Source organism: Schistocerca piceifrons, chromosome 7, assembly GCF_021461385.2.
Source record: "Schistocerca piceifrons isolate TAMUIC-IGC-003096 chromosome 7, iqSchPice1.1, whole genome shotgun sequence".
In the NCBI taxonomy this organism is placed as follows: Eukaryota; Metazoa; Arthropoda; class Insecta; order Orthoptera; family Acrididae; genus Schistocerca; species Schistocerca piceifrons.
The window spans coordinates 130,696,911-130,768,999 of NC_060144.1; positions in this window are offsets into that span (position 1 = coordinate 130,696,911).

Here is a 72,089-nt window from a genome sequence, read left to right on the forward strand (position 1 = left end):
TTGCAACAAGACGCACATTTAGCGCTACAGTACACGTATTTGAGTGATTAATTTTGTACTTGAAACATTTATTTTTAAAGATTTTTTAATTACAAAGAAAGTTTTCCGTGATACATTTCATTCCATTGCTGTAATTTGTAACACCTGAGGGCATAATTACATTTATCCTCAGGGGGGTACACGCTTACTTTGTGTACCATGTGTGTGGCAACCACAAGGAACCCTAGCTAATATGGTATTTGCTTATACAACTTTACACATCGGTACCATATTTCTCTAACACACAAATTACACAACTATCTGATCATTTAACTGAGAGATAAACATTTTTTTTCTACGTCAGTGACAGATGTTTACTTAATTACACAGCTGGATAACTTCACACTTATGAAACTGTATTTTGTCTGTACTTTGTGAAACTGTTCATATTTTTTCGGAACCATTGTGATACTATGAGAGCTTTGAATGATGTATTTGGTAAAGGGATTATGATTTTTAAAGTACGTTTGAGGCAGATGACACTTTTGACATGAGCAGAGAATTTTTTTAATTATTGGAGGAAGCTACGACGATTTTGAGATTTGACTGAGGTGTTATGATGTTATTTTTACGACGACGATGTGTATTATGCTGCTGAGGTATGTTTACGATTAATAGGCTGAGGCTACTATATGAGTTATTTGATTATGCTTCATATTTATAATGACGAAATATTGACGAGTGTCGATGGATACGTATATGTGTAATAATGTAAGGAGTAATGAATAGTGGGTAGGGACTCTTGACTTGTGAAAAAGGATGTTGGAAACCAAGAATCGTACTTTAAGAGTTATGACATGTGTGAATCATGTGTGAATGTATCACAATGCCACTGAAATTTTTTTTGGACACTGTTATATTCATAGGATTTTGTTTCTACACATTTGCAAAGTAAATTCTCGACCTGTGAAATTTTGTATATATGACTGTCAGTGTAGTGGAAACTGCTGTCGTAAATATTTCCGTACGAAAGTTAAGTGACCACCTGCACATAATGCGTCGTGGGCACCCAGGTGTGTCAGACGCCTGGAGAACAAGCCATTAGTGTGAGTGCCTCGTCAGAAGCACAGGTAGAAAAAAAAAGAAAGGGAAGGCCATTGTCCGCGCTACTGACATCTCCTTGTTGAAAGCATACTGTGGAGCTCGTAATTTATGATATTTACTGAAATGCCTAATGAAACGATGAGAAACATTTCACAGCTATTGCCTTGCTAGTTAAGAAAAATGCCATATGGCTTGCTTTATGTATTTATTTACACATTTTGTTTAATATCAAGTTTCTAGCTGCACTGCAGCATTGGTTAAAATAAAATTTTATAGATGTACTAATATAAATATTTTCTGTCTACAGATCGAGCATATAATAATTTTTTTCAAAAAAAATGAGGGATCACAAAGCGACATTTACCTTCACAGGAACTGCATTCATAATTTTCTTTTCAAGTACTTGGTAATTTCTTTTGTAGAATAAATTGTGATGCATCACTCTAATGTTAAGATGTGACATAGGTATTAGACATGGCCATTTTAGTGTAATATTTTTTTGCTTGCGCTATGTCATGTTTAGGTATAAGTTGCTGCTGTTTGCCAGGCATAGTGTTATTGAATTTGACTTTTGCTAATTTATACTGTAGCTTGCTTTGCAATTTTCCATTTTTTTCGCTGTTTATAATAATTGTTTTACGTGCTGCTGCATTGCCTCGTCCCTTAGTTTAGCATCTGAGCTCAGTAGATTTAAGTTAGCTTAAGAGGGGGTAGCCTCTAAGAGAATGAGTTGCGATGAATTGGAAGAAATGCATTGAGAAAACAGGTTTAGGTAGGATTTTCTTGGAAATAAATGTTGAGGTAAGAAATGTGTGAACATATAAATACAGAAAGCATGCTTAGATAGAATTTTTTTTGGTGGAAACAAAGGATGAAATAAGAGGAAAGATATATGAAGTTTTGGGTTGGACTGCAGTACCAAATGTTACACTGAAAACGAACCCTGTCCTTTCCTATTGGTGTTATCCCACTATGTGTTTGTGTACCCTTGAGTATTTGTTTTCTTCCTGTCTCTGTGTACTGTTTCATAGAATTTTTTTTCTCTTCTAATACTAAGCTATATTCACTATGAGGAGGAATACTGTTATCCTCAAATATAAGTTGCATTAATAATATGTTATTTTCTTTGTAAAATTGTTTACAATTCTGTTCTGTTTCAATGTTCATGTGTGAAATTAATGTTTCGAAAACTATTCTCATTATTTTAGGTATGTACTTATGTCACTATTTTTGTAACACTGATGTATATGTTTATTTCTATTCTTTTGTAAAGCCTGTACTACAAATGTTATCTGTATTATTATGTTTTTAATGATGTATTTTGTACCTTTGTAATTGTATTCTTATGTTATAAAATTGTAATTGTCACCAGATCATGACATTATTAACTTGTTAGTTACATTTCACTGCACACGTTTCTGTTGGTCATAGTATGTGGACAATATGTGAGAAGTAGGGACTGTTAGTGTTTGCACGTGTGTTAATAACTCAGCAAGGGACTGGATAACAGCATTGCTGGTTCTAAGGACAATTTCAAAAACTTTGTGAGTGCACAAGTGGTGGTTTATGGACTTGCTATATTATCCGCAAGACTCTTCAATGGTGATTGTGCACCTGCACAGTCACAACAGATGGCTGCTAGCCATCTCTTCAAGGACTACAGTGGGTCTACATCTTTGATGATCCATCAATACCATTATTTCTACAAGGACTGCAGTGGGTCTGCACCTCTGGTGGCCCACCAATACCGTAATCTCTACCAGGACTACAGTGGGTCTGCTCTGTGATGACCTACCTACCAATACTCTTCAAAATTTCGACTGACTCTGCTGTGGGTTTGCTCTGTTGTGGCCCATTACCTGTCTGCATGTCGAGAGTCAGCACTGTCTTTCCGTTGGAAGGTCAACACTACTTCTTCAAGACTGCATGGAAATCCACTACTTCTATGTGCATTTTCTTTTACTGCTTGGACTTTGAGAAAAACTCTGCATTTTTACTGTGAAGAACAATGTGGACTGTCTTTATGGACTGTGAGAAATTTTGATCTTTTGAGCAACATAATATTAATAAGTGTGTGCATTTTATATCTTTGTTACTGTAATTGTGAAAAATTTTTGTCAAATCTGTATTGGCCAGTGCCCAACACCATTTGTAAAAATTTTTGTGGGGAGCATGGGGGCTATGTAAGTAGGCTGTTTATGTTTTCTCTATGTAAGTAGGCTGTTTATGTTTTCTCTATGTAAGTAGGCTGTTTATGTTTTCTCTATGTAAGTAGGCTGTTTAGGTTTTTTATTGGTAACGCCACCTCTGTATGACAATCACTGGCTGTGCTGTGGGCAGTCTGTGTCTGCTTTGCATTGTTGTAATACTCGTCATTGTAGTGTTAGGCAGCTGGCTGTGAACAGCGCGTAGCGTGGCGCAGTTGGAGGTGAGCCGCCAGCAGTGGTGGACGTGGGGAGAGAGATGGCGGAGATTTGTAATTTGTCATGAACTGATATATATATTATGACTTGTGATGATATTAAGGTAAATACATTGTTTGTTCTCTATTAATATCTTTCATTTGCTAACTATCCCTATCAGTAGTTAATGCCTTCAGTAGTTTGAATCTTTTATTTAGCTGGCAGTAGTGGCGCTCGCTGTATTGCAGTAGCTTGAGCAGCGAAGATTTTTGTGAGGTAAGTGATTTGTGAAAGGTATAGGTTAATGTTAGTCAGGGCCCATTCTTTTGTACGAATTATTGAAAGTCAGATTGTGTTGCGCTAACAAAATATTGTGTGTCAGGTTAAGCACAGTCCTGTATAATTGTTCAAAGGGGAAGTTTCAACGTTCGCACTATTTCACGATTTACACTAGACGCAGACAGCTGGGGTACACTGATTCCGTCGTGGGGGGTATGGGGTGCCGGCAGAAAGGGCATCCGGCCATCCCTAACACTAACATTGCCAAATCCGTTGTGACCACATCGACCCTGCGATCGCTGCAGGACTATGGCGAAAGCGCAAAAGCGAAAGATGGAAAGAAAGATTAGATTAGTACTTGTTCCATAGATCATGAATATGACACTTCGTAATGATGTGGAACGTGTCAAGTTAATAAAAGGTGTCTATACAAGCTATTACATTACACAAAATGTTACATGACGCTTAATTTATTTATTTATTTATTTATTTTGTGGAGGGTGGGGTATTAACCCACTTACCCACTTACTACATCCAAAATTTCATCTAATGAGTAGAAGGAGTTGCCATTCAGAAATTCTTTTAATTTCCTTTTAAATGCTATATGGGTATCTGTCAGACTTTAGATGCTATCAGGTAAGTGACAAAAGACTTTTGTGGCACCATAATTTACCCCCTCTGAGCCAAAGTTAGATTTAACCTTGAGTAGTGATGATCATCATTTCTCCTAGTGTTGTAGCCATGTACACTGCTATTACTTTTGATTTCGTTCGGATTGTTAATAACAAATTTCATAGGTGAATGTATATATTGAGAGGCTACAGTGAAGATCCCTAGATCTTTAAGTAAGTGTCTGCAGGATGATCTAGGATGAGCTCCAGCAATTATTCTGATTACACGCTTTTGTGCAATGAACACTCTTTTACTCAATGATGAGTTACCCCAGAATATGATGCCATACGAAAGCAGAGAATGAAAATAGGCCTGGAAAGCTAATTTACTGAGATGCATATCGCCAAAATTTGCAATGAACCTAATAAGTAGCTGAACTGAAACGTTTCAGCAGATCTTCAGTGTGTTTTTTCCAGTTCAACGCCTCATCAATGCATACACCTAGAAATTTTGAATATTCTACCTCAGCTACCGATTTTTGATCGAAGTCTATATTTATTAATAGTGTCATTCCATTTACTGTGTGTAACTGTATATACTGTGTTTTGTCGAAGTTTAATGAGAGCCCATTTGCAAAGAACCACTTAATGATTTTCTGAAAAACACTGTTTACAATTTCATCAGTTAATTCTTGTCTGTTGGACTGTCTGTCGGACGACTCCCAGGTTCTGTTTGAAAATGGTGGCCATATTTTCGTTCGCCGCAGATAGTGGGAGCTGCATCACGATGAATGCATTCGCACAGGACATAGAGCACCAACACCTTATGGTGCCGGGTGTTACTGGGTATAACCAAAAATCACAGGTGGGTCATGTCCAGGGCAGTGTGACCTATGTAAATGATATGCTGTGACAATACCCCTACCCTTACTGCACAACATCCCAGACGCCATTTTTCAGCAAGACGATACACGACCACATGTTGCTACACGAACACGTGCCTTCTTGATCTCACAGGACGTAAGCCTTTTGTACCGGCCTGTCTGGTCACCAGACTTGTTGCCAATCTAAAATGTGCAGTATGGTGAAACGACGGGTGCAGCACTATGACCCAAAGCCAACCACCGCAGATGAAATTTGGAACCAGGTGAAGGCAGCATGGATGACTATACTACAGGATGCCACTCGCGCAGTACATGCGTCTTAGCCATCACGCATGAACCAAGTAATCAGGGCCCATGGTGGACGCTGTGCCTACTGCCCAACAAGACACGCGCTGAACTGAGGCGGCTGAAATGCTAATCATTTCTGTAGAGCATATTAATGTACTTGTCCCTTGAATATGAACGTCCTGTCTCTATTCGACCAAGGTGGTCTGTTTTTTCTGAACATGAGTATACTAACAATATGATTGCCCTTAACGTACTGTCTTCTTTTTTTTTCGCGTATAACTGATGGAACAGAATGACAGGAGAACAACTTAGCTTTGAAGACTAAGATTGTCCTTAAACGTTATTGGAAAACCTAAAACGCCAGGGAATTGCAAATAAAGTTCAGAAGGGAGTTCGTTCAACCGCCAACGGACGACTGCTCGCGTCAGAGATAAATTTGAAGCGCATGAAAACGTTCACAACGTCAACAAGAAACGTTCTGGACGACAAAGGACATCCACCAGTCCTAGAAAAGAAAGACAGCGTTCATCGAATTTTCAAGCACCTGCACTGGAAATACTACGTACCAACATTAATCCATGCTCTCAATGCAGACGGGAGAGTTCAGTTCAGTGAATGGTACGTGACGAAATGGGCAGAAGATGCAGAGTTTCCCGACAAAATTTCCTGGAGCGACGAGGCCACCTTTAAATTATTGTACCTACTGGAATCATGTAAATCCCCATGTTACAGGTGAACAGCATTTAAGCTAATCAGGAGTAACAGTATGGTGTGGGATAGTGGCATATGAAGACCTTCATGTTGAAACACGTATGTAACGTAGCAGCGATGGTGAGGCACGTTAAAATCTTTGACCAGAGAGCCTATTATCGTGGTTAGTCTGCGCTTGACCGCGCGAGTGTTGCGAGCAGTACGCGAGTAGCAGTAGGCCAGTGCAGTCTGTCGATAGCAGAAGCTCAGTTCAGTTGCGTGCAGCAGTTCGCTAGTAGTCGTCATGTAGAGCAGTACGCGAGTAGCAGTAGGCCAGTGCAGTTGTGTGATGTAGTCTGTCGGCAATACTGGTCAAGATGCTGAATGAGGTATATTGTTAATTAAGGTAATCATCAGATAATGTAAAGTTTATTTATTGTAATTAATTTCCAACAAGTGCCCCAATAATAATTTTGATTTCAAAGCAATTTTTACAAAAAAAAAAAGAAATTATTTAATTGAACTAACGATTTCGTTCCACTTCCCTTAAAGAAAAGTTTCAGTTAAATTTCAAAAAAAAAAAAAAAAAAAAAATATTATTTGCAATGCAGTTCCTCCAAGCCGTGCATAACAAAAAGAGCAGAAATTTGACAAGCAGTTTCAATGAGGTAAGAAATTAATTCTGATTTTTGCACAAGGGCCAAAGACCGATATTTCGGTTTAATTGAATATTCATTGTCACTGAAGTTTCATTAGCACTGAATTGTTTTTCATTATTTTTGTGGGAACTTATACTTGGGTCAGATTGCGATTCTCATTTTTATTGTCATTAAATTTAATTGCTAGGGAGGTTACACTTGGCTCCATTTCTATTAAATATTGTCTTTTGAATTTTTGTGGGGAGGTTACACTTGGCGACCCTGCCAGGATCGAATTTCGTTGAGAATCTTTTGAACAACAGTCAGATATCTGCTCTTATTTGCTTAAGTATAATTAGGATTTGGCGCTACGCTTTTACTAATCTTGTGACTTTCTTTCCACAGATCAACGACAATTCGTTGCTCTATTGTATTTGTGTGTTGCTTTTGCATTTGTGCTTATTTGTTTTGTGAATATTTGTGACTATTATGAAAATGCCGCGAAAGACTGTGAATAGTGTACCGCGAGGTATTGTGAATGAAATTACCGACTTAAACAGCGTGATCGATAGTAATTGTGACACGCAGTGTAATGATGACAATCCTGCGTTCACTGACAATCAATGCATTCCAACTACCAATAATGATGTAGATCTTAATGATGAACAAACGAACTCAATTGTCTCGTCTGTTAATTTGACGACAATTGATGACGCGGGACGCTCTATTGCAATGAGTGCTGCCGAGCTTAACACACCCGATTTGGAAAATTCAAGTAACATACAAACAAATTTTTCGAATGTAAATGGTCAGTGTAGTGAAAGTACGACGGATTTATTTAATTCCAAAATAGGGACTGACAGTGTATGTTTAACTGGCAAACCTTTTTGTAAATTACAGAATGACCAAATGGTCACGCAAAACGAGACAATTCCAGATCGACCATTGAATAGCACAGAGAATAGAAATGCTAATTTTGAATCGGATCCAATTATGGCATTTTTGTGGCAAAATTTCAAACAGTTTAATGAAAAATTTAATAAAATAAATGAAAAACTAGACAATAATGATGTAAATTCCAAACAACTTAGTGAACAGGTCAAACAACAGAACAGACAGTTAAATGAAAAATTAGAAGACAATTCCAGACAGCTTAGTGAACAAATTAGAGCTGTTGCCGCGCAGTGTCATGACACTAAGGAACAGTTGCGCGCGGAAATAGAGGCTTGTTCAAGAAAAAATAGCGAAGAAATTAAGTCTGTTGCGCAGGAATTAAGGGAAATGCAAACAGCCGCAACAGACACACTCAGAGACGAAATTAGCGGAGTCGCTAGACAGTGCTCTGAAAAAGCTACACAATTACGGGAAGAGTTTAAAGCAATGACGGTAGAACTTTCGCGCACAATGGACGCAAAGATAGACGCGAAATTCGAACAACAGAACTCTCAAATTAACGAACGTCTTAATCATCACATACAAAACAGTGATACGCGTTTCCGCAAATTTATTCAAGATCAAAACAAAGTAAAACGACAAGTCATGGAAACAATCACTGCACAAAGACAAGAAGACAAACGTAAAATGTTCGCGAAAGCGAAGACGTATGTAGACAATAATATTACTACAGTGTCCGACAAAATGAATACCATAGAACAGTTGAACGCGGAATTACGGGATGAAATTTCTGATCTTAAATCAAAAACAGATACACACACAGTAAATATTCAAACAGTGACAGACAGATTCGAACAATTAGAACTAACACAGGATTGCGATGTCATCAAAGCTGATGTTAAAAAACTGAGCGAAACTACACGTAAGTTGCAAAAACAGATTAATGCGTCCGATTCTAAAACCGATGATCAGGCAAAAATACTGACTGAAAAATATGATGAATTAGCCAGTCGTATTGATGCTATTGAAAGTAATAATGATAATAAATCAGACGATACTGCACCGATTTCATTTAACCAAACACCTGAATTTCAAAATTTACAGCAGACAATTAATGAGATCGATTCGTCTAATAACACGTTGCGTAGAAAATTGTCGAGTTTACAACAAGAAGTAACAGAGATGAAAAGTATTTCAGTTAATAACACATCACAGCATCCGCCACTTTGCGAACATCTGTCAGACTCGCGCAACGCGTATAATTTGGGTAATCTACAGAGAGTACGGGACTTTGATTCCGAACAACCACAGTTTAACAGATTCTCTTACAATCCTGAACCTGTTCCATCACTCAGAGACGATAATTTTGATTACAAACATTTTCTGTCAGTGAGAAAGTTTAAAGTTTTTAAAAACGATAGAAAGCAGATTCACCCACTGGATTGGATACAACAGTTTAGCTTTGCTTTTCCATCGACTTGGCCTGTTACGCATAAACTTGAATTTATTTGCAGCTTTTTGGAAGGCGAACCGGCAACTCGTATGAGACCGATCGCGAGGCAATGCTACTCAGTAGAGGAATTTCAGAATGCTTTTCTGTCTGCGTATTGGTCGAAGACGACACAGCGCGGAATTAAAGACCAGTTAATTAGCTTACCAAATTATGAGAACACAAATTTTCCCAGAGTCACGCAATTTTTTGAGCACATGGTGTAACAAAACCAGTACCTAAGTGAACCGTACAGTGAATCCGCACTTATACAATTATGCATCTCTAAATTACCACGGTCATTACGAGTGTCACTTCTAATGGGCCAGCAAAAAGAAAACATTTCAGCATTCAGAGATCTTTTACAGCTCTTGGAAGTACAACAATCTGATTATTCTTTTGTAAACAAAAACTTTTCGTATAATAACCAAGGTCAACAAACTTACAGTAATTATGAACAGGGACATAATCTCAATAGAAAAAGTAACAGACGCTTTAGGAACGACAACTACCAGAACTTAAATCACAGACAAAATTCAGATTATGAATATCGTCAAGATTTTCAGCAACAGGAAGCACATTTTGGTAACAATAGACGTTTTCCACCACAACAGCATGAAAGTCAGCCGGTTGGAATACATAACCAACAATGTAATGCACAAGGTCAACCAGGCTCTAATGTTCAGCCGCGTGCACGTGTAGTCCCAGATCCAACAAATAGTAACGCACGACAACAAGGAAACAACTACGTACAAAGAAGACAATATTTCAATTCCTATCGCAATGCACCGTATAGGAATGACTATCACGACAGACGTAAAAACGATGAGCACAGTTATCAGCGTACATATAATAACAGTCGGTCTCACCAACAGCAAAATCATACGCAAGAACATATTCTCATGAATGAACCCGACAGTCGGTACCATCCAGAGCGTAACACGTCTGGAAGAAGTAATAGGACAGTTCAAATAGTTGAAATGCCACAACATCGAGCTGAAAATAGTAACACATCAGATCGAATCTGGCTAGATACTGTACAAGTCGCATCTTCCAATAATACAAGCACTACTTCAGACACGCAAAATGTTGTTCACGAAAATGTAATTACTTTTGACGACATCAGAGACACTCTTTTGCAGGAAAGACCATTTGTTCAGAAAACTATTTCACATCCTGTCATCGAAATTAAAATTGGTTCATCGAAATTCTCAGCAGCAATTGATTCCGGATCACCTATATCAGTAATAAATGAGGAGACTTTTAACGAGTGCAACAAAGAGAATACTTATCCGACGTTACCTTTAGGCAAAACCAAAGTGAAGGGAGCAGTATCGAGTAAAGGAGTAGACGTTAAATTACAGACGCATTTATCATTTTGTATTGGAGGTCATACTTTCCACTCAAATTTTTGGATTGTTCCTTTATTGACAACAGACGTTATTCTAGGTACGAATTTTCTGGTACAACACGACGCAGTTATTGATTTTCAGAATTCTTATTTAATGTTAAAGGATGAAAATATACAATTTGCTATAGAATTTCAGCACTCACTATCTGCGGAAGAGCAAACAATTAATCGCACAGAGGTCATTTCCGCGTCACATAACATAGACTGTAATCCCACATTGTTCACGGATACGTACGTACACAACTATAATACTCCAGACGAAGCTGACTACGACGTAATGCAATTGATTTCTGATAAGGTTAAAGAGAGCAGTGCAAATACAGACGACGAACGCACGCAGTTACACAAAATTCTTTTACAACAAGCTCCAGTTCTTGACAACATTCCTGGTACTATGTCCGGATTTATGTATGAATTTCAAGTCAAACAGCACGATACATTTAAAGCTAAGCATTATCCTATTCCGTATATTCATAGAGAACAAGTTAAAAAAGAATTGCAGGATATGCTCGACCAAGGAATTATAGAACCAGCAGTTAGTCCGTACATAAACCCGCTACATATTGTTAAGAAAAAAGATGGCTCACTTCGCCTTGTACTTGATTCACGTCACATTAATGACATTATTATTAGTGAAACAGACCGACCACAGACATTAGAGGAACTTTTACAGAAATTTCACGGTACACTATTTATTCCACATTAGATTTGAAATCGGGATTTTGGCAATTCAACTTCATCCAAATTGCAGAAAATATACAGCTTTTCTCTGTTTCGGCGACTGTTATCAATTTTGCAAATTACCATTCGGATTAACTATTTCTTCAGCAGCTTTTATTCGCGCTTTGAACACAATACTTCCGACAGAACTTAAGGACACAATTACGACGTATGTAGACGACATTCTTATCGCAGAAGCTAACTGGTCTGAACACAATCTGATTCTAGAACAACTGTTACAAACTTTTCATGCACAAGGACTCACAGTTAACCTCAGTAAATCGCATTTTGGCAAAACTTCTATAAAATTTCTTGGACACGTAATTTCAGCAGAAGGTATTGCACCTGATCCGGAAAAACTTCAAGCTCTACGTGACATTACTATTCCTACGACAAAGAAGCAATTACGCAGTTTTTTGGGCTTAATTAACTTTTTTCGTAAATTTATTCATCACTCCGCTTTAGACACGCCTAGATTATGCCAGTTAACAGGTAAAAACAGTATTTGGTCATGGGATAAGCAAGCACATTCTGAATTTGTGAACCTGAAACGTGCTTTGTTGAATGCACCACTTTTGTCGCACCCAGATCTTACTAGAAATTTTTCCATTGCCACCGACAGTTCTAACACGGCTTTAGGCGTACATATTTCCCAGGAAATAGAAGAAGATGGCTCTACAGTAATTAAAAACATCGCATTTGCAAGCCGCATTCTGTCACCTGCTGAACGAAATTATTCCGTCACAGAACTTGAAACATTATGCGTTGTATGGGCTTTTACGAGATTTCGGCACTTTCTTTATGGCAGACATACTACCGTTTACACAGACCACAGAGCGATACAATTTTTACTTTCGGCTAAATTCACACACGATAGATTAAGCAGATGGGAACTTTATTTACAGGAATTTAATTTTACAATAGTTCACATTCATGGCACACAAAATGTTATAGCAGACGCACTATCGCGTTCTCTCGGCAACAATCAGCAAGACGTAGCAACCAACTTCTGCAAAACAAATTTCAGTGTCATGTACATTCAGCAAGTTGCATTTGAAAACTTTATTTCATCGTCATTACAGGACATAGCACAAGAACAAGATAAAGATAATGTGTGGAAAGAAATTAAACACCTTTGGCAAGATAAGAATAATGTTACGATTAGAAACCATTACACTGTACGCAATGACATTCTGTTTCGCCGCTCTCATCCTGACAGCAACAATTGGTTATTATGTATTCCTGACGAACTGGTTAACAAATTAATCTGGTACACTCATTTAAGTTACGCACATTACGGAGCACGAGAATGTTTTCTTATACTGAGACAGAACTGTTATTTTACCAACATGGAGAAACGTATACGACGAGTTTTAGCGTCTTGTAAAATTTGCCAGAAAGCTAAATCAGACACCACTTCACATATTCCTCCTTTATATCCCATTGTACCTGTTAAATTAAGACATATGGCCGCTGTAGACATTTTTGGTCCGATTCCGAGAACTAACAGAGGTTTTTGCTACATCTTTGTCGCTGTTGAGCTCACTTCAAAATTTGTTACTTTCACTCCATTACGCAAAGCTACTGCTAAAACTGTTTCGAAAGCATTTGTAAAACATTTTCTATTTCATGTAGGGCATGTGATGAGAGTAATTTCTGACAATGGATCTCAATTTCGTAGTGCCATATGGACACGCATGTTACGAGCTAGAAACATTTCTCCGATTTATATATCCAAGTACCATGCTTCTTCGAACCCCTGTGAAAGATTAATGACAGAAATTGGTAAGCTGTGCCGAATATACTGCCACAAAAGACATATTGATTGGGATACACACATACTCTCATTCCAAGATGTAATTAATTCCATTCCAAATGAATCCACTATGCTGTCTCCGTCTGTTATACTGAAAAACGTTGAACCACCAAACAAAATTAAAGAATTAGTAAACTTCCCTAAATGTCGTCGACTAAGTCACCACGAAGTAATTGACATTGCGCTGAACAACATCAAACGTGCCGCAGAGCGCCGGAGAAGACAGCAAAAACAGGTTTGTAGACGCCGAGACTTTCATGTTGGACAGAAAATATTAGTACGTACACACTATTTATCCAGCAAATTAAAAGGTAAGTGCAGTAAATTTGAACTTCTATACGCAGGTCCATATCGGATTCGCAGCATCCCACACCCCAATGTTGTACACGTCGAAACTTTGAGAACCAGAAAATCGAAAGGCAATCACCATATCTCAAACATTAAACCGTTTATTGAATGAAACCACTTTATGATTCAACACACTATGATGCTATTCACTAATGCAATTATACTCACATGAATAATTACTGATGATTATCGTATTTTTCTTGGCAAGTGCCCGGCAAGGTAAGGTTAGCAGGTCGCTTTTCTAGTCGTTACAGATCAGACGGTGCACATTTTCTACTTTTTATGTATGATTGTATTCCAGTTTTGTTTGTATGCACTATGAAATAGTTAAGATATAACACACCAGTCGACTTTGACATTTTTTGCCTTATGACATCTCAACATCGTGACTGTTTTACATTTTTTGCTGCTGCATTGTATTATTCTGTGTACATTTTTGCATCTGAACACTGTCAATGTCTTTGACACATTACGTTTTCTGTCATGTTATGCTGTATGGTTAATTATGTTACCATAAACCAGTCATTATTTAGTGGGTATATGATTTAAATGCAAGACATTAATCTTTGTTCATCAATTTCAGAAAGAAATGATGCGTGTAAGAAATAAATCCAACAGAAATGGGAATTTCACCTACGGAATAAACGAAAGAAGATGCAATAATTTTATGAGGAAGAGTAAATGGATCAGGATTAACAAGCATTAACAAGAATATACTATACTCATCGTAGAATAGCAGTCTTAACTAATGTTTTCTTTCAGAATACAAGGTGATTGATGCAGGCTGTCAGACAGAACTACACATCTTAGTTTTAGTGATGAAATATGCTAGAGATAAGGAATAGTTGTATAATGAGTAATGAAGTGATATTTTTGCAGATGATAACGAATGCTGATGAATAATGATGAAGAATATGCTGTTATGAATAATGAAGTTTTTCTTTACAGGTGATGATAATAATGAAGTTATGATAATGTGGATAATGAAGTGATTGATAATGAAGTTTTTTCTTTACAGATGAGGATAATGTTGAAGTTATATTTAGGCTATGTAGTTATTTAAGTATTTGTTGCAGTTTGTTTTGACAGCAGGTGTTATATTGCATAGTAGGATGACGGAAAGTTTTGGAAAAGACAGCTATGGAACACATTGTTATATACATTTCACTACCTGTTAATTCGAAGTTCACTACTTTTCAGCATAGTATGCGTTTCTTCTTTCAGGTCAATAATCCATTTTGTATTTTTTTTCAGGAGAAGCTTTTCATGATACTTACTAAACCTGTTACTTATTATATCTGTTCTAGTACTTGCATTTTTATTTTTTACTCATTTGTGTTTATCATTTATAAATGTGATCACATATACTGCCTTGTTACACAACCTTGCTACAGCTGACTCATGACGAATGACGTTAACTATCCTCATTTGCAGCAATAGGTCAAAAGCAAATAGTGTGATGCCTCAGCAATTAATTATCGATCCCAACGCAATGCATTGCTAACAAAAAATGTATTACCAGTCCCAAATAGTGATACCAGTTCGAGAAAGTTCTGAGTAATGCTGAACAGCAATGAATAATATGTCACTTGGAAAATGAATAATTAATTATGCTATGCTTTGTAAATGGAAAAGAATGCGATTGTTTAATAATACTTTGTAATTATGAGAAGGCTAATGATTCTTACTATATTGAAATGACAAGTGATTAATTATGCCTTGTAACTGGACAAGAATGAGATTACTATTGGAATGACAAATGATTAATTAACTATGCTATACTTTGTAACTGGAAAATAATGCGATTATTTCATAATGCTTTGTAACTGGAAAAGAATGCGACTGTTTAATAATGCTTTGTAATTAGGAGAAGGCTAATGATTCATACTGTATTGGAATGACAAATGATTAATTAACTATGCCATACTTTGTAACTGGAAAAGAATGTGATTGTTTGATAATGCTTTGTAATTAGAAAAAAAGCTAATGATCCCTACTATATTGAAATGACAAGTGATTAATTATGCTTTGTAACTGGACAAGAATGAGATTACTACTGGAATGACAAATGATTAATTAACTATGCTATACTTTGTAACTGGAAAAGAATGCGATTATTTAATAATGCTTTGTAACTAGGAAAAGAAGGTTACTGATTCTATGTAAAACAATTAATGAACATTTATCTGTAATACTACATACATGGTACAGAAATGTTCAATAACTGGGCTATGAATGCCGCAAACTACTAATGAAGAATGGTATGTGACTTAATGTCCTTCACCTTATGAGCTAACTACCCTGAATTACTGCAGTGTCCATTTGTCCTGTCTATCCTAGTGATCATGGAGCACTATCTTTGATTTTGCACTAATTCTACGTTGGTGTGCCTTGTAAGAGCGTGGTGTTGACACGACATGCTGTCCACCACCGTGAGCGATGAAGACGTTATTATGGTCCCACTGTTTGGTGTACCTAATGTACTGCCAAAATGAAAACATGGAACATTACTACGACAGTTCAGTGTCTCGGCTACACTGATAAATTCTGATGGGAAAAGAACTTCAAGTTGTGTCACTTGGTGTTGTACTTCTGTGGAAAGATATGGACTTTCAGAACAGCTGTGTGCAATCTAAAGTGCTACAACCATGATGTAATCCTTCGCTTTCCTATCCTAATTCTTGTCACATAGTGAAGATCATTTTTTGGTTAACATCATTTATGTTCATGGGCTATACATTTTTTTAGATTTGCTGAACTCCAGTGCGAGTACACTTATGTCACTTGTCGACATGATTTTTTGCTATTATGTTTATTTATTGCGAAAATGCTAAAGACATTTTTTCGATTTGTTCTGAAGTACAGTATATGTGCACTCTTGTCTTTTATATTGTATATACATTTTTATATTGATGATATGTTCTGAACTACAGTGCAAGTGCACTAATGTTGTGTGTTAATATGTTTTCTACTGAACTTCAGTGCCTGTGCACTTTTCTCATTTTTCAATATGATTTGTACTCATTCTGTATATTCAATATTTCAGTATGTATGCACTTATGTCATTTGTTACTCATTGTATATACATTTCATCATTTACTGATATGTTCTCAACTCCAATGCGAGTACACTCATGTCACTTATGAACATGATTTTCTGCCATTCTGTTTATTTGTTCTGAAAATGCTAAAGAATTTTTTCAGTGCCTGTGCACTTTATCTGTCAAATAATTTTTATATACATTTTTCTGATTTGCTACTATGTTTTGTACTCACATTTTGTCTTTGTCTGACATATTTTGTACTCGGTGCGTGTGCACCACATTTAATTTATGTACTAAATTTGAATATTCTGTAAATTGTAAAAATTTCTTGCGATGGGAAGTCCAAATGACTCACCATCGCTGCCAAATTTTTGCCCCCCCCCAGTGGAGGGTTATGAAACACGTATGTAACGTAGCAGCGATGGTGAGGCACGTTAAAATCTTTGACCAGAGAGCCTGTTATCGTGGTTTGTCTGCGCTTGACCGCGCGAGTGTTGCGAGCAGTACGCGAGTAGCAGTAGGCCAGTGCAGTCTGTCGATAGCAGTAGCTCAGTTCAGTTACGTGCAGCAGTTCGCTAGTAGTCGTCATGTAGAGCAGTACGCGAGTAGCAGTAGGCCAGTGCAGTCTGTCGATAGCAGTAGCTCAGTTCAGTTACGTGCAGCAGTTCGCTAGTAGTCGTCATGTAGAGCAGTACGCGAGTAGCAGTAGGCCAGTGCAGTCTGTCGATAGCAGTAGCTCAGTTCAGTTGCGTGCAGCAGTTCGCTAGTAGTCGTCATGTAGAGCAGTACGCGAGTAGCAGTAGGCCAGTGCAGTCTGTCGATAGCAGTAGCTCAGTTCAGTTACGTGCAGCAGTTCGCTAGTAGTCGTCATGTAGAGCAGTACGCGAGTAGCAGTAGGCCAGTGCAGTCTGTCGATAGCAGTAGCTCAGTTCAGTTGCGTGCAGCAGTTCGCTAGTAGTCGTCATGTAGAGCAGTACGCGAGTAGCAGTAGGCCAGTGCAGTTGTGTGATGTAGTCTGTCGGCAATACTGGTCAAGATGCTGAATGAGGTATATTGTTAATTAAGGTAATCATCAGATAATGTAAAGTTTATTTATTGTAATTAATTTCCAACAAGTGCCCCAATAATAATTTTGATTTCAAAGCAATTTTTACAAAAAAAAAAATTTATTTAATTGAACTACCGATTTCGTTCCACTTCCCTTAAAGAAAAGTTTCAGTTCAATTTAAAAAAAAAAAAAAAAATATTATTTGCAATGCAGTTCCTCCAAGCCGTGCGCAACAATAAGAGCAGAAATTTGATAAGCAGTTTCAATGAGGTAAGAAATTAATTCTGATTTTTGCACAAGGGCCAAAGACCGATATTTCGGTTTAATTGAATTTTCATTGTCACTGAAGTTTCATAAGCACTGAATTGTTTTTCATTATTTTTGTGGGAACTTATACTTGGGTCAGATTGCGATTCTCATTTTTATTGTCATTAAATTTAATTGCTAGGGAGGTTACACTTGGCTCCATTTCTATTAAATATTGTCTTTTGAATTTTTGTGAGGAGGTTACAATGTCATAGGAACTTTTCTTTTTTAAACGAAGCTGTCACTGGTGACAGATACCTAACCTTGCTCCAGGAGTCTGTCGGTCGACTCATAGAGGAGATGTTTGGTGATGACGAGATTTACTTTCAGCAAGATGGTACGTGCCGAGTAAAACTGTGAGGGACGGGAAAAACCCACCGTGGTTCAACAACAAAGTTAGGGAACTACTGCGAAAGCAAAGAGAGCTTCACTGCAAATTTAAACGCAGCCAAAACCTCTCAGACAAACAGAAGCTAAACGATGTCAAAGTTAGCGTAAGGAGGGCTATGCGTGAAGCGTTCAGTGAATTCGAAAGTAAAATTCTATGTACCGGCTCGACAGAAAATCCTAGGAAGTTCTGGTCTTACGTTAAATCAGTAAGTGGATTGAAGCAGCATATCGAGACACTCTGGGATCATAATGGCACTAAAACAGAGGATGACACGCGTAAAGCTGAAATACTAAACACCTTTTTTCAAAGTTGTTTCACAGAGGAAGACCGCACTGCAGTTCCTTCTCTAAATCCTCGCACGAACGAAAATATGGTTTACATCAAAATAAGTGTCCAATGAATAGAAAAGCAACTGAAATTACTCAACAGAGGAAAGTTCACTGGACCTGACGGGATACCAATTCGATTCTACACAGAGTACGTGAAAGAACTTGCCCCCCTTTTAGCAGCCGTGTACCGCAAGTCTCTAGAGGAACAGAAGGTTCCAAATGATTGGAAAAGAGCACAGGTAGTTCCAGTTTTCAAGAAGGGTCGTCGAGCAGATGCGCATAACTATAGGCCTATATCTCTGACATCGATTTGTTGTAGAATTTTAGAACATGTTTTTTGCTCGCGTATCATGTCATTTCTGGAAACCCAGAATCTACTCTGTAGGCATCAACATGGATTCCGGAAACAGCGATCGTGACTTCCGGAAGGCGTTCGATATAGGTCCGCACTGTCGCCTGATAAACAAAGTAAGAGCCTACGCAATATCAGACCAGCTGTGTGGCTGGATTGAAGAGTTTTTAGCAAACAGAACACAGCATGTTGTTCTCAATGGAGAGACGTCTACAGACGTTAAAGTAACCTCTAGCGTGCCACAGGGGAGTGTTATGGGACCATTTCTTTTCACAACAATAAAGTAGATAGTGTCGGAAGTTCCATTCGGGTTTTCGCGGATGATGCTGTAGTATACAGAGAAGTTGCAGCATTAGAAAATTGCAGCGAAATGCGGGAAGATCTGCAGCGGATAGGCACTCTGTGCAGGGAGTGGCAACTGACCCTTAACAGAGACAAATGTAATGTATTGCGAATACATAGAAAGGAGGATCCTTTATTGTATGATTATATGATAGCAGAACAAACACTGGTAGCAGTCACTTCTGTAAAATATCTGGGAGTATGCGCACGGAACGATTTGAAATATAATGATCATATAAAATTAATTGTTGGTAGGGCGGGTGCCAGGCTGAGATTCATTGGGAGAGTCCTTAGAAAATGTAGCTCATCAACAAAGAAGATGGCTTACAAAACACTCGTTTGACCTATACTTGAGTATTGCTTATCAGTGTGGAATCCATACCAGGTCGGGATGACAGAGGAGATAGAGAAGATCCAAAGAAGAGCGGCGCGTTTCGTCACAGGGTTATTTGGTAAGCGTGATCAGCGTTACGGAGGTGTTTAGCAAACTCAAGTGGCAGACTCTGCAAGAGAGGCGCTCTGCATCGTGGTGTGGCTTGCTGTCCAGGTTTCGAGAGGATGAGTTTCTGCAAGAGGTATCGAATATATTGCTTCCCCCCCTACTTATACCTCCCGAGGAGATCACGAATGTAAAATTAAACAGATTCGAGCGCGCACGGAGGCTTTCGGGCAGTCGTTCTTCCCGAAAAACCATAAGCGACTGGAACATGAAAGGGAGGTAATGACAGTGACATGTAAAGTGCTCTCCGCCGCACACCGTTGGGTGGCTTGCGGAGTATAAATGTAGATGTAGATGTAGAGCATCTGCCTGCTGCCATCGTAGTGTAAGAGCTCACCTCGATGCAGCTTTTCCAAACGCATGGATCACACGAAGCGGTATCGCTGAATGACCTGTGTGTTCCCCAGACCTCATGCCAATGGACTTCTTTTTATGGGGATACATCAAGGACAGAGTTTATCGCACAAAAACCAGAACAATTGTTGCTCTGAAATTGGAAACTGAACGACAATCTCGCGGAAATTCCAAAAGAACTGTGTCGTGACGTTTGCGAAAGCACTCGTTCCCATTATCAGCTTTGTCTTGACAATTGCGTTCATCAGTTTGAACATTTGCGAATTTGATTCCTTAAGTACATTTTTCTTCTGTAACTCAAGCCTTGAAACTTGTATCTTTGTTCATCAATAAAGTTTTTGTATTCATTAAAAGAGTTAGTACATTTTTTGAGACACCCTGTATGATTAGTCGTTTTCAAATGTTCACCCAACTGGGCTCATCCAATTCCTCTCAAGTCTTCCATTAGGAACTAAGCAGTGCGTCCATCCAATTGTAAACGTTCGACTCAACTCTCTCTTTTGATTCACTGAATCATAATTAGTGTTCGAATCGATATGCACTTAAAACCGACGAAATATGCGCCAAAACCCCTCGAAATATGCAGTTAAAATATGCTCTTACTGCCAGTATATGCCTTTAAATATGCAGCTCAAATTCTTTAAGTGTGCATTTCTCTTAGATAAATTCTTTAAAATATGCATCTTACTTGGGAAAATTAATGAATAACAATCATATTTTCAATAATTGCTATAATTCAATGAATAAAATGAAGTATAACATAGGTACTTACACGATAAGTTTGATAAATTATAAAAATTATAGTTTGTTTGCACTACCAACATTTTTTCCATACTCTCTACATGAAAAGTTTTCCTTTGGTTAGATAATAACATTTGCAATCTTGAAAATAATCGTTCAACATCACATGACACAACAGGTAAAAGCCGGCCGTGGTGGCCGTGCGGTTCTGGCGCTGCAGTCCGGAATCGCGGGACTGCTACGGTCGCAGGTTCGAATCCTGCCTCGGGCATGGGTGTGTGTGATGTCCTTAGGTTAGTTAGGTTTAAGTAGTTCTAAGTTCTAGGGGACTTATGACCTAAGATGTTGAGTCCCATAGTGCTCAGAGCCATTTGAACCATTTTTTTGAACAGGTAAAAATTTGAGGGCAGCGACATCAGGCGACGTGAAATCAATTTTTATAAACTTGTTTGTAGTCTTAATTCACTTTTTTGAGTGACCACCTCGCGGTACACATTTACATTTTTGTACAGTTGTACGTAATTATAGATGTTTATTCACTTCTCCAACGCTTTCGGTCAGGATTGAGAAACAACTAAATTAGCACAAAAAGACATCTCTGCACCAGAGCAACGTAACCAAGACACGATTAAAAACTTCACAGCAACCATTGATCTCCTCATTTTCGAATCATATGGACGATAAAAATGAGATCTTTGCGAGGCTTTAATAAAAGCAAACATCCCCTTGAATAAGCTGGATAATAAAGGATTAAGGACCTTCCTAAAAAAATACACAGGAAAGATATTCCTCACGAGTCAACGCTCAGAAAGAACTATGTGGACCCACTGTATGAAAAGGTAAGGTTTTTCTGTAATTTTTATGAATAGGTATGTGAAAATCTATGGATATAATTTGGTATATACATGGGCCTAAATAATAGTCGTTTAATTCAAAAAACCCGAAAAATAAATTTAAATTATGTTTGAATGTACATTTTTGTATAATAAACATTGTTACTTGAAGATTAAAAAAGCTAAATTTAAAGTGAGTGAAGTTTTTCAAGATAGGAAAAGACGAATGAAGAAAGGACTTGAGAAGAAGATAGTCTGTCTCGAAACGTTCATTGCAAAAAAGGAAGTAAGTTTATGTTTAAAGAATATAATATTTTTGTGCAAATTAAACTACTATTATTTTAGTCAATATATATACATAAGAAAAGAGTCAAAATATAGGTAGGTTCTAAAACGTATATAGTTTGTTTTCATGTGTATATCTCCTATGTAGTGTCCAAATGTTTATGTATATTTTTTAATTTAGTTTCTCTGTTACAAACATTGGAGAATATTAGGAAAGACATTGGCGATTCTCAATTCTGGCTATCCATTGACGAAAACTGATTGTTGTGGTCGGTATATGGTGCAAGTCATAGTTGGAAAACTCTCTGCTGGCGAGGCTGGACGAGGACACCTCATACTGTGCAAAGAAGTGGAACGAACGATACACGCCACGATTGCACGCACAGTGTAGGAAGCATTTGTAAATTGCGCCAATATTGAATAGTTTAAAATAAATTATAGGTAACATAAGAGTGCAGTTTTTCACATCACACCCCGAGCCAACAATCAGTTTTTCACATCATGTCCCGGGCCAATAATAAAATAATAAAAAAATTGTAAAATTTGTAAAATCCTTTCATTTTCTTTCAGGTTGCTACGGAGAAGAGAAGAGATCAGAAACGTGGGAAGAACAAGGTTTTGGCCATTGTGATGGATAGTGCCGCAGAGTGTCTATGGCTGTTTTACCCTAAAATTATTCACTTCACGTGTCTGGCTCCATAGGGTCGCTGAAGATATCAGAATCACATTGCCAGAGGTCAACAGCCTTTCATCTTTGGTGAAGAAGGTTATCATGAAGTCACCAAGTCGAGTGAGAGATTTCAAGACTGCTCGCCCTGGCTGTCCTCTGCGAGCTGAACCAGTCTTGACGAGGTGGGGAAAGTGGGTTTCAGCTGCAAACTATTAGGCAGACGAACACAGAAAAGTTGAAGAGGTATGGATGCGTATGTAGTTCTGTATGAACTGAATAAGTAAAGAAAACGAACGCAACGTAGAATTCCAATATTAATCTTATTTCTCTGTACATTGTTTAGTGCGATGTTAGATCTTTTGAAGAATATGAAGTCTATCATGCTACATCCTGAGTGTGCGAAGTATGTTCGTTCGTCTGCCTTGTCGCACAGAGTGAATCCTTCCTCTATCATCATGTCTAGCAGCTCGTTGTTCTATGACTAATGACATCTAATGTGCAGGTGAGATCTCCGGCAACGATGGTGCTTCGTTCTGGCGTCACGTGCGTTAAGGTAGTCACAATGGTTGATATTATGTCTTCTATTGCCGCTAGTGGTTCTACGTACATGGTTATTACGGAGAGGAGCCACTTAGTTAACAACATATTACGATACTCGTATCTCTCACTATTGAAACAAATTTATGTAAGCACATGCAGGGCTGATAACATTTAATACAAACACATTATAGTAACAGGTAAGAAATACAAACAACAGATTTTGGTATGGCCGTGAGTAATGCTCGTATAGCCTAATAGTGAGGCGACCGCTAGCGATAAGCGGGAAAGCTAGGCTGGAGTCTCGGTCCGGCATAAATTTTCACTGTCGTCATTCCATTATACAGCTGATCGAGTCCATATTCGCAACTGAATACATTTCGTGTGTTTTATAACAGTTGTAGCCGCCGCAGCGCCTGTTCCTTTGGTCATGTATGCAAGTCCAAAGGAACATTCCATCGTAATTCGGAGTAATACAGGCACTGCTATATCATATTTATACATCGGGCAAGCAACTTTCAAGTAAATTGTCTCGCCAGTACGCAAATATACATATATATTATGACATACGGAAGTGTGTGTCTGGCAGTGAGTCATGCTCGGGTAGCCCAATTTTTTAAGGCGACCGCTCGCGATGAGCGGGAAATCCGGGGTCGAGTCCCGGTCTCGCACAAATTTTCACTGCCATCATTCCATTTTATAACTGATGGTTGTCGATATTCACAATTGCGAATGCATTTCATGCACTTCACTTCGGTGATCTGACGAGAAGCGGTGTTAGCACTGTAGCAAGGCCATTAGCACTGTCTTCACAATTGGCACTTAAGTATAGATGCAGCATGATGGAACTGAAACTGAGAGGAAGGAAGTGGAAGCACTGGTATCAGCTATGTTATCCTGTACAACGTGTTGTACACATTGTTACGCAGTAATTAAAAGCCCAACGTAGCTTTGCGTTCCTGAAAGGAAGAGGAGATGAAGACAAATTTTTTATGTGCTTATAGTGGTAACATAACGGCTAATGTTGCAAAATAGAAAAGGGTTTTAATGTAAGCTTGACAATATTTTCAGAGATTTGCAAAGGAATGCATCTAACGTTATCCGAGGAAAGAGGACTTCCTTTAATGATAGAGAAATGATCGTTTATAAGGAAGTAGACGTTCTCAAATTCCTTTTTGACACCTACTTCCTGTACAACATTTATCGGTGTTATTCCCAAACGATTTTTTTTTGTTTACCTTGGTAGCTTCCCGTTCTCTTTTCAATTTGATGTTCGCCGTTAATATGTGAAATGCTCATACGAATCAAAGCATACTGTGCACACTGTTATCTTTCAGTATCAAATATTTAATAAAAAGCGATGGAACTGTTGTATATGAGCAATGCGCGTCTCATCAAAATCTTGCTGGCTCCACCCACAGCATCGTAGCATCGTTGTAGTCACAGCCGACTCTACCAAAAAGAACCAAAAAGTTGCCTTCAGAGAGAAAAAGGAATTCATCTAGAGATATAATTTTTATCTGTGCCAGCTGGCAGCACTGTCCCCATTTGCAGTCGCGGTTTTTCTATTTTATTTATTGGCTTTCAGAAATTTCCATTTAGCGATCCAAACACAGAAAAGTTTGATTTATAGTTGGTCCTGACAGTTCTGCAATATTTTAAGTCACAGTCAGGTAAGATGTAACGTAGTATTAACAACGGACTGATTCGACACTAAACAAGTTTTACCACCAGAGTATCGTAAAACGAGTAAACAACACTTGACTGGAACTCTGGGTACGCAGTCGTAGTATACTATAAAAATCGTACTGCTAACACAAGAAGAAAAGACAAACCGCCGTTAGTACACATTTGGGACACTCCCAATTCAATCCAAATTAAAAACTGTATAGGAAAATTAACAATAAAATGTTATTAACATGTACCGCGAGATTTGCCTCAAAAACTAGGCGTAGAGAACGGAATATTTGTCCAGGTCTGCAAGTACCTATTATGTCTCTATGCTCGTCGTCAAACATGTGGCTTCTAGGAAGCCTGTGCGCTCGGTTTGCTCGACGAACACTCAAACAAATATTATTAACGAGTTTTGTTACAAAATGAAAAGATACAGTACTTAATCTTATTTATGGATTTTTCCGTCGCTTCTTGATAGGACATGTCCATATTGAGGGTTGAATAACACTTAGGCGTTTTCTTGTTCTATTGATTTTTATTTGTATGAACTAGTTTCCGCCTTATTAGGCCATCTAAAGATAACTACTGGTTATTGTTTACAAGGAGCTTGTGTTCTTACGAACCAAACATTCTAGAATAAGATACAACGCACTTACATAAGATCTTTAGTTGTGGTACTGTCTTTGGAATTGTTAAACGGATCTGTCGACTTTTTGTTATGTAAAACTGTTCTTTAACATAATCAGTCACACTTTATGGTTTGTCAGTACCATGTGTGACAACAATTAGATTTATTTAGAACACACATTATTACAAAATTACAATTTTTTTGTATTTATTGTGAACAGTTGCACTGGACACTAGTTGTTGGTTGTACAGTTTACATACCTAACTGTAAGTCAACTGTAAAAATGTAATATTTGGTATTTATTAATGCACAATTTTCTAATAACAAATTGTAATCCCCAAAGAAAACATCGCTGTTGTACAACCAACAATTAGTGTGCAGTGCAACTGTTCACAACAAATACCAAAAAATTGTACTTTTGTAATAATGTGTGTTCTAAATAATTCTAATCGCTGTCATACATGGTACTGACAAACCATAAAATGTGATTTATTATGTTAAAGAACAGTTTTACAGATCAAAAAGTCAAAAGACCCGTTTGACAATGCCAAAGACAATTCCACAACTGAAGATCGTATATGTAGGTGTGTTGTATCTTAGTCCAGGATGTTCGGTCCGTAAGAACACAAGCTCCTTGTAAACAATAGCCAGTAGTTACCTGAAGATGTGAAACATCCCCTTTGAAAAATTAATGAGTTACTGTGCTGATAAACCTCTTACGTTATTTGATTTTCAGTCAGCTGAGCTAAAGTGAACGTACTCAGACATTTCTCTCTTTACTTATTCTGCTCATCACTAAACTGACACACAATATTTTTTTAGCGCAACGCAATCAGACTTTCAATAATCCCTACAAAAGAATGGCCCTGACTAACAATAACCTATACCTTTCATGAATCACTTACTCACAAAAATCTTCGTTACTCAAACTAGTGCAATACAGCGTGCGCCAATACTGCCAGCTGAATAAAATATTCTAACTACTGAAGGCACTAACTACTGATAGGCATAGTTAGCAAATGAAAGATTTTGATAGAGAACAAACAATGTATTTGCCTTAATAATGTTCATGATATCCAATATTACAAATTTACTCTTTCTGATGAACACACGTCCAGATCGTCCGCTCTCAAAATTCTGCCATCTCTCTCCCCACATCAACCACTGCTGGCGGCTCACCTCCAACTGCGTAACGCTATGCGCTGTTCACATCCAACTGCCCAACACTACAATAGTGAATATTCCAACAATGCAAACCAGTCACAGACTTCACACAGCACAGTCAGTGATTTTCATATAGAGCGCTACGTGGCGTTACCAACATAAAAACCTAAACAGCGTACTTACAGATGGCTTAATAAGCCAAAAACTAGTTCATACAAATAAAAAAAAATCAGTAGAACAAGAAACCGCCTTAGTGTTATTCAACCCTCAATAACAATACTTAACCTTGCAATAACACAGATGTGTCGCAAGCAAAGGGCAACTTAACGAAATAATCAAGCTTCTTCAGTATAAACAATTCCAAGTCTGTGATACATAGTGAAGTAACGAGCGTTGACGCTTCTGCCCAAGTTACTGGTCTTAAAGCCCCTCCTCGCACAGGGGCCGCTGATGTCGCGTTTTCGCCCTGGAGAGCGATTGGCTGACGTCTCCTCACAGCCCTCTCTTCTCTATCGTTCCTGACTGGCGTGCCGTCGTATGACTTAACGCCGTAACAGTACCATCTAGAAGCAATGGAACAGGTAACAAGAACCAGAAATGTGCGTTACAGCCACAGATACAGATACACCAGTATTCAATCGCGAGATTCATAACGCTCCCTCAACACTTATGGAAAGTCGTGAGTGCCTTTAAGGGTGGCAGCATTGACACGTAAACATTATCGCGTTACGCTTTCGGTAGTGATAGACGAGCGATGCAACCGTGCCAAACCCAAACGCGGTATGTCTCATATCTTTTACATTCGAACAAGCCACACCTGTGCTCTCCAGTAACATCGAGTAGATGACCATTTCAACCAGTACTATCTATCTATCGCTTGCGCCTTGTCCCGCGGATTTGGTATGTTATTTGTAAGGGGTGGCCGGGTGCCCTTCCTGCAACCACCCTGTACCCCCCAGGACGGAATTAGAGTACCCGAACTGTCCGTGTCTAGTGGGATCCATGAAATAGTGTGAATGTGTTCAGATGTCTGCGAGCTGTGTATCTGAGGCTGAACGTGGGGACCAGCCCGGTATTCACCTAGCGGGATGTGGAAAACCCCCTAAAAACCACATCCAGGCTGGGCGGCACACCGGCTCTCGTCGTCAATCCGCCGTGCGGATTCGATCCGGGGCCGGCGCGCCTACCAGAGTGCAGGAAGCAGCGCGTTAGCTCTCTCGGCTACCCTGGCGGGTCATTTCGACCAGAACTCTGACATGAAAAACTAGCCATGATCTGAACTTGGAAAGAGGCAGTACTGGTTTCCTTTTAACTATACAGATCGGAAAAAGAACTCGAACTTCAGTACTATGGAAGTAGCAGTTGGAAACAATTTGTGACATTGCCATTTCGTCCGTCCTCCGTAGCTGAGTGATCAGCGCGACATAGTGTCAATCCTTAGGGCCCGGTTTCGATTCCCGGCTGGGTCGGAGATTTTCTTCGCCCAGGGACTGGGTGTTGTGTTGTCTTAATCATCCCCATCGACGCGGAAGTCGCCTAAGCGGCGTCAACTCGAAAGAGTTGCACCCGGCGAACAGTCTACCCGACGGGAGGCCCCAGTCACACGACATTCACATTTTTATCGCTATTTCATTTAATTATCTCCAAATTACGAAAAACAATCAGTTTTTTCCCTTATCCCTCGAAATTTTTGTAATCAAACTTGATCCTATTTGAATCTATTCAAACTTGATCCCAGCTGACAGCTAAAATTTGCGGTTAACGTTTATCATACTTACATTCCAGAGTTCCTTCTTGTGCTAATCTGCTTCACAGAATGGGCTAAGAGCGACTGAGGGCGCAGTAAACCTGCAGCGTCGCTGCTCGTCGCGGTCCGCCCTAGACGAGAAGTTGAAAGGGTCCTGTAGCCACCTTTCATTGCCAACTCTCGTAGTGGTCAAGTCGGCAAAGAGGTCTCCGCTACTTGTGAGAAATCCACCTGCGTTAGGTTGGTGGCGGGAATGGCGTCCTGGGGTTTTCCGGTCCACGCGGAGCGTGGAAGAGGCTGGAGAAGCGGGAGGCAGTCTGCCGCCGGTACGGGAAGCGTACACAGCTGTGCTCCAGTCGAAGAAGGGTGAGTTGGACTGACCGCGTGGCGCGTTGTCACATAGAGAGGGGAGCTTTTGGCTTTTGGTCTCGAATTTCGTCTTATAAAGATTTATTTGCTGGGTTGCAGCAGGGAATGCAAGGCTTTTGTAGACTTTCAGTTTGATTCCCAATGCAGTCTTGACTTTGATCCGTGAGAGGAACGCAGCACAAAGGAGTTGCATATGTGGAAGTGCCCTCAGTTCAGTGTGAATGTTTATGTGCCTACAACTGTGTGTGTATGCTTCTAATCTTTTCCAGATCTTGGTAATTTTTGTGTATTTGTGAATTTTCTTTGTCTCATGTGATTAAAATTTGGCCACGGTCCATAGAAATTGTCTCCGGGGACCGAGTGGGCACGCGAGTCTGTTATGAAACGTGTAGCATTTCACAAGCAATTGTACATAGTTAGCATGCAACAGCAGTCTATAGATGCACTACATCAATGTTTTAAGGAATAAATAATTTTGCCTTCAATCTTATCTTGTGTACCGATGTTACGTCGCCGTTACCTTAGCCATTTACCTTGTAGTTTTCCTTGTTGGCCCACCTATAGCGTTTCCATGTGCACAGGTGTAGTGATTAGTGTCCCTTTTTTTTATCTGAAACAAATGCTCTGGAATAGATCGTGTTTTCACGAATCTTGCTGCAGGCTGAACTTACGGATGGTGTTCACGCCCTCTTTACTTTACTCAATATTTGATTCACGGGAAGAATGCCTGGATCATATTAATAACTACATCCCATTCTTTATCAATGACTTTACAATGAATGTTCTTTTGTGAGTTTTTCTTATTAATAAATTAAGTAATTTTCCGACTCAGTGCTACCTCTTCTTTGTCGTGTGGCTAGAGTTGGTGGCGACCCTATCTTTTATATTGGTTTCAGTGTCAAATAGCATTTTCTTATTCAAAGTGCGCGTGGCTCTTTTAGCTATAAGGATACATTCAAAGGGCGCTTCATGCTTCTTGCACATAGCGTCCTTTTATTCACGCTACTTACAAAGTGACCACGGCACGCGCCCTCAAAACTGACGTCACCGGCTAGACTGAAGTTCAGAAGGTGCGCCGCCACCCCACATTCTAGCGGGCTGGCTGTCTGCTGCTCGTTGCGCGGTTTCTCGGCCACCTAGCACCTAGAGCAGCGTGAGTGGTGAGCACTGGAGGTAATCTCAGGATATGGAGCAACGGGTGACGATTTTGCGTATGAACTTATCGTTAAAGCCGTTTTCTGACATGAAGGTGCCTGCGATCGGAGTCATCCGGACTATCGCTGCTGCTTCCTATTCGATAACACTGGGTGTAATGGTTCTTGGAAACTGGGACCATTTTGTCTGCTACGTATTAGAACAGAAATCTACATGTGGCAGATGTAGCAAACGAGGATCGTAGGTAAAAAATGACGAAATATATGAGTACCAACTGCCCTTCGACAGAAAATATGTTAGCAGTGTTGGGTCGACTATTTCTAATTCACTGAGATTTAAAATATACTGCAAAGTTTGTTGCGGGATTCTCGTGTTTGAAAATGGGTTGGGTTAGGTTGTTTTGGGGGAAGAGACCAAACTGCGAAGTCATCGGTCTCATCGGATTAGGGAAGGACGGCGTGGGAAGTCGGCCTGGAGCGATTTAGGGAAATGACTGAAAACCTAGATCAGGATGGCCGGACGCGGGATTGAACCGTCGTCCTCCCGAATGTGAGTCCAGTGTGCTAGCCACTGCTTGAAAATGGGCTCTAAGTAATTTATCAGCTGTTGACAGAGTATGTGGTAGTTTCTGTAGAGTGAACGCTCTACTTCGAAAATGAGCACTCATTCCTTAATATTTACCCTTTCTCCTCTCCGAGAACTTCATTTTTTTTTCGTGAACAAATCACTGTCGCTACCGTCATATGATACAACGAATGTCGCCTTCTGAACATATGACGCACCTCGTGGACAGTGGACGTTTTATTGTGCAAGAAGCAACGTTCTGGGATAGAAGCTGTAGGCCAACCAACCAGAAAAAGAGAAATAGTCAACATTCAATAGCAATTGACTGTCAATCATCTATGCTGCACTGACTTGTCCAAATTCCCACACTGCGTTAATGTGTTACGGTTGGACGCACGCATTTTTAAAAAATCTCTAATGCTTTCGTAACTGCTGTATCAAACATCACAACAGTGCACTTGAGTTTTTCTACGGAGGTACTCTGTGACTGCACGCTGTTCGCGGCTGCTGCACGCTTTACTTGCCTTGTTTTATTTAGTTACGAGACAGAGAGAGAGCAGAGAGCAGAGAAGAAAGCCTGCGACAGGTGAGGTGGTGACTGCAAAGAGGGGGGCGGGAATCGTGGTGGAAACAACCCCTCCCCTCGCCCCCTTTCTCACCCTGTAACTCCGTGAAGTGTGTCGCTAGCCGTCCGAAAAATATTGTTGCTTGCTAGTAGACCTGAATGCAAGCATTGTGTGTCATTGTTCAACCCGTTATGATCTCAGAACAGACGAGGAAATTCTACCATTGGCTATATTTTGAGTGAATACAACGCAACGTGTATTATAGTGGAAATATGGAATTACACATTTCAATAGTTGCATGCACAACTTGATCGACATTATTTCAGAAGTATCAGTGCACGGAAGACGTTGGGCGATTCAATCAGCACTTTAATTTTCATGTAGTGGCACTCATGAAAGTGTTCTTCAGAACGCCGCATACTATCCTTGGTAGACCACTTGCAAGCCACGTTCGAGCTGCGCACATTCGTTTCGTCTCAGCTACAGAGATTTCCATCGTTGCTGGCTGAGTAGTGCGGGGGAGGGTGGGGGAAGGGGTGAGGTAGAGGGAGAGGGCGGTGGATGATTTTCTGAAACGTCACCTGCATCCTGCGCTTACATGCCAGGTTGTGCACCAGACGCCAACTATGTGCTGTTTATCTCGACAGGGCAGAGCAATACTAAGATTTTTTTAAATGTAAAAACGTTTAAAATTAATATCTCACTTCTATTCACCACGTCAGCTATATCATTTCCAATTTTCGACGCGGTTCGGTTACGCTTAAATTGCAAGGAAATATTGGTTGATTTTATAATCATATAATATATTTTTTCAACCGTGGCAAATCCTGAAATATTTTGTTTTACGAGTATTAGATAAAGGACGTAACACATTACGTCAGTTATCGAAAGATTTGTGCTTTTGTAAGTGGGCTGCTTCTGTGTTGGCAGCGCTGTGTAGCGCTTTGGATTGGATGTCTGACTGCGCTTTCTTTGTAAGAGACTCTGTGGCTGGTTGGACTCGTAGTTGGAAGTTAATCTCCAGTAGTGTTGGGCAGTTGGAAGTTAGTCGCCAGCAGTGATGCATGTACTGTTGGGCAGTTGGAGGTGAACAGTAAACAGTAATAAGTGATGGATGTTGGATGTGAGAAGTTAGCAGTGATGGAGGGTAGAGGTGAGCAGTGGTAGCGGAACCGATTCCACAGACCGAACGTGAGGAGAGGGGCTAGTGTAATTGTTTAATACAAACCATACAAAAATGCACGGAAGCATGTTTTTTAACACAAACCTACGTTTTTTTTAAATGGAACCACGTTAGTTTTGTTAGTACATCTGAACATATAAACAAATACGTAATCAGTGCCGTTTGTTGCATTGTAAAATGTTAATTACGTCCGGAGATATTGTAACCTAAAGTTGACGCTTGAGTACCACTCCTCCGCCGTTCGATCGTGTGTATCGGAGAGCACCGAATTACGTAGGGATCCAAAGGGAACGGTGGTGGACCTTAGGTACAGAAGTATGTGGTATCAGCATGATGGTGCACCTGCACATTCCGCAATTAACACTAGGCTGACCCTTGACAGGATGTTCCCCCCCTGCGGGTTAGGGGATCAGAATAGGCCCGCGGTATTCCTGCCTGTCGTAAGAGGCGACTAAAAGGAGTCGCAAATGTTTCGGCCTTATGTGATGGTCCCCTCTCGGGTTTGACCTCCATCATCCTAAATTATTCCGAAGAGCGAGCCAATTGGGGAAGGGCGCCTTACATGGTGCACTGTATCCGTCGTGCATTGAGACCTTTAGCCAACTTTTTCGTCGTTGCAATGGTGTCCCGCTCGTTTTCCGTCTCTTGGGCGGGGATACGTCACTGGGTGCGATTATCACGCTGCACTCTGCAGTGTTGCTTTTAACTGCGACGACGACCTTGGACATTTTTGCACCTAAGATCCAGCACGGTAGCCAATCCGTTGTGGTGGGGCCGCCATGTACCCTCTTGGTTGTAGCCCGTGACAACACAGGGATCGCTCTACTGATGCCTGCGCCGTTAACTCCCCACGTATGCCAAGGAGTAGATGCCCGTTTCCCTGGGGCATCAGGACTCCCGGCAATCGACATCCTGCCAGGTGGCTATTGCTGCGGCTGGGTGGCGCCCGTGGGGAGGGCCCTTGGTCGGAGTAGGTGGCATCAGGGCGGATGACCCGCAATGAAGCGTGGTACATCATCTCTCGCTGGCGGACAGCCGCCAGCAGTCTCTAAGCGTTCTCGGGCTCAATTTAATGCTCAAAAGTACGATCCGAAAACGTTCCCCTCTCTGGCCACGCCGTGGGAGGAGCGTAAGTCTCAGGATGGAGATAATAGTTATTCGCCCCGATTCTTAGTCTGCACGAGAGCTGATGGGGAGTCTTTTCTATCCACAAAGCCTCAGTTCTTCGTCGAGCATTTAGAGGACAAGTTTGGGGAGGTGGAGGGCTTGTCCAACATGCGCTCTGGGTCAGTACTGATACAAATGGTATCCTCCACCCAGTCACGCAGGTTACTTGCTTGTGACAAGTTGGGGGATGTTCACGTTACCATTACACCACATAAGAGTTTAAATATGGTCCAGGGAGTCTTTTGCAGTCTGACGATGAGCTGCGCGCCAACTTAGAGCGTAGAGGTGTTCATTTCGTCCTGCGCGTTCATCGGGGTCCGAAGGACCATCAGGTTGCTACCGGTGCCTTCATCTTGGCCTTCGAGGGTGATACATTACCGGAGAAGGTCAAGGTGATGGTCTACCGTTGTGGCGTCAAGCCCTACATCCCTCCCCCGATGCGGTGCTTTAAGTGCTGGAAGTTCGGGCATATGTCCTCACGCTGTACTTCTAGCCTCACGTGTCGAGATTGTGGACGCCCATCTCATCTCGATACTCCATGTGCCCCGCCTCCCATCTGTGTCAACTGCGGAGAGCATCATTCCCCTTGCTCGCCTGACTGCGAAGTCTTTCAGAAAGAGCGCAAAATCATGGAATATAAGACCCTGGACCGGCTGACCTATACTGAGGCCAAAAGGAAATATGACAGACTCCATCCTGTGAGAATGACATGTTCTTATGCAGCTGCTACAACAACTGTGCTAGCCCCATCAGTTTCGAGACTTCCAGCCAGCTCGATAAGCAGTAAGACTCCTCCTGCCCCCTTGCCCGTGGGGGGGCTCTACCCAACCGGTTGCTCCTGCACCACCTACCTCAGGAGCAACCTCCTCCCACCCGTCGGGGACGTCCGTCCCTGCTTCTCAGCCGAAGAAGCGTCTAACTTCTTCGGCTACTCCCTTCCCAGTGTTCCACCAGCGGGAAGGATGACAGCCGCCAGTGGCATAAGTCCTCACCAGCGGCCGGGCGTAGGGCTTCACGATCCTCCTCTGTCCCGGAGACTGAATCGGTGAAGCCTTCCCAGCCGGTGAAACCCAAGGTTCAGCGAGAGAAGTCCAAGAGAAAGACCTCTAAGGCCAAAGAACTTGCGGTGGCACCAACCCTACTGCACCTTTCGCTATCTGCGTCTGAGGATGAAATCGAGATTCTAGCGTCCGTTGAGGACCTTGATCTCGCTGGTCCCTCAGACGCCATGGATGCCTCTCGTACGGGTACTGAATTGGTGGCAGTGAGTGAGCAAGCGGCGTAAATTGCCTTCCCAGTCCTTTCACGCCTTTCTCAGCCATGGACAATATCATCCTCCAGTGGAACTGCGGCGGTTTTTTCCACCATCTAGCTGAGCTCCAACAACTTATCAGCCTTCACCCTTTCTTCTGCATTCTCTTCAGGAAACTTGGTTTCCAGCAATGCGAACCCCCGCCCTCCGTGGCTATCGGGGTTATTATAAGAACCGGGCAGCATATGAAAGGGTGTCAGGTGGCGTCTGCCTCTATGTCCTTCACACTCTGCACAGCGAGTCTGTCCCTCTCCAAACACCTTTAGAGGCTGTCGCTGTTCGGGTGTGGACGCCACAGGCTGTTACCGTCTGCAGTCTTTACTTCCCCCGGATGGTGATGTCTCGCAGCATGTCCTGGCTGCGCTGATAGCCCAATTGCCGCCACCTTTCTTGCTATTGGGCGACTTCAACGCCCATAACCCTCTGTGGGGTGGGTCAGTGGCAACAGGTCGAGGCGCCATCGTTGAGCATTTATTGTCGCAGCTCGATCTCTCGATTTTAAATGATGGTGCCTTCACACACTTCAGTGTGGCGCATGGCACATACTCCGCCATTGACCTTTCAATCTGTAGCCCTAGCCTCTTACCGTCTGTCTAATGGAGTGTGCATGACGACCTGTGTGGTAGTGACCACTTTCCGATCTTTCTGTCACTACCACAGCGTCACTCTTCTGGGCGCCCTAGCAGATGGGCTATGAATCAGGCTGACTGGGACTTGTTCTCCTCCACTGCCGCTCTTGAGCCTCTCTCTAATGACGACATTGATGCGGTAGTCCAATCGGTCACCACAGGCATCGTTACTGCCGCCGAATCTGCCATTCCCCGCTCCTCTGGGTCCCCTCGGCGGCGGACTGTGCCTTGGCGGTCGCCTGAGATCGCTGCAGCGATTACAGATCGCCGGCTGGCGCTACAGCGTCACAAGCGACATCCCTGCATTGAACACCTGATCACCTTCAAACGGCTGCGTGCGCGGGCCCGCCGCCTTATCCGCCAAAGCAAACAGGAGTGCTGGGAGCGGTACGTGTCCACCATTGGCCTCCATGTCACTCTATCGCAGGTCTGGGCCAAGATTCGACGCGTCTATGGCTATCGGCCACCTGTCAGCGTCCCTGCGCTCTCACTGCATGGAGCAGTTTGTACTGACTACGACGTCATTGCAAACCACTTAGCAGAGCATTTTGCTATGAGTTCCGCTTCTGCGAATTACCCTATGGCCTTCCGCTCCATTAAAGAGCGGATGGAACGTCGGAGCCTTTCGTTTCGCACCCACCATCCAGAATCGTACAATGTTCCATTCAGTGAGTGGGAATTCCGCAGTGCCCTTGCCACTTGTCCTGATACCGCTCCTGGACCAGATAGCATCCACTGTCAGATGCTGAAACACCTCTCAGTGGACTGCCAGCGACGGCTCCTCGACCTTTACAGCCGTATTTGGGTCGAGGGTGAGTTTCCGTCGCAGTGGCGGGCAAGTATCGTTATCCCCATTCTGAAACCAGGCAAGAACCCTTTGGAGGTGGACAGCTACCGCCCCATTAGCCTCACCAACGTTCTTTGCAAGCTTCTCGAACGGATGGTGAGCCGGCGCTTGACTTGGGTACTGGAGTCTCGGGGCCTTCTGGCTCCATCTCAGGGTGGGTTCCGTAAAGGCCGCTCCGCCGCCGACAATCTGGTGAGCCTGGAGTCGGCCATCCGTACTGCCTTTGCCCGCTGTCAGCACCTGGTCGCTGTCTTTTTCGACATGCGGAAGGCGTACGATACGACGTGACGTGATCACATCCTTTCTACGCTTCATGGATGGGGTCTTCGGGGCCCTCTGCCGATCTTTATCAGAAATTTTCTGTAGTATCGTACCTTCCGCGTGCAAGTCGCAGCCTCATATAGTTCCACCCACGTCCAGGAGAACGGCGTGCCACAGGGTTCTGTTTTAAGTGTCTGCCTGTTTTTAATAGCCATTAACGGGCTCGCTGCGGCCGTGGGAAATTCTGTCTCTGCTTCCCTGTATGCTGACGACTTCTGCCTTTATTACAGCTCTACTGGCATTGCAGCTGTTGAACGTCAGCTGCAGGGTGCTATCTGCAAGGCGCAGTCTTGGGCTGTAGCTCATGGGTTCCAGTTTTCGGCAGCCAAGACCTGTGTAATGCATTTCTGCCGGCGACGCACTGTCCACCCGGAGACGCGGCTTTATCTTGCCGGCAAACTTCTTTCAGTCGTGGAATCACACAGGTTTTTGGCGGTGGTTTTCGATGCCCGGTTGACTTGGCTGCCTCATATCCGGCAGCTTAAACAGGCGTGTTGGCGGCATCTAAACGCTCTGAGATGCTTGAGCCACACCCGCTGGGGCGCCGACCGATTTACCCTGTTGTGGCTCTACCAGGCGTTAATCCAATCCCGTCTGGATTATGGGAGCCTGGCTTATGGCTCAGCATCCCCCTCTGCGTTGCGGGTGCTGGACCCAATACTACACAGCGGGATGCGACTTGCCACTGGTGACTTCCGCACCAGCCCTGTAGACAGCATCCTTGTTGAGGCAGGTGTCCCTCCACTGCGGTTACGTCGCCAACAATTACTGCTTATGCTGCCCATGTTTTTAGCTTGCCCAGGCATCCAAATTACCGTGTCCTGTTCACGCAGTCGGTCGTCCATCTGCCGGACCGTCGGCCCCGGTCGGGTTGTCCGACCGCCATACGCGTCAAGAAGCTTCTCTGCTGGCTTGGGTTTTTCCCTGTTCCACCTCCTTTCCAGGCACCTCTGCGTACACCCCCGTGGTGTGTTCCTCGCCCTTGCCTTCGGCTCGCCTTGGCACAGGGCTCGAAGGACTCGGTCCCTCCAGAGGCCTTCCGCCGCCGCTTTTATTCCATCCTGGCCATGTATCAGGGCTCTGGAATTGTTTACACCGATGGTTCGATGGTTGCTGGTCGTGTCGGGTATGCGCTAACTCTAGGGGACCATTCCAAACAACGGTCCTTGGCGGCTGGCTGCAGCGTTTACACTGCTGAGCTAGTCACCATCTTTCGAGCCCTAGAGTATATCCGCTCCTGCTCAGGTGAGTCCTTCGTTATCTGTAGCGATTCCCTGAGCGGTTTACTAGCTCTCGACCAGTGTTTTCCTCGTTCTCATCTGGTGATGGCTATCCATGAGTCCCTGCATACTCTTGCACGTTGCGGCCACTCTGTGGTCTTTGTGTGGACCCCCGGTCATGTCGGTATCCTGGGCAATGAACATGTTGACCGCCTGGCGAAAGAGGCCACGAGTAAACCATCTCTGGATGTTGGCCTCCCAGAGACTGATTTGCGGGCAGTCCTCCGCCGAAAAGTTTTTGCGCTTTGGGACGCTGAATGGCGCGATCGGATCACACCCAATAAACTCCGTGCCATTAAGGAGACGACGACTGTGTGGCGGTCATCCATGCGAGCCAACCGTAGGGACTCAGTCATCCTTTGTCGGCTCCGCATTGGCCACTCCCGGCTAACACACAGTTATTTACTGCGCCGGGAGGACCCTCCTGTATGTCGCTGCGGGGCGGCTTTGACAGTGGCCCACATTCTGTTGGCCTGCCCCCTTTTAGCTGTGGTCAGGCAGACATTTGCGCTGCCTGATACGCTCCCTGCCGTTTTATCTGATGACCCTGTTGGCTGCCTTAGTTTTACGTTGTATTAGGGCAGGGAGTTTTTATTCTTTAATCTGAGTGTTTCTGTTTTATTTTATTGTTTTGTGTTGATTCTGGCCTTTGGCCTACGGTTTTAAACTAAGTTTTTAATGTGTTTTCGGTGGTTAGCTTTTCCCTTTTTTTTTGTTCCTATGGTCGGCCAACCACCGTCACACTCCATGTGATTTTATTTCGTTTTGTCTGGTCCTTGTCTATGTTTCTTTTGTTCTGTGTCGTCTGTCTCCTATTCTGTTGAACATTTTTTATTCTCTGTGGGTATTTTTAGTATTTTGGAAAAAGGGACCGATGACCTCTGCAGTTTGGTCCCTTTAATCCTTAAACCAACCAACCAACCAGGATGTTCGACGGGCGTTTCATAGGACGTGGAGGACGCATAAATTGGCCAGCCCGTTCTTCTGATTTTACACCTCTGGACTTCTTTCTGTGGGGTACGTTAAAGGAGAATGTGTACCGTGATGTGCCTACAACCCCAGAGGATATGAAACAACGTATTGTGGCAGCCTGTGGCGACATTACACCAGGGTTACTGCTGCATGTACGACATTCATTACGCCAGAGATTGCAACTGTGTGCAGCAAATGATGGCCACCACGTTGAACATCTATTGGCCTGACATGTCGGGACACACTCTATTCCACTCCGTAATTGAAAATGGAAACCACGTGTGTACGTGTACCTCACCCCTCATGGTAATGTACATGCGTGTCAGTGAAAAAGACCAATAAAAAGGTGTTAGCATGTGGACGTAATGTGCTGTTTCAGTCTCTTCTGTACCTAAGGTCCATCACCGTTCCCTCTGGATCCCTACGTAATTCGGTGCTCTCCGACACACACGGTCGAACAGCGGACGAGTGGTACTCAAGCGTCAAATTTAGATTACAATATCTCCGGATGTAATTAACATTTTACAATGCAACAAACGGCACTGATTACGTATTTGTTTATATGTTCAGATGTGCTAACAAAAGTAACGGGGTTCCATTTAAAAAAAACCTAGCTTTGTGTTAAAAAACATACTTCCGTGCATTTTTTTATGGTTTGTATTAACCAATTACACTAGCCCCTCTCCTCATGTTCGGTCTGTGGAATCGATTCGTCAGTATTTGATGTGGTTTACGAAATATATCCAGCGGTAATGTCAGGTGCTCACCCTGTATACTTTTGTACTAGATGTCAATGACGATTTATATTCGTATCTGAACTGGACGTCACATTATAAATACGTTATTTGGATTGCAACAAAATCTTTCCTTTGCTAACCACATGCCTGTTGGTAGTTAGTGGCTTTAGTAGTTAGAGTCTTTTATTTAGCTGGCAGTATTGACGCTCGCTGTATTGCAGTAGTTTGCGTAATGAAGATTTTTGTGAGGTAAGTGCTTAATGAAATGTATAGGTTATTGTGAAGATTTCTTTTTAGTCAGGGCCACTCTTTTGAATTAATTATTTGAAGTCAGATTGTAATTTTTTTGAGCAGTCAGACTGCGTAGCCCTAGGCTGTCATTCAGCAGTTTAAGTACAGACTCACACATTTAAATAAAGACGTTTCACTTTATTTCTCGCACGACGTTCCGTTCGGAATCAAACATTTTATAAGAGTAAACTGAATTTAGCTGAAGCGTAAACCAGACTAAACAAGGCCGGCCGAAGTGGCCGTGCGGTTCTAGGCGCTGCAGTCTGGAACCGCTAGACCGCTACGGTCGCAGATTCGAATCCTACCTCGGGCATGGATGTGTGTGGTGTCCTTAGATTAGCTAGGTTGAACTAGTTCTAAGTTCTAGGGGAGTAAAGACATCAGAAGTTGAGTCCCATAGTGCTCAGAGCCATTTGAACCAGCCAGACTAAACAAACGGCCTTGCCGCAGTGGTAACACCGGTTCCCGTCATATCACCGCAGTTAAAGCGTTGTCGGGCGTGGCTGGCAGTTGGATGGGTCTGCCGAGTGTTGTTGCTGACAAGTGGGGTGCACTCAACACTTGTGAGGCCAATTGAGGAGTAGAGGCTCCGGTCACTAAAACTGACAACGGCCGGGAGAGGGGTGTGCTCACCACATGGTTCTCCTTATCGGCATCCGGTGACGTCTAAGGGCTGAGGATGACACGGCGGCCGGTCGGCACGGTTGGGCCTTCAAGGCCTGTTCGGACTGTTTTCTTTTCTTTTTTTTTTAAGACGGACTAAAATGGCAGATTTTCTGTAGTAGTTTGTTATACACATGGTGCACCGCACCGCTGACCGAGAGGCAATGTCGTAATTCGTCACCATCCTGTCATTTTCGCGAAAATCGCTGCGACGGGTGAGGGTCGGAGAGGGGGAGGGGGGGGGGGGTGCCGCTGCAAGCTCCGTGTGACCGCCCGGCACGATGCACACTACACCGAGCGCCTTTAATTTGGTGCTCAGCGTCTCCACAATGTAGGGAAATGGAGAAAGACTGCTAGACAGGGAGCGGAATAACTCGCTAACTTGTTGTGTGGCTGTCTGGACAGGAATTAGGTGTGTTCAATGGGTCGCTTTCCGCAGTATACCGTACGGTGTGGAACGAGTCATTTAACGGAATATTATCTGACTGCGTGCCGATCATTTGTAGATTGGTCACATAATACAAAACAGCGCTCAGTCTACCAGTACAAGTACGAGCCGGCCGGTGTGGCCGAGCGGTTCTAGGTGCTACAGTCTGGAACCGCGCAACCGCTACGGTCACAGGTTCGAATCCTGCCTCGGGCATGGATGTGTGTGATGTCCTTAGGTTAGTTAGGTTTAAGTGGTTCTAAGTTCTAAGGGACTGATGGCCTCAGTAGTTAAGTCCTACAGTGCTCAGAGCCATTTTCTGAACAAGTACCGTTTTTGCCGTAAAAAGCCTTCTGTGGAATAGCAACAATTGCCTAGAAGAAATAATACCTGCTTATTTTCAAATACAGCATCTTCGATCTGGATACCTACAAAATGTTGGTAACTTTTACTGTCGGAGATTGATTATAGTCTGAAGTCCTCCGCAGACTGTAATCGGCCTGTAAACGTCGTCCTGTGCATACTGCAATCGGCCTGTAAACGTAGCGACGTGGGGCAGACAGCAGCAATGCATTCGTAGAAAGCGTGCGAGATACTGTGTGTCCAGTGCCGCAACTATGGCAGTCGACCTGCAGTCTTTGGGAATGACTCACAAGCAGCCCACTACACATTTTGCGAACAGTATATTAGCGTAAACTCGAAGAATCAAATGTTCCTGCGCATATCAAAATTTAAGCATATTTTGTCATTACCACTAGTCTCTAGATGTACAAGAGTAATTCCAAAAGTAAGGTCTTCTATTTTTTTTATAAGTACAGAACTCTGTTTGTTTGGCAGGTGGTCACACTTTTATGAAGAGTGCTTCACGCGCTGTGTGTAAACATCAGCACACCGCGCTGAGGCGCTCAGTCTTGGCTTGGCAGTCGTTGAGAATCGAGCTCCCGTTGGATGTTACCGCAGAGTGCGAATTGCGCGCAGTTATTTGGTTTTTGAAAGCAAAGGGCACTGAGCCGATTGAAATCCATCGCCAATTGACGGAAGTGTATAAAGAGTCCTGCATGGATGTCAAAAATGTTCGTAAGTGGTGTAGAGAGTTTGCAGCTGGTCGCACCGAAATTCACGACGAACAAAGAAGCGGGAGACTGTCAATTTCTGAGGAGACAGTGTTGAAGGTTGAGCAAAGCATGCATGAAGATCGCCGTATCACCCAGGATCATCTCTGCACGTTGGTTCCTGAGGTTTCCCGAAGCACTGCTCGCAGAATTTTAACGGAAACATTGAACTACCGGAAGGTGTGCGCAAGATGGGTGCCACGCATGATGACTGAGGACCACATGCGGCAACGAGTTTCTTCACCGCCTTGCACCCGAACAGGACAACATTCTGGACTCAACTGTCACCGGTAACGAAACCTGGGCATACCACTTTACACCTGAGACCAAGCAACAACCACGCCAGTGGTAGCATCCTTCTTGGCCAAAGCTGCGGAAATTCAAACAGACACAAGTTATGACAACCGTTTTCTGGGATCTGAAAGGGGTATTGTTGGTCGACTTTATGCCCACTGGGACCACAATTAACGCTGACAGGTACTGTGAGACTCTGAAAAAACTCAAACGGGCAATGCAGTAGCAGATAAGAAGAATGTTGAACAATGGCGTACTCATTCTCCATGACAACTCTCGCCCATACATCGCTGGGTAAACCGTTGCTCTCCTGCAACAGTTTCGGTGGAACATAATCACCCACCCACCCTATAGTCCTGACTTGGCGCCCAGTGACTATCACCTGTTCCCTAGGTTAAAAGAACATTTGGTTGGAAAGCGATTCAGCTCCGAAGACGAGGAGAAAGAAGAGGTTCATAACTTTCTGAAGAGCATGGCGGCGAGCTGGTATGAAATGGGCATACAAAAACTGCCACAGCGTCTACAAAAATGCACTGACAAAAATGGTGATTATGTCAAAAAATAGTTAAATGTTCAAGCCGTAAACTGATGTTAACCACTGTAGAAATAAACAGGTATATGTACTTATAAAAAAATAGGTGACCTTATTTTGGGATTACCTTCGTATCTAGCAGGCAGTTCGTCGATTCTGATGGTTTTCTTAACAGTTCTGCTCTTCAAACAATAACGGCTTTTGTCAGAGATGGAAACGGTTGCCCGCATCTCGTGGTCGTGCGGTAGCGTTCTCGCTTCCCACGCCCGGGTTCCCGTGTTCGATTCCCAGCGGGGTCAGGGATTTTCTCTGCCTCGTGATGGCTGGGTGTTGTGTGCTGTCCTAGGTTAGTTAGGTTTAAGTAGTTCTAAGTTCTAGGGGACTGATGACCATAGTGCTCAGAACCATTTGAACCATTTTTTGGAAACGGTTGTTGTTGTTGTTGTGGTCTTCAGTCCTGAGACTGGTTTGATGCAGCTCTCCATGCTACTCTATCCTGTGCAAGCTTCTTCATCTCCCAGTACTTACTGCAACCTACATCCTTCTGAATCTGCTTAGTGTATTCATCTCTTGGTCTCCCTCTACGATTTTTACCCTCCACGCTGCCCTCCAATGCTAAATTTGTGATGCCTTGATGCCTCAAACATGTCCTACCAACCGATCCCTTATTCTAGTCAAGTTGTGCCACAAACTTCTCTTCTCCCCAATCCTATTCAATACCTCCTCATTAGTTACGTGATCTACCCACCTTATCTTCAGCATTCTTCTGTAGCACCACATTTCGAAAGCTTCTATTCTCTTCTTGTCCAAACTAGTTATCGTCCATGTTTCTCTTCCATACATGGCCACACTCCGTACAAAGACTTTCAGAAAGGACTTCCTGACGGTATAAACGGTATAAAATTGTATATATGCAATCAGCGAAAAGACAGTCGTGCTTGGGCACTGAGACTGATTCAAGTAACACGTTTTCTATGGATTTAATTTTCGGTCGTTTAAAGTATGGTTTCAGAACACCAAACGGAATAACTGAATAGCTGCCGGCCGGAGTGGCCGAGCGGTTCTAGGCGCTACAGTTTGGAACCGCGCGACCGCTACGGTCGCAGGTTCGAATCCTGCCTCGGGCATGGATGTGTGTGATGTCCTTGGGTTAGTTAGGTTTAAGTAGAGGACTGATGACCTCAGAAGTTAAGTCCCATAGTGCTGAGAGCCATTTGAACCATTTTTTAAACTGAGTAGCTCCTAAACTTTTATCTCGATGCATGTGAGGAGGAGGAAGAATGTTCTTTAATCACTATTCTTTATAATTACTTTAATAAGTCTTATCGATACTTCAGTTTGACGATAGATTGAAGAAAACTGTAAATGAGCCATTTGAGTTTCCTCCAATGAACCATCCGACGTCTCTTTCTACTACGGGAAAAGTAAGTTATGTAGCTTATCAGCGCCGTTAAATGTTGCAGATTTTCTCGCAACGGAACAGTTCGCCTCGCAGTCACTTCTGAGGGGTCGCAGTTGCTCGCCTTCCAGTGGACTGCAAGTGGGTGCAGGTTTCCCCCCATCTCCTCCCTTTCCAATTTATATAAGGTCTCGGCCTGAGCAGGCCACAGAGATCATTAACTACTATTGGATATAAAGTGCTATATTAGTCGTTACGAAAGTAGGCAGGTCATCTCTGTCACTTTCAATATTGCCAGTTAATGATATTTCCAAATGTTAGCAAAAATTTCCAAAAAATAACACAGGCCTTTATTTTTAACCAGAATATGATGGAGTACTTTCCAAGACAAAATTTTTGCATTTGTTAAGCAAAAAGGTAAAAGTTTATAGACGCACCTGATACGTACTTTACCATGAAAACGTAGAACTATTCAGGGTACTTTCAGGCTATCATTTTCCTTGCAGTCTTCGCAGATATCTTTGCTTGAATGGTTTTCCAAACGCTAGTTTAGCCCAGATAAAGTACAGGCTTTTAGTCCTCTGTAAGAGGTCCATGATTAAGGAATTTGTTGCTAGCGCACTCGAGCAGATGTAATTTCGATGGATTGCTCACGCGCTGCCTGCGATATGTATGCTACAAGAGAATCTCAGACCAGAGAGCAGTGTTGTCAGCAGTTGGAACTGTGTGGCAGTAGGAGTAAGTAGTTGCTAGCAGTCTGGTGTATCGAGTTGGCTGAGCCGGTCGTGGGGAGCGATGGCGGTGCCTGAGCGTTGTAGTATAAAATAAAAGCAGCCTCGCGCATATGTACTATTGTTATACCAAGTCCCATGTAAACGTTTTTAAAAAGAAATCTCTTAATAATAATCTTTCTTGTAAAAATTAACTTTTGACAATCATTCATCTCAATTTAAAGAATTTGCTAATTTCTCCAATCCATGGTCATCCCGATTATTGTAAAGGAAAATCTGTTGTTTCTTTTTTATACATGACAAATCTATTGACCAGCATTGCACTTGGCTGTACCAGAAAAATTTCTTATGGGAGCAGATATATATGCGTTATCCGGCGACCTTATTGAGGTAAAAAATTTTCAATTTATTCAGTATGATCTTTCAGGGCCATGACGCAGCACTGCTGACATCCAAAATTTACTAGTTTAGATTCACAGTCAGTTAATTATTGAAAGTTTATAATATTGAGAGATTAGTCACGTTATTATTCCAAGGTTACGGAAGTAAACTGTTGGTAGGTTACGCTGAATGTGAATGATATAATTATATTTATATTTTTTGTGGGGAGGTTACACTAGTGTAACTGAATAAATTGAAAATTCTTACCTCAATAAGGTCGCCGGATAACGCATATATATCTGGTCCTATAAGAAGTTTTTCTGGCACAGCCCAGACGATAGATTTGTCATGTATAAAAAGAAACAACAGATTTTTCTTTACAATAATCGGGATGACCATGGATTGGAGAAATTAGTAAATTCTTTAAATTGAGATGAATGATTGTCAAAAGTTACTTTTTATGAGAAAGATTATTATTAAGAGATTTTAAAAAAACGTTTACATGGGAGCTGATATAACAATAGTACATATGCGCTGGGCTGCTTTGGCCTTATACTATAACGCTCAGGCACCGCCATCGCTCCCCACGACCGACCCAGCCAACTCGATACACCAGACTGCTCGCTGCTACTTACTCCTACTGCTACACAGTTCCTACTTCTGACAACACTGCTCTCTGGTCTGAGATTCTCTTGTAGCATACATATCTCAGGCAGCGCGTGAGCAATCCATCGAAATTACATCTGCTCGAGTGCGCTAGAGTAACAAATTCCTTAGTCATGGACCTCTTACACCTCCCTATGCTATAAATGCATAATGCGCGAATCTGTACCTCTCGGGAAGCAAATATCCTTTCGTTCTATACGAAATTTGTCCATTGTCTTTTAGAATGCGAATAACGGACGTTCCCGACCTCTCATACTGAATTTTGTGTTGTGGTTGGGCACAAGCGTTACTGCCAGTAGGATACTCTCCTATACTGTAGTATTCTAACACAGTCCTGCAGACCAATTCTTTATTAAAGTCGTTTGAGTAAGTGTACTTTCCCGTTTACATCCCTTTCGAGGCGAATCAAAGACTGAACTCACACTTACGCCTTCTGAAGTTACGATAATCCAAACACGTTACGCTGCCCTCTGTGAGAATCCATATGCTCTCCGTCAATTTTTACGCTTGGACGAAGTTAATCTTCGGTCGTGTTTCATCATGAGCAAGACTGTTGAAATTTAGGGATATTAGATATCACATATTTATAGAGGCACGATTTTTTTCGCATTAAAAACGATAAGCGCGACAGAAGATATTTTGTACTTTGACTTTAAGAGTCATATATTTCTGGTTGCGAAAATGATTATCTTATTTATGAGAATTAAAGCGATAAGGTCGTTTCATTGCGAAATTTACTCTTTCGCCATAAACGCGATATTACAACGATATTGATAGAGAATGACGAGCTTGAAATTTTGTTCGAAGATTCTATTTATGAAGAGGAAGGGAAGAGAGAACAAAGATCCGTCAACAGGATAGAAATATGTTATTTTTAATATTCCGGAAAATCTCTTTAAGGCATGACGCCAAAGACTGGAAGCCTTTACTGAGAAACGAGGGAAACCTCCCAACCCACCCACCCCCCTCCAACCCCGTTAGATTTAATGGTAAGTTGGCCCATTGGACAGCCCGTAAAAACTATACACAGATCAAGCATGAAAGCAGGAAGAATGTGTACTGAACTGTGAAAAAAGGAGCAAAACAGAAACAGTGAACGGTCCATACTGAATATGTGCAATATCGAGAACTGTAACTCACAGTATTTAGTTGGTTGTGTGGTTACGGTGTTGGACTCCCAACGGGAAAGTCCGTGTTCGTATCTCTCCCGTATAGTAAATTTTTTTCACAGCATTACGAACTGTCCGTCCGGTCATTGACGTGTGTGTTCGCTGTATTCAGATCTGTATATGCGTCTGAATATTGCAATAGCGACGTGTAACGAAGAGACCTTCCGACGTATGTACTTCCTGTTTGTTCTACGCAAGTACCCCATGTTATGCCTCTTGCGTTCCGTTTTGGAAGTTTTGACTATTGAATTCTTTCGTTGTAACATAGGTCAGACCGACTTAATTATTTTTTTTTAATTTCTGTGGGAAAGGAGTGAGACAGGGCTGTAACCTCTCCCCGATGTTATTCAAGCTGTATATTGAGCAAGCAATAAAGGAAACAAAAGAAAAATTCGGGGTAGGTATTAAAATCCATGGAGAAGAAACAAAAACTTTGAGGTTCGACGATGACATTGTAATTCTGTCGAAGACGGCGAAGGACTTGGAAGAGCAGTTGAACGGAATGGATAGTGTCTTGAAAGGAGGATGATAAGATGACCATCATCAAAAGCAAAACGAGGATAATGGAATATAGTCGACATAAGTGGGGTGATGCTCAGGGAATTAGATTAGGAAATGAGACACTTAAAGTAGTAAAGGAGTTTTGCTATTTATGGAGTAAAATAATTGATGATGGTCGAAGTAGAGAGGATATAAAATTTAGACTGGCAATGGCAAGGAAAGCATTTCTGAAGAAGAGAAATTTGTTAACATCGAATATAGATTTCAGTGTCAGGAAGTCATTTCTGAAAGTATTTGTATGGAGTGTCGCCATGTATGGAAGTGAAACATGGGCGATAAATAGTTTGGACAAGAAGATAATAGAAGCTTTCGAAATGTGGTGCTACAGAAGAATGCTGAAGATTAGATGGATAGATCACATAACTAATGAGGAGGTATTGAATAGGATTTGGGAGAAGAGAAGTTTGTGGCACAACTTGACTAGAAGAAGGGATCGGTTGGTAGGACATGTTCTGAGGCATCGAGGGATCACTAATTTAGTATTGGAGGGTAGCATGGAGGGTAAAAATCGTAGAGGGAGACCAAGAGATGAATACACTAAGCAGATTCAGAAGGATGTAGGTTGCAGTAAGTACTGGGAGATGAAGAAGCTTGCACAGGATAGAGTAGCATGGAGAGCTGCATCAAACCAGTCTCTGGACTGAAGACCACAACAACAACAACAATTTCTGTGAGAAGTCTATGAGGCCTCTCGCCTGCTCTCACTATTTATCACAGAATATGAGTCATGTGGTAAGAATATTTACAGTCGAAATTAATGGTAATGAAGAGTGGAGCAGCAAGATGCCGTATAGACCTCTCACAGGAATGAAAAACAACAAATAAACAGGTGTAAAGAGTGTTACAACGAAAGGATACAAGAGTCATACTTCCAAACCGGAGCGAATGAGGCGTAACACTTGATACCTCTGTAGAACAAATAGGAGATACGTGCATCTGGAGGTGTTTCGCTACACGTCGCTCTTGCAAGTGGACATTACGCCACAAAGTACACACAAATTTGAATACAGTGAACAAACACGTCATAAATTTAGCACACGAGTGAGATTTGATCCCGGGTCTTCCGCTTTGGAGTGTAACACAGTAACCACACAACCAGGAGATTACGATGAACTATGATACATAATTTGCACATGTTAAATATGGACAGTTTTCTGTTTCTATTTTGCTTTATTTTTCCACAGTTCAGAACACCTTCTTCCTGTTTCCATCCTCGACCTCTGTTCAGTTTTTGACGGGTTATCCAATGGGCCAACTTACCACTAAACCTAACGGGGGTGCGATGGGGATATCCCCTTGTAAGTAATTCGGCACAAATATTGCCGATTTTGACTCCAGGCTTCTTGCGGAACGAAGTGTTTGGAATGTTGTTCTTGGGGTGACTGGAAATCACACCTCAGCCTGTCTTCTCATACTACTGTGCTAATATTCTTGGAAATCCCTAATGACATCTACTGGCTGCAGGCTGACTGCACAAAGGGTTGGCGTATTTCGGCGTCCTGGTTCATGTAAAATAAAGTGACCACAGTTTACTAGGTGCGAACCATGCCTCCGCACGCGGACTCTGTACTTATGATCGGTAGCAGTCGGCAATAGCAGGGAGATTTCGTGCTCTAGTGATCTGTAGATATTCGTTGCCAAACTGTTCACCGTACCATTTGCATTTTTAAACTACATTTCCATCTGCTTTGTTGCTGATCTGTAATGTCACTGTTTGTGTTCTGTTGTGCTACTTTCATCGTAATTTTTTCGAAAATTGGTGATGATGCGGCTGCTGGCGTATTCCAGTTTTACCTTCTACTCCTGTTCAGATAGATAAGGAAACCGATTATCAGGAGGTCTAGGAAGCTCAAAACAGAAGTTTCTGTTGCATGTACCGCATACTTACAGTACAGAACACCCCCCCCCCCCCTCCCAGCTACCCGCATCCCACCACCCCCACAGCATACCCTGTCCGTCTCCCTGCTTCTCGCAATCATTAGTCGCTAAACACAACTTATACTTGAAAACTAGTGACGAAGACGAGTGAAGACAGCAGAGTTAAACAGTTTGCGAATGAAGGTAGACGCTAAAACCAAACTCAGACATGGTATAGGATAAAAGTAGTGTCGTCACTCGAGCAATTTCCAAACGCCTGCATTTCTCAGATGACTATCAGCAACGGCAGAAGACCATCAGCAGCACAACTGTAACAGACTTCTTCGTAGACAGTGGATGGGAAAACAAGATTCCATCCAGACAACAAAACCCATAACATCATAAAAATTCTTGATTGTCAGGACTTTTGTGAAAGACTGATGTCGTGGTTTCTGTGATGCCAACCCTGAAGGAAACAGAGAAGGGTGTTTATTTTGTTTACAGATGCGTCTCCAGTAGAGCTTTACCAAAAGACCAACAAATAATGTGCCAAAGTGTGTTCAAATGAATCAGAGAAAATTTTCCCAGTCAATAGACCAAAATAAGGATTGAAGACAACGATCGCTGGTGGTATCTTTCATTATGGAAATACAAAATTGAATGTGATTGATGCAAAAAAGATCATCAATGGCGACTAGTATCTGGAAAGGATTGTTTCTCTCTATGTTAAAGCAATTCTGAATAGTTTTTCCAAGATCAAGACAATGCTGTTCTCATGCAAGCTGGAACAATAACTCACATAGCCAAACAAACAATAGCACTTCTGTTGAGAAAATTCCTTATTGTTTCGGATGACTAGGCAGCAAACAGTCCACACCTAAACCCTGTAAAGAACCTGCGGACCAGACTCCCTGATGTCTTCAAAGAACCTCATCCACAGTCAATGGAGACCAGTTTGTTGCATGTTTACAGGAGGACTGGAACTCTGTCACCCAAAAGAGACAGTACTGCTTGCGGAGGGTTGTGACAGACGAGATGAAGAATTTGCTAAGGTTTTCCCCACTCACATCTGGCCAGTTGACTACTAAAAAAAGAAACAAGGAAACGGATAGTCGCTCTGAGACCCAATAAAAGTTCTTTAACAGCCTTATGCATGATTTTTAAGATTGTTTAAGTAGTAACCTGTGTTTCAGTTAAAGATAAATGGAGATGCAGTCAAAACTTTAGTAGCAGTAGTAGTAGTTCTATCCACCCATGGATAAAAAAAGGAAGTTATATGATTCTTATATACAGCCACACATATAATTAACGATTTAGTTTGACAGTAATTTGACAAATAGTTGGCCCTAGCCTCACAATAGGAAATATCCCTACGTTTGTCTGAGGTAATTTAAGGAAACTGTAGAAAACCTAATTTGGGATGTCCAATTGCTGATCAGAGCCTTCATCTTCCTGAACACAAAGCCAATATGTTTAAACCAGTGCTACCTCTATAACGAGTGAGATGTTGAGCTCAGAAATTGGACGAGTTGTCAGTAATACCCACTGCAGATCTTTAGTGTAAAATTAAACAAAGAAAATTAAATTAAAGAACTTTTAATGACAATTGTGTTTCATTATTACTTGTAAATTTTTTTATCCACAACTGTCTTGATCACACTTGATGGACTTAATAACAGTAACCCAATTTTGACACATATGAAACAATCAGAATTAAAAGAGAAGCCAAATTCAAAATTACATTTAAACAGAACCAATTAGAATGTGCAACATAAAGAGAATAAAATAAGATGTACCTAGTACTGTTTTACAAAATAAAACATCACTCAGTCATCTAACACCCATTTGGACAATGGTCACTGGGATTATTAACTGATTTTGTACTATCTATTTCCACTTGGTTTCACCTGCCAGTGCATTTGACACATATACTGAACACAACATCTCCCCTTCTCTGTGTCCACCTCTTCCTCCCTTTGTCTTGTCACCTCATTGTCTCACCTCTCTCTCTCTCTCTCTCTCTCTGTCTGTCTCCTCCTCCCTGCTCCCTTTGTTTCTTTATCTCCTCCTGCCCCTCTGTTTGTCCATTTCCTTGTCCCATTCTCTCATTTCATCTCTCCCTCCCCTCTTCCCTATTCCACTTGTACACCATCCGTCTACACCTTCCACCTGCCTCAGGAATCCCATCCTTCTATCAGCTCTGTCAGCTTCCTCCGACCCCTCACATTATCCATCCCCCCTTCTATATTCCTCTCAACCTGTCCCTAGCCACGCTCATTGGCACATATGTGCAGTTCAGTAAAGTAGGCCAATACTGCCCCCACAACACTGCTGTCATGCATGGTAGGTACACATCAAAGCCACAAAAATAGTATATTTGCCTCTGACATACAGGCCTTCACGCAAAGCAGGTAGATAAAGTAAGTCAATCGTACTCCATCATAATACACCTGTCATACAGGACAGCCTACATGTCAGGGCCTGGAAACCTGTGTCTCGTCCCTAAGATGTAGACTGTCATGCAAAGCAAGTTAATTCGACAGATCGATACCATTCTCACACAACATGCCTGTCATGCAGGTCAGCCTATATGCCAAGGGCTAGGAAAAAATACAGTTTTGTCTGTAGCTCCACTCATTTTGGAGCAAGGAGTTTATAAGCCTGACAGTGCTGATGCTCATGAGGCCTGTTGTTTTATTCAAAAATTTGCTTGAAATCGATCCAGGGGTTTGGAGGGATATCCTGTACATACAGATATATCCTGGCCAGCAACCTACTGTCAATATAAGTCCAGCCAGGTGATAGCAGCATCACCTGGCAAGGAATGACTGTTAATCAGACGCATGCATGGTGCATGAAATATGAGTTAGTGTGCAGTCTGTGTGTTGCCAGCTCCCTCCAGCGACCTACCAGGCCCTCATTGCTTCCATGCCATGACACGACGCCACCATTATCTGTGTCAAAGGTGGGCATACTGACTATTAAGAAGATGATCATAATGTTCTGGCTGATCAGAGTGTATGTTTGTGTGTGTGTGTGTGTGTGTGTGTGTGTGTGTGTGTGTGTGTGTGTGTGTGTCTCCAGAAGCATTTCCTCTGGTGTTTCATCAGATATTTGCAATTTTAATTTTGTGAAGTGTAGTTGGAGTAAGTCCAAACAAATAATGCTCATCACGTCTTTCGTGCAACGCCCAGTGTCGATGGATTTCATCAGCTTGTTTCCCGCTACATACTAAATGATTTTTTAATCGTTCTACTTGCCCATTCGGTAGAGCAGTCGTAGATTAGTATAGTCCGATATTCGTTTTATAAGTATATGTTAAGAGGGACCGTTAAACTCAAATAATAATCAGTACTCCAGCAGCGTTATCACTACTCTGGCTCATGCTGACTGCTAACGCCAAGCATCAAGCGTTATTGAGTCGCTGCTGAAATACTATTTATTCTTCGTGTTTTCCGTTCCTGTTAATACATTATCGACAAAAAAAATGGTTCAAATGGCTCAGAGCACTATGGGACTTAACATCTTAGGTCATCAGTCCCCTAGAACTTAGATCTACTTAAAACTAACTAACCTAAGGACATCACACACATTCATGCCCGAGGCAGGATTCGAACGTGCGACCGTAGCAGTTCCGTTTCCGGACTGAAGCGCCTAGAACCGCACGGCCACCGCGGCCGGCCATTATCGACAAAACGAATATCGGAATAGACTGATTAGGGAGCGTTCTATCGAATGGGTCAGTGAAATTCCGATTTAACAATAGTCTTGTTTATAATGGGAAACAAACCGATGCTTTCTGTTGTCATTGATCGCAGCATGAAAGATACGACGAGTCGTAATAGTTTGAGCTGATGTGAGCTAAAGCGATACAATAAGGAATCGCAGGTATCCTTCGAAACACCATAGAAAACGAGCTTGGCGGCTGTTAGGAGAGACACCCGGTATAACAAACTTATTTTTATATTTATCGTACTTTTAATTTTTTATACTAATGGTAATTTTACAGTTTATCTTCCCTGTTTTTAGTTCTGATGATGACTCATAAGATTCGAAACTGGTGAATAGCTATAAATCTCACCAAGTGCGATCAAGATAATTCTGAGTTTAAAATTGTCTTTCAAAGTATACAGTTTCAAAATTTCACATTTCAATGATTTGCGGCACTTTCGTTCAGATAACGGTTACTGGTTTATTCACTGACTAAAACAGGACGAACCACGTACTCTGAGACAGTTCCAGTACGTTCAAGTGACCCATATTATTCCACGTGACCTTACCCACGCGATAATTGTTCTGCCATTGACATTGCACTGTTGGCGAGCGTAAGTGTCTTTGGTGCACTCGTACCCTGCAAACGATGTCTATCAAAAGTGTCCTGCAACTCAAATGTATAGGTCACTATTCTCCATTTTTTGAGTTTCCAGTGGTAAATTTCTTGCTCCTACAGTAATTTCTGTACTCTGTGAAGTTGGCTCAGCAGAGGCACAAATAAGTAGCGTTGCGAAGCGATGGCTCTGCACGGTACGGATGGATGGTCGCCGGTTTCTTTTTTTTTTGTCCACTCCCCCTCCTTCCCCCCCCCCCCTCCCCCCTCTCTCCCTCCCGAGTAGTTTCCCGCACTGTGACTAACCTATCCACTGTTATTATCAACAACAGTCGACCTCGACTCCTGTCATCAACGAGTTGTTGAATCTTGACAGCGGCTGTTTTCTTCTAATAGAGGGTTTCACGCTGCTAAATGTGCCAATTTTCCGCTGAGATCAACGCTATTCCCGAATCAGTAAATGCTACAACATACAAAAAATCATGGACTTTTGAAACGGTACTCACGTTACTTAGTATCTCTTCCTACGTAGATCTTCTGTGCAGCACTACGAACTGTGTCAGATGATTCTGCCATGGTGACACATTTCTTAATCTTTACTTTTAGATACTACGGTATAACCAAAAGATAATGTCACAGTATAATTCAGAACAAATTAGTCTATTTATACTATCATTTATTTTTTCCTGAATAATCTATGCCAATTTCTTGTCTTTTTTATGTAATATTTATCTGTGTACGTTGGTATTTCGTTATTGTTATTATTAATTCTCCTTACGGAGAGCTCTAAAACACAATCAGTTTCTGTTGTGTCTAGGCAAGACAGCCTAGACACAATGCGAGGAAGCCGAAAGGCACGCGCTATAAGCTTACGCAGGATGGCGTGAGGTCTGAAACAGGATACGTAATGAATGCTATAAAGAAAAGTACGTAGCTGCTGGAATACTTAACTTTAATCCATCATTGTATACAGCGTTCTTGATGATACAAGTGAGACTCTGTAGTTTCAGACAATATACAGGTAATGGCGCCTTGCTAGGTCGTAGCCATTGACTTAGCTGAAGGCTATTCTAACTATCTGCTCTGCAAATGAGCGAGGCTTCGTCAGTGTCCATCGCTAGCTACGTCGTCCGTACAACTGGGGCGAGTGCTAGTACGTCTCTCTAGACCTGCCGTGTGGTGGCGTTCGGTCTGCTATCACTGAAAGTGGCGACACGCGGGTCCGACATGTACTAATGGACCGCGGCCGATTTAAAGCTACCACCTAGCAAGTGTGGTGTCTGGCTGTGACACCACAGTTTCTATAGCATTTTTCTGTTCCTTTCTTTTTCCTTTTGAAAAAACTTTCATATAAGCGCTGTGCATTTCTTCCCCTCTATCCACTTTTTTCCTGTTTTCTTCGCTTTGGGCGTTTGGTGAAATTTCTGTTTTCAGATTTTTTTCTGTGTTTTTCCTTGTCTGTCAATGCTTCTGTGGAGATGTATTTCATCCTATGTATATGTTTTTAGAACTTTGTCCTTTTCCTTATGTTATTTGTAATCGTCTCTCTCTGTTTGCACAGTCCTTTTGTCGGTCTCTGTATCCAGATCTCCTCTTTCCGCACCGGCTCGTAGATCCTTCTGAGTATTTTTCTCTCTTGTTTTTCCATCTCCTCGTTCTTCCCTTGATTACTGTTGTTTCTCAAGCACTCAAGGTCTCTAGTAAGACTTCTGTACTGTATTGTCTTAATTTACCATTGATGGATATTCTTTTTTTGCAATGGTTCCATGTAAGTCTGTATCCTTTTTGTAGCTTTGCGATCGTTTCTTCATTAGATATCGAGTTCAGTATTTGAAACTTACTGCTTGTGTTATCTTTCCATTCTTAGTTACCGGTTGGTGACCGTCTGTGGATTTTGCGTCCATGTACTGTGTTTTTTCGTAAGAGATTTGCAGCCTTGTTTTGGCCGAGATTTCGTGTAGTGTCTTTAGATCTTCTTTAGCTTCTATACTGTTACTTGTTATTATGGCTATATCATCTGCAAAGGCGAGACATCTAATGCTGACTGTTCTGTCCTTGTGTTTCCCCATCTTTATCCCAATGACTGCTTTGTCCCATGTTCTGATTACTTCCAACAAAAGCGAGTTAAATGGAATGGACGACAGGTCATCTCCCTGTCTCACTCCTGTCTTGATTTAGAATGGTTCCGAGATCTCTCCTATGAACTTCACTTCAGATATTTCTCTTCTTAACGTTTCCTGGGTTAACTTACCGGTATTGTTGTCCACCTTCATTTCTTCCAGTGCGATGAAGAGTAGTTCTCTATTTATGGATTCGTAGGCCTTCTTAAAGTCGACGAATGATTTCAAATATTTCACTAACGATGAATATTTATCACGCCTGTGTCTACTATGGTGAAACGTGAAAATAAAGGTTAATGTTACACTGCAAATAAAATATTTGTTGCAAATATCTATGAATTTTAGTACACATTTTCTTTACGTGGCGCGTAGATAATAACCTTCCCCTACATGAATAACAGAATAGAAGGACCATCTGGAAGGAAAGAAACAGCCAGGAGTCGTACAAGCGGCCTATTGAACTTTCAGACGAAATGAGGAGAAGACGGGTGAAGTTTACCCGGCATTTCTGGAGGACGAGCAACCACCGGCTGACTGGGATGGTCTGTGAACAGACTAAGGAGTTACGGACCACTGTAATATGGATGAAATAAATTACAAAAGACTTGAACGAGGACTAACCATAGAAGACATTATAGTCAAAGATATGTATAGAAGCATAACAGCCATTCATATAATTTTTAAAAGAAGAAAACAAGCGGACGAGGAACGTAAAGCTAAGGTACCAGAACATCAAGAGATTTGACAGCGATGGAGAACAGAGAATCATACACCAAGTGTGATCCAAATAGGGACGAACCGTACAAGAAAATATTTCATTAAGTCTCTCATGAGCCCAAACGATACTCAGTTCTCCTGCGGATTCCAAATTTGATGTTTTTATTTATTTGTGTATCTTCGATATATTTGTGTCGTCTTGCCCACTCGTCGCTAATAGGGAACCTACGGGATGCAGCGTTCTCGGAATTCTATACAATAAATCAAATAACGTTAGTAGTTTTATTGCTATACAATACTTAACTTTGGAGATTTACAAGTAGTAGTCGCAAGCGAGGGGCGACAGGCAATATAATTTAGAGTCCTTGACATGTGAACTGTTCAGGCAGGTTGACACTCGTCACTGATAACTAACGTCCGCAATCCGGTGCCGATCTGAGCGACCGAAGCTAGCAGGAGCGTCGCTTATATTCCATTCTTCCAGGTGTCGCTCTTGGCGTGGCGCTGTCCAACTCCCCACACCATTGGCCGCCGTTTCCTCACTGCCTTCTCTGTTCTTGCGTTGCGCATGTTCGTTCCGGCGCTTGTGGTTACGCCAGAACGTTCTTCCCCTCAAAGTGCTGGACCGTCGTCATGTATGGAGTTCGACCACGGCGGGGGATGCAGGAGCGTGGACGCTCTGATGGACCAGAAGCTGTGGCTGCGGGGGACGTCCAGCTTCCAGCCGTACTCCGCCATCCGGCCTGCGCTCTGGCGGGAAAGTCCCCCGGAATACGACCATCTACATCTACATCTACATCTACATGGATACTCTGCAACTCATATTTAAGTGCCTGGCAGAGTATTCATCGAACTACCTTCACAATTCTAAAAAATTGTTCAAATGGCTCTGAGCACTATGGGATGTAACTTCTGAGGTCATTAGCCCCCTAGAAGTTAGAACTACTTAAACCTAACTAACCTAAGGACATCACACACATCCATGCCCTAGGCAGGATTCGAACCTGCGACCGCAGCGGTCGCGCGGTTCCAGACTGTAGCGCCTAGAACCGCTCGGCCACTCTGGCCGACCTTCACAATTCTCTATTATTCCAATCTCATATAGTGCGCGGAAAGAAAGAACAGCTATATCTTTCTGTGCGAGCTCTGATTTCCCTTATTTTATCGTGGTGATCGTTTCTCCGTATGTAGATCGGTTTCAACAAAATATTCTCGCATTCGGAGGAGAAAGTTGGTGATTGGAATTTCGTGAGAAGATCCTGCCGTAGCGAAAAACGCCTTTCTTTTAATGATGTCCAGCCCAAATCCTGTATCATTTCTGTGACACTCTCTCCCATATTTCGCGATAACACAAAACGTGCTGCCCTTCTTTGAACTTTTTCGATGTACTCAGTCAGTCCTAGCTGGTAAGGATCCCACACCGCGCAGCAGTATTCTAAAAGAGGACGGACAAGCGTAGTGTAGGCAGTCTCGTTAGTACATCTGTTACATTTTCCAAGTCTCCTGCCAACAAAATGCAGTCTTTGGTTAGCCTTCCACACAACATTTTCGGTGTGTTGCTTCCAATTTAAGTTGTTCGTAATTGTAATACCGAGGTATTTAGTTGAATTTATGGGTTTTAGATTAGACTGATTTATTGTGTAAACGAAGTTTAACGAATTTCTTTTAACACTCATGTGGGTGACCTCACACTTTTCGTTATTTAGGGTCAACTGCCAATTTTCGCACCATTCAGATATCTTTTCTAAATCGTTTTGCAGTTTGTTTTGATCTTCTGATGACTTTATTAGTCGACAAACGACAGCGTCATCTGGAAGCAACATAAGACGGCTGCTCAGATTGTCTCCCAAATCGTTTATACAGATAAGGAACGGCAAAGGGCCTATAGCACTACCTTGGGGAGCGCCAGAAATCGCTTCTATTTTACTCGATGACTTTCCGTCAGTTACTACGTACTATGTATGACCTCTCTGACAGGAAATCACAAATCCAGTCACATAACTGAGACGATATTCCATAAGCACGCAGTTTCACTACAGGCCGCTTGTGTGGTACAGTGTGTAAAGTCTTCCAGACCAGAAAGGTACGCGTCCATCTCCTGCTGCCATGAACCAGATGAAGGGGGCAACTGCTGAGGTGTGGGCAGGTCCAGCTCCATTGGAAGGACGAGAGGAGGAGGCGAGGGCTCCGCCTCCATGGGATCGAACCGCAGTGTCGTGAAGACACCCCCTGGCGCTGCTGTGGCTGTGCTATCCTCTGGACCTGTGAATCTGGGGGAAGAGAGACTGAAAGATCAACGTGTATGTGACAGAGGTGAACGGACCTGAAAGAAAGATACATGTAAGCGCAAGTCGACGGCCTCGCGCCCACCGTCTGCTGCCGCAAAAACCCCTGTAAAAGACAATATCATGCGGCGCGAAGCGATACTTGCGGCCTTCCTTCGGCCCTGGATACTGAGGAGGGTGGAGCAGTTGGAGCAGCGTCTGATGGTGGCAGCCGTCAAGCAGTTCCGCCGGCGACGGTCCATCTTGTGGATGTGAACGATACGAGGCGAGAAACTATTGCAATGCTTGTTTCCTGCTGTGTGCTGAACGAAGTTTGGCCATCTGCTGCTTGAATGTTCTGACAAAACGTTCCGCTTCGCCGTTTGACTGTGGATGGTATGGTCCACTAGTTAAATGCTTTATGCCATTGCGCTCATAGAATGTTTCAAATGTGACGTCAACTGAGGGCTGTTGTCTGACACTATAACTGCAGGTAAACCTTCAAGGCAAAAAATCGAAGACAACACCTGAATTGTGCTACGGGATGTTGTCGAGTTCATTGGCACAGAAAAAGAAAACTTGCTATACGAGTCAACCACAATTAGCCAGCGAGTGATCCAAATAGGTCCTGCAAAGTCTATATGCACACTTTGCCATAGCGACTGCGACTTAGGCCAAGCAGAAAATTTTTGTGGCGGAGCGGACTGATTTTCCGCACATGCGTTACACTGTGACGTCATCCGTTCTATTTGGGCGTCCATACCCTGCCAAGTACAGTGTCAACGCGCTAACTGTTTCTTACGAACAATCCCCCGGTGTCCTTGGTGAAGAAACACTTCTTTTTGCAAAGCTTTAGGGATCAAGAAAATGGCTCAAATGGCTCCGAGCACTATGGGACTTAGCGTCTGAGGTCATCAGTCCCCTAGAACTTAGAACTACTTAAAAGTAACTAACCTAAGAACATCACTCCATGCCCGAGGCAGGATTCGAACCTGTGACCGTAGCCTTCGCGCGGGTCCACATTGTAGCTCCTAGAACCGCTCGGCCACCCCGGCCGGCCTTTAGGGATCAACACCCTTGAATGTCCACAGTCATTTTGAACAAGAATCACACCATCTTTTTTCACAGTGAGGCTATACCGACGTGCAAAGTATCAGCACACAACCAAGTTCTTTATGCTATGCAAGATGTGCGAATGTAGTTCAGCAAAATGTTCAAATCGGGATCAGCTTCCTTGGCCTGTGCAATTTTCTTGTAGTACAACGGAAAAGACTGAAGCAATTCAGAATCCTGACAACAAGATGCCTCAAAAGCGTCGAAGTCTGTATCAGGGCCAATGTGAAGACGTGAAAGTGCATCCACATTACCATGTCAACGATACACACTCTCGTACTGGTATTTAGACATCAACAAAGACCGTCTTTGCATTTTTTAAGTAGTTCGTTCAGGAACCAGTTTCGTCGGATGAAACAGGGAATGCAATGGCTTGTGATCCGTTACTAAGCTGAATTTTCGGCCATACAAATAGTGGTGGAATTTGGTGACACCATACGTAATAGCCAGTGCCTCTTTTTCAATTTGTGAATACGAGGTGCATTCAAGTTCTAAGGCCTCTGATTTTTTTTCTCCGGACTGGAAAGAGATAGAAACATGCGCATTGTTTTAAAATGAGGCCGCGTTCATTGTCAATACGTCCCAGAGATGGCAGCACTGTAAGGCAGACGGAATTTTACCGCCAGCGGCGAGAATGAGAACTGTTTTAAATACTTAAAATGGCGACGTTTTCCTTACTTGAACAGCGTGCAATCATTTGTTTTCTGAATTTGCGTGGTGTGAAACCAATTGAAATTCATCGACAGTTGAAGGAGACATATGGTGATGGAGTTATGGATGTGTCGAAAGTGCGTTCGTGGGTGCGACAGTTTAATGAAGGCAGAACATTGTGTGACAACAAACCGAAACAACCTCGGGCTCGCACAAGCTGGTCTGATGACATGATCGAGGAAGTGGAGAGAATTATTTTGGTGGAACGCCGAATGACTGTTGAACAGATCGCCTCCAGAGTTGGCATTTCTGTGGGTTCTGTGCACACAATCCTGCATGACGACCTGAAAATGCGAAAAGTGTCACCCAGGTGGGTGCCACGAATGCTGCCCGTGTGGCATGTTGCCAAGCAATATTGACGCGCAACGACAGCATGAATGGGACTTTCTTTTCGTCGGTTGTGACAATGGATGAGACGTGGATGCCATTTTTCAATCCAGAAACAAAGCGCCAGTCAGCTCAATGGAAGCACACAGATTCACCGCCACGAAAAAATTTCGGGTAACCGCCAGTGCTGAAAAAATGATGGTGTCCATGTTCTGGGACAGCGAGGGCGTAATCCTTAGCCATTGCGCTCCAAAGGGCACTACGGTAACAGGTGCATCCTACGAAAATGTTTTGAAAAACAAATTCCTTCCTGCACTGCAACAAAAACGTCCGGGAAGGGCTGCGCGTGTGCTGTTTCACCAAGACAACGCACCCGCACATCGAGCTAACGTTACGCAACAGTTTCTTCGTGATAACAACTTTGAAGTGATTCCCCATGCTCCCTATTCACCTGACCTGGCTCCTAGTGACTTTTGGCTTTTTCCAACAATGAATGACACTCTCCCTAGCCGCACATTCACCAGCCGTGCTGCTATTGCCTCAGCGATTTTCCAGTGGTCGAAACAGACTCCTAAAGAAGCCTTCGCCGCTGCCATGGAATCATGGCGTCAGCGTTGTGAAAAATGTGTACGTCTGCAGGGCGATTACGTCGAGAAGTAAGCCGGCCGCGGTGGTCTAGCGGTTCTAGGCGCGCAGTCCGGAACCGTGCGACTGCCACGGTCGCAGGATCGAATCCTGCCTCGGGCATGGATGTGTGAGATGTCCTTAGGTTAGTTAGGTTTAAATAGTTCTAACTTCTAGGGGACTGATGATCACAGATGTTAAGTCCCATAGTGCTCAGAGCCATTTGAACCATTTTTTTTTCGAGAAGTAACGCCAGTTTCATCGATTTCGGGTGAGTAGTTAATTAGAAAAAAAATCGGAGGCCTTAGAAGTTGAATGCACCTCGTAGTTACACTGAGCTTTGGACAGCACTATTGATGCGAAAGCAATAGCTGCGTCTTTATCACCAATTCTGTGCGAAAGCACTGCATCGATTCGGTAAGAGGAAGCGTCATCTTGCAATTCAACCGGTTTTTCAGAATCAAAGTGAACTAAGCATCGATCACTGAGCAATACATCTTTAAGTTTTTGAAAATCTACTTGGCACTCATCTGCCCAAACAAAGGGGACATTCTTGCAACGCAAACGATGCAATGGAGCCGCGATTTGTGCAGCATTCGGTATGAACCGAATGTAATAGTTCATTTCCCCTAAAACTGACTGCAATTTTGTGATATTACGGGGAACTGGCAAATCTTGTATGGCTAACAAATGCGACTGCAGAGGGTGTACATCTTGACTGTTTGTGACATGACCAAGATACTGCAACTCATGTTTCAAAAAGTCACACTTGTCCAGTCTAGACATTAGTCCTCCTTCAGATAACACACGAAACAAAGCGCGAACGTTAGGAATATGTTCTTCAGGCGTACGACCTGCTACTACAGTATCGTCTAAATAATTTGAACAGTTTGGCACTTGTGCAGTCAGCTGTTCCAAATACCGTTGGAAAATGGAGGTTGCGGAAGCACTGCCAAAACTTTTAGAACTTAATTAAAACTTGTGAAACAGTCTTAATAAATACAGCACGAGCTGTTATAGCGAGTCAGAAGAACGTATGGCCACTGCGAAAGCACTAGTGTTGTTATCATACCCAACAAAATCCACTAAGATCAAGTCAACAATCTTAGGACTGAGACCTTTGGTTAGGTGAGCGCTTTTGTATACCTGAGTCCAAGCAAAAGTGAGAGATATCACGATGGATTCGGTTGATGAGACAATTTAGGAGGTCGTTAGAAATAGCACTGCAAAGGAAAAGGAGAAGGTGGGAAAAACAGAATTGAAAACCAAGCCAATTGCTATAAATACTACAGTAGAAGTATGTCCATTAGGAAACATGAATGGCAATCCAGTATTTAGTGAGTTTTCCTACATGATGAAAGTCCTCATCGGATGGGTATTTGAAGCAAATAAAAACAGAAATGAGCAATTTAGAAAACATAGACCAAATCGAAGCAGAAGTAAATCGAAAGAGTAGTAACGGCTGGTCAGAATAATTAGGACATATAATAGAAACAAAAATAAAAAATGTTCAGAACGAATTGAAAACCGAGATTCAGGCAGGGAAAGCCAACTACAACAAGAGATCGCAGTATGGTTAGTTAAGATAGAAGAAGTCATTACTGACGTGGAGATTAGATCGGAAAATGAACTCAGAACTTTCCGACAACAGGTTGAGAAGAAATCAAGTATGTAAAGAATCAGACGGAAAGCGCAGGTGAGAAGAAGTTTGGGAATATCATCAAGCAAATAAAAACTGACTGACCAGGAAAAATGTCGGAAATTATCCAGAAGTTTGAAGAAGTTCAGTATACGAACAGCTGCGGTTTGACGGGCGAGTATTTTCAAATGTCTAAGGCGAAAGAGAGTCGGAAGTATGCAGCTTTGCTATTCAATTGGAAACGTTACGAGTATAAAGTTGTGGCCTTTGGATTCAGCGTGTCTGTGTCATCGTTTATCAGAGCCTTGTATGCCGTTTTAAAACACAAGTTAAGTTCAAAATTAATAATCCATGTAGACGATCAGTTGATAGTGACAGGTCAGTGGGAAGAAGACTCTCAGATAGTTATAGAACTGTTAAGAAAACTTGTTAGAGCAATAATGGCGCTGAAAGATGTGAAATCAGAAATTTTGAAAGAAACAATCAAGTTTTGGGACATTACATTACATAGAAGGGGGCACAGACCGGGACCCAGAAAAGTTTGCGGATAAATTAATTGATTTCACACACATCAGTAATGATTATTTTGGGGAATGTAAATGTTTGAGAAAACTGCAAAACATTGTCATATCCAAGAATATGAGGAAGACGACAAAGCAGTGACTCAACGTCTGTGATCGATGTCAAAAAGTGAAATATGATGAAAATACTTACGGAAATATGCAAAATATTCTAGTAAGATAAGCTTCAGAACTAGAATCAGAAGATCTGTACGGTCGCCTGCCTAGAACCATTGCAGGTTATCTGTAAATCTTTGTTACGTTTGACATATTCCTAGACTTTATAAAACTGTATCGAATCCTAAAGGAAGAACTTTAATATACCCTCAGTATATTGGTGAAAATATATGTTTGAATCCGGAGGTACGCATAAAACATCATCCGAAATTGTGCTAAACACAATTATTTCGAGCAGTTAGTTCATGAGCCCACGCGAATAGTAAACGGTTGGCAGACTCACTTTGACCTCTTAGCAACAAATGATCCTGAGATAATAAGGAGCATCAAAGCGGATATAGGGGTTAGTGAACACAGGGTTTTCGTAGCGAGATTGAGTATTATAACCCCCAAACCCTCGTAAAATAAACGAAACATATATGAATTCAAAAAAGCATTCCTGAGAGAAAATCTCTTTCCTTTCAAATTAACAGTGTTTGTGTAGACCAGATGTGGCTTGAATTCAAAGAAATAGTATCGGCAACAATTGAGAGATTTATAGCAAATAAATTAACAAACGAAGGAGCTGATTCTGCTTCGTACACGAAACGGGTCAGAACACTGTAGCAGAAACAACGAAAAAAAGCATTCCAAATTTAAACAGGCGCAAAATCTCCAATATTTGCCATCTTTTACACAGATTCTCGAAACTTAGTGCGGACTTCAATGCGAGATGCTTACAGTAGTTTGCACTACAAAACATTGTCCCAAAACCTGCCATAAAATCCAAAGAGATTCTGAATGCCTCTTTTTCAATTTGTCAATAGTTACACTGAGCTTTGGACAGCATTGTTGATGCGAAAGCAATAGGTCCGTCTTTAGCACCAATTCTGTGTGAAAGCACTGCACCGATTACATAAGAGAAGTCGTCAAATTCTAATACAACCGGTTTTTCAGGATCAAAGTGGACTAAGCGTCAGTCTCTGAGCAATACATCTTTAAGTTTTTGAAAAGCCACTTGGCACTCATCTGTCCAAACAAAGGGGACATTCTTCCAACGCAAGCGATGCAATGGAACCGCGATTTGTGCAGCATTCGGTATGAACCGAATGTAATAGTTCATTTTCCCTAAAACTGACTGCAGTTCTATGATATTGTATGGCTAACAAATGCGACTGCAGATGATGTATACCTTGACTGTTTATGACATGACCAAGATACTGCAACTCAGGTTCGAAAAACAATCATCGAGCAAGACACAAGTTATTTCTGGCGTTCCCCAAGGTAGTGGTATAGGCCCTTTGCTGTTCCTTATCAATAAAAAACATTTAGGAAACAATCTGAGCAGCCGCCTTAGTTTGTTCGTAAATGATGCTACATTTATCGTCTAGTAGACTCATGAAGAGATCAAAACAGATTGCAAAAGGATTTAGAAAAGATATATGTATGGTGCAAAGATTGTCAATTGACCCTAATTAATGAAAAGTATGAGGTCATCCATATGAGTACTAAAAGGAATCCGTTAAACTTCGGTTACACAATAAGTCAGTCGAATCTAAAGGCCGTAAATTCAACTAAATGCCTAGGAATTACAATTACGAACAATTTAAACTGGAAAGAACTCATAGAAAATGTTTTGGGGAAGGCGAACCAAAGACTTGGTTCTATTGGCAGAACACTTAGAAAATGTAACAGATCTACTAAGGAGACTGCCTACACTAAGCTTGTCCGTCCTCTTTTGGAGTACTGTTGCACGGTTCGGGATCCTTACCAGATAGGAATGGTATAGAATTTGGGACATCATTAAAACGAAGGCGTTTCTGTTGCGGCGGTATCTTCTCACGAAATTTCATTCATTAACTTTCTCCTCCGAATGCGAAAACATTTTGTTGACGCCGACCTACGTAAGGAGAAACGATCATCATACACTGAACAGCCAAAGAAATCGGTACACTTGCCTAATGTCGCGTAGATCCCCCGCGAGCACACAGAAATGCCGCAGCATGATGTGGTATGGCCTCGACTAATGTCTGGAGGGAAATGACACCATGAATCATGGAGGGGTGTCCACAAATTCGTAAGAGTAAGAGGGGGTGCATTTATCTTCTGAACAGCACGTTGCAAGGCATCCCAGCTACGCTTAACAGTGTTCTTGTCTGGGAGTTTGGTGGCCACCGGAAGTGTTTAAACTCAGAAGAGCGTTCCTGGAGCGACGCTGTAGCAATTCTGGACGTGTGGGGTGTCGCATTGCCTTACTGAAATTTCCCGATTCCGTCGGAATGAACAATGGACATGAATGGATGCAGGTGATCAGACAGGATGCTTACGTGCGTGACATCTGTCAGAGTCATATCTAGACGTATCAGGGATCCCATATTACTCCAACTGCACACACCCCACATCATTACATAGCCTCCACAAGCCTTAACAGTCCCCTGCTGACATGCAGTGTCCATGGATTCATGAGGTAGTCTCCATACCCGTAGACACGGATGCGCTCAGTACAATTTGAAACGAGACTCGTCCAACCAGGCAACATGTTTCCAGTCATCAACAGTCCAGTGTCGGTGTTGATGGGCCCAGGCGAAGGGTAAGACTGTGTCGTGCTATCATCAAGGGTACTCAAGTGGGCCTTCGGCTCCGAAAGCCCATATCGATGATGTTTCGTTGAATGGTTCGCACGCTGACACTTGTTTGTGGCCCAGAACTGAAATCTACAGCAATCTGTGGAAGGTTTGCACTTCTGTCACGTTGAACGATTCTCTTCTGTCGTCGTTGGTCCCGTTCTTGCAGGATCTTTTTCCGGCAGCAGCGATGTCGGAGATCTGATGTTTCACCTTATTCCTGTCATTCACGGTACACTCGTGAAATAGACGTACGGGAAAATCCCCACTTCACCGCTACCTCGGAGATGCTGTGTCGCATCGCTCGTGCGCCGACTATAACACCACGTTCAAACTCATTTAAATCTTGATAACCTGCCTTTGTAGCAGCAGCATCCGATCTGACAATTGCGCCAGACACTTGTTATTTAATACAGGCGTTTCCAACTGCAGTGCCGTGTTCTGCGTGTTTATATATCTCTGTATTTGAATATACTCATGCCTTACCAGTTTCTTTGGAGCTTCAGTGTAATAAAATAAGGGAAAATTAGAGCTCGCACGGAAAGATATATGTGTTCGTTTTTTCCGCGCGCTGTTCATGATTCGAATAATAGTTATTGTGAAGGTGGTTCGATGAACCCTCTGCCAGGCAATTAAGGGTGATTTGCAGAGTATCCATGTAAATGCAGGTGTATATGAAGAACTGTAGCGCCGATGGGTGACCAGTGTACAGAATAAATGGACATTCCTAAGGTGGTATTGTCTGACAACGTTCCCCAGCTCATTCCAAAAGAATGGAAAAATATGCTAGCAGCACTCAGCAACAAAATATTACGTACTACATCCTACTATGCAGCAAGTAATCCATCTGAACGCTGTACTACAGAAATATGTCTAGCCAAAACCAACTCTTTGGATAGGAATGTTTGAAAATGTCAATTGTGTGGCTCATGAAAGTACTTGTCAGACGCCACATCTCTTGATGAAGTGAGAACTACCACACGATTTAATGAAAAAGAACGTGAACACGCCTCCGCAAGAAGAATACAAAATCAACAGCTGAAGGCTGCCATCAGGATGTTGTTGTTGTTGTGGTCTTCAGTCCAGAGACTGGTTTGATGCAGCTCTCCATGCTACTCTATCCTGTGCAAGCTTCTTCATCTCCCAGTACCTACTGCAACATACATCCTTCTGAATCTGCTTAGTGTATTGATCTCTTGGTCTCCCTCTACGATTTTTACCCTCCACGCTGCCCTCCAATGCTAAATTTGTGATCCCTTGATGCCTCGAAACATGTCCTACCATCCGATCCCTTCTTCTAGTCAAGTTGTGCCACAAACTTCTCTTCTCCCAAATCCTATTCAATACCTCCTCATTAGTTATGTGATCTATCCATCTAATCTTCAGCATTCTTCTGTAGCACCACATTTCGAAAGCTTCTATTATCTTCTTGTCCAAACTATTTATCGCCCATGTTTCACTTCCATACATGGCGACACTCCATACAAATACTTTCAGAAATGACTTCCTGACACTGAAATCTATATTCGATGTTAACAAATTTCTCTTCTTCAGAAATGCTTTCCTTGCCATTGCCAGTCTAAATTTTATATCCTCTCTACTTCGACCATCATCAACTATTTTACTCCATAAATAGCAAAACTCCTTTACTACTTTAAGTGTCTCATTTCCTAATCTAATTCCCTCAGCATCACCCCACTTATGTCGACTATATTCCATTATCCTCGTTTTGCTTTTGATGATGTTCATCTTATATCCTCCTTTCAAGACACTGTCCATTCTCTGACAGAATTACAATGTCATCGGCGAACCTCAAAGTTTTTACTTCTTCTCCATGAATTTTAATACCTACTCCGAATTTTTCTTTTGTTTCCTTTACTGCTTGCTCAATATACAGACTGAATAACATCGGGGAGAGGCTACAACCCTGTCTCACTCCTTTCCCAACCACTGCTTCCCTTTCATGCCCCTCGACTCTTATAACTGCCATCTGGTTTCTGTACAAATTGTAAATAGCCTTTCGCTCCCTGTATTTTACCCCTGCCACCTTCAGAATTTGAAAGAGAGTATTCCAGTTAACGTTGTCAAAAGCTTTCTCTAAGTCTACAAATGCTAGAAACGTAGGTTTGCCTTTTCTTAATCTTTCTTCTAAGATAAGTCGTAAGGTTAGTATTGCCTCACGTGTTCCAACATTTCCACGAAATCCAAACTGATCCTCCCCGAGGTCGGCTTCTACCAGTTTTTCCATTCGTCTGTAAAGAATTCGCGTTAGTATTTTGCAGCTGTGACTTATTAAACTGATAGTTCGGTAATTTTCACATCTGTCAACACCTGCTTTCTTTGGGATTGGAATTATTATATTCTTCTTGAAGTCTGTGGGTATTTCACCTGACTCATACATCTTGCTCACCAGATGGTAGAGTTTTGTCATGACTGGCTCTCCCAAGGCCATCAGTAATTCTAATGGAATGTTGTCTACTCCCGGGGCCTTGTTTCGACTCAGGTCTTTCAGTGCTCTGTCAAACTCTTCACGCAGTATCTTATCTCCCATTTCATCTTCATATACATCCTCTTCCATTTCCATAATATTGTCCTCAAGTACATCGCCCTTGTATAAACCCTCTATATACTCCTTCCACCTTTCTGCCTTCCCTTCTTTGCTTAGAACTGGGTTGCCATCTGAGCTCTTGATATTCATACAAGTGGATAGGTTGTGGGAATGAGCCCTCGGCGGAAAATACATCACGATCAGAAAACGAGACGTGCAGAATCCCAAATTAGAGAATGGATTTTGGTTTGAAATTATAAGAAATCCAGTGAAGAAGTCGAAGAGATTGAGAAATTTTCTAATTTTTCTGAAGGATTTTTTACAGTAACAGGAAACCAGTGAAAAATGTGTGCAGTCTAATCGAACCTGACATAGGCAGAATTTATGGAGCTAGAAACAACATTAAGTTATAAAAATACCTCACAAATTAGGTTAAGCAAGATGATGATTTATCTAAATATTTTGTTCCGAAAGAAGAATTTTATATTGTTACTTTATTAGAGTGTTTGCTAATGTGCTCTATGTTTATTTTGGTGAGTCAGTATAACAATGTTGAGAGAGAAGGTGAATGAAGTAATGTCAGTTTTGAGACTGCGCTGCAGTTGAAACAGTCAGCGCAATGACTAGTTCGGAAGAGCCAGACCTGACTGCTGAAGAGGAGAAGTTGGGTTATCTGCACACTGGAGAACCAGAAGCAGCAGAGAGAGAATGTTTACAAACAAGGAAGCAGACCTACAAGAAACATGTTGTTCTAGGAAAGGTGGAACAACTGAGAAGAATCACGTCGCGCCGTGTTTATAAACAAGACCGCGGACAACCGACTAAGACGTGTGCGAGGTGCCGCAGATTTCGTTGTGCCGGGATTGAATGTGCGAGCATGCGGTTTTCGATTCAGTACAATAAACAACATTATGTATGTATTTATTTAACGTTAGGAAAATCTAATAGTAACAAAAAAATATTTTTAGAAATGGGGAGGCACGTGTAATGGGCATATTTTCTGCCTTTCCGGTAATTACACTACAGCCTTCATTAGTGTAATGTATCACACGAATGCATTATAAAGCTACATATATTCTTTCAGTTTTACTTCATTTTCTTTATTGTTTCATAATTTATGGTGTAAGGTTTTCATATTTTTTTGCCGCTGCAAATACTTCACTTTTACCGTACTGGGACAAAGATGCATAAGCGCGCTGCGCGAGTAGTGGATAAAATCTTTGACATCCTTGATTGTGCGTTTAAGGTAATCTGTGGTGTGCTTTATCGCCAGCCAGCTGTGCAGCGTTAGGCATTCTTACTATAGGTATTGTAGCGAGCAGTAGAGTTTTAGCGGAAATCTGATATTCGTAAATCTGGGAGAAATTATCTGGAATACTGTATTATGGAAATGAAAACTTTTTTGTAAGCATATTTTCTTGATTGTCTGGAGGAATATTTCAAGTTTACCAACGCACAGGCAAGAATGATATGTTTACAAAATGTATGTTGGCTTCTGTCTCGGGTTCTTCGGCCGACGTTTGTCTGATGATTTTTCTGACGTTTCGCCAACGGGAATGGCTGGCATTCTCTCCCCTGAGGGGGCAGAGCGGGCTGTTTTAGGGCTTTCTATTTGCCCTTTCCAGCCATAGGTCTTAACAATTTTATTTTTAAACATTTATTGCTACATAATGCAAGTTTTCTTTAGATCGTTAACAATTAACAATGATATTTTTAGGTAATAATACAGTACAGTTTGTTCTTTTAACTAATTTTACAATGTAATTTGTTCTCTACCATTTATAGTTCATATTTATAGATAGTTTACAATACAGGTAATTTCTTAATGTTACATACATTTTACAGTTTTAATTTTTACATAGGAAGCTAGGTGGAGAACATAACATAGGAAACTGGGGTCATCAAGATCAATAGTAAGAACAGTAATAGTAATAAGAGAATTTTTTTCCTTTTTGTTAATTAGAGTGCAGAGCGAGGGAGGGGGAGTGGAGGGAGTCCAGATTTTATTTGGTAAGTCTTGGTGGATCTTTTTGTGGGCCATGTTCTTGTTTGTATGGTAGTTTTTATGTTTTATTCGTGTGTTCTTTCGTTAGGTGCGGGAGGATGGTGGTATTTGTTGCGAGTGGTGACAGGATAGGAGCGAGATCGAGGTATGTCTTTGCCGTGTTGTGTGCGATTGTGTGGGAGAGTGCTGTGTTTTTAAATTTAGGTTTCCTGTGTGTTCTTTGGTTGACTGTGATAATGTCATCCACGTTCGGTCTTTTGTTTAGGATATGATTTCCGTATCAGGCTCTCAGTCTGGCTAGTCTCGTCTGTAGCGGCTCCATTCGGGTTGCCACATAGACTTCGTTGCTGGGTGCTATATATGGTAGCCTTGTGATACTGCATAGGAGTCTGCGTTCCGTGCTGAACAGTCTTTGCGCGATCGGTGCATGTATGCCTCCCAGGGGGGATGTTGCGTACTCTAAAACTGGGCGAAAGACGTTCTTGTATGTGTGTAGTGCGGTTTGAGTGTTGCAGCCATAGAAGCGTCCCTGCACCTGTCGTATTTGGTTTTGTCTGAGTCGGGTTTTGTTAAGGAGGTGCGTCAAGTGGATCTTCCATTTGAGATGTTTGTCTAAGTATACTGCTAGGTATCTGGCTGTGTCGTTTAGTTGTAAGGGGCTATTCCAGAGTGT